At 44.9% G+C, this 72089-nt stretch overlaps 1 protein-coding gene across 1 annotated transcript; it reads left to right on the top strand.

The window, feature by feature from the left end:
- The first annotated feature begins 21961 nt into the window (after positions 1 to 21961).
- Positions 21962 to 65492, top strand: LOC147709866 (uncharacterized). Its single transcript, XM_086928319.1, has 2 exons — positions 21962 to 22076; positions 55828 to 65492. The coding sequence occupies exon 2, from the start codon at positions 56254 to 56256 to the stop codon at positions 57532 to 57534; it is 1281 nt and encodes a 426-aa protein (XP_086784445.1). The 5' UTR covers positions 21962 to 22076; positions 55828 to 56253; the 3' UTR covers positions 57535 to 65492.
- The last annotated feature ends 6597 nt before the right edge of the window (positions 65493 to 72089 follow it).

Here is a 72089-nt window from a genome sequence, read left to right as displayed (position 1 = left end):
GGATAGTGGAGGGGGAGGGGCGAGGGCGGCTCAGCTGGGAGGCGGGGCGGGCTTACTAGGATGACAACAACAAACAAAATGGCAGCGGAGGGGTGAGCACAGCCGAGCGCTTGGGGATAACCCGCAATCACAGTAAAAATAACAGTGGCAATTCAAAAATGCATACAGAGCAAAGCGGCAAGCAAGGCAGATTGCAGGCAGTAATAATGAGGAATTTTAGTTAGAAAGCGCAGCACAACGATACCAGATGTCAGAGACACTGGGGAGCGACCACTCTGCCCAAAAGCGAAGAGGGAGTCACAGCGCATCGAGGTAATGGAGCGCTGTATGTAGTCTGTGGGAGGGCGGCTCAGCTGGAAGGCGGGCGGGCTTACTAGGACGACAACAACAAACAAAATGGCAGCGGAGGGGTGAGCACAGCCGAGCGCTTGGGGATAACGCGCAATCACAGTAAAAATAACAGTGGCAATTCAAAAATGCATACAGAGCAAAGCGGCAAGCAAGGCAGATTGCAGGCAGTAATAATGAGGAATTTTAGTTAGAAAGCGCAGCACAACGATACCAGATGTCAGAGACACTGGGGAGCGACCACTCTGCCCAAAAGCGAAGAGGGAAAGATGAAAGGGCATGCTGACCATGAGGCAGCATGTTCATACAGAATGGAAGCCAGGGAATCTAAAATGGCTCCCGCACGTTTTGGTCAAGTTAACGAGGAAAGTTCGTGTTGCTGAGCTAAATGCTAATTCAGGTGCTGCCAATTTACGACAGACGGCCCTTTTAGCATTTAGCTAAAGCTACCTCATAATGGAAATAATCAGGATATTCGTCATCTATATTTATTAGCATCAGCTTCGCTATTTCTTTGTTGATTATTTTCTCATTTTTCACAATAGCTCGTTTGGATATAATGCAGGCAGTAATACATACAGAACATAAGGTAGGGCCACATTGAATACATAAACAAAAGAAGAAAAGTATTCCAATAATCACACATAGAATTGTTAATAGCTTCCAACCCGAAGTACTAAGCAAAGTCCAAAACCAGCTAGAGAATGTCCAAGTACCATTCTCGGGGTGTATCTCAACAGCAATTTTGTGCAATTTAGAAATAGCGTCATATACAGAAGGCGAATTATCAGGCACGTAAACACAACAACTACTTCCGATGATGCGGCATGCACCCCCACGATCACCTAATATTACATCAAGAACCATTCGGTTCTGGAGCGTAACAATTCTGGTAATTTGGAGTTCTTCAGTCAAATTCCCTAAGGCGGACGCAGTTTCATTTGCAACAGCTTCTACAACACGTGTTAATCGTCTTATTTTTCTACTATTTAAGGCAGCACCAACAAAGGAAAACAGGCCTAAATTAAAATCTATATATTGCTGTAGAGCGGTGTCTGTCTGATCAATGTTGTCAAGTTCTAATGTTCTCTTCACCCTATTTAATATGAAATCATGATATAATACAAAATCATTGTGATACATAGGTGGGGCAATAAATACAGGGGGTAACACAAAAGAAATAAAACAAGTTCCTAACCACCCAATGGGAAGACGGTGGTATCCCTTATTTCCACAGATGAAGTAAGTGTTTTGTGATGCTACAAAAGCAATACCATTTGGTGTATCAAAAGTGAGAGTAGTGTTACACTCACTCCTACCTACTGGAATAGTGACTTTATTACGAATACATAATTCAGCCTTAGTATCAATAACAGTAATTACATGTAAACTAGACATATTTGCAGTTCTTAGATTGGTGAAAATACGAGGTGTAGATACATTGTCCGGTCGATATTCTTCCCACTCAAATTTAGTTCCTTCTGCTTGTGGGTGACCATCTCTGTCATTAAAGCAAATCTTGTTCAATCGGAAAAGTAGTCCACCTTTTGTTGGCCATCTTAGGGTAAAAAGAAGAGTGTACCAAGCGTTACAAGAACCATTGTGGGAAAATGGAAGAGGAATAAGTGGAGTTCCTCCTTTCTTTTGATGTCCAGGCAACATTCCACATACCCAACAGTTCGAAGTGTTCGTCATATTATGGGTGTGGTGTAAAATCTGAATGAAACTATTATTCAAGTAAGTCTGTCTATGTCTCTCTTCATGATAAGGCAGAGTAAAATGAAAATGTTCAGATGGGCTTGGAGTGGTAGGCAGTAAATATTCTCGTGCAGGAAGCAATCGTTCTATGATCCAAGCTATTACTGCCATTACCACTATAGTCGAAACAAAAAGCACAGCACCAAGAATTTTCTTGTTTCTCGTTGTAGCAGATGCCATGATTCACAGAACAAAATTCTTCGAAGCAAAAATAAAAAAGAAAAAATGAGTGCTAAGAACTGAGGCTGCCGCTAGTGTCTTCTCCAAGATTTAAGACGGTTGTCGCTACACTGGACAGAACTGATCCCCCCCTTGATATTCTAGGCTTCCGTTTTCACAAACCTCAGAACGGTCACTCAGCCAGTCTTGGACAAAACAACAGCTTTTCTTGATCGCAAATTATATTTCGCTGCACCAGAAACAGTGTGGTCCGGGAAGGCTCCCTCCGATTTGTTAGGCGTGACAGCTGGGCTCTTCTCTGTATCCAAGATGTCTCGATAATCAGACAGCACCGCAGGATTCACCAGATCCGGAGGAACACGACGGCAGTGAGTTGAGTGCACCCACCGCTTCTTATTCGTGACTCGCACGGCCGTCCGAGTTGCCAGCAACACTTGTTCAGGGCCACGCCATCTCGGCTCCAAACTGCTGGATCTCTCGAACGAGCGGTCCATCACGTGGTCTCCAGGACGAAGACCATGAGCCTCTCCAGTGGAGTTGTCGGGGAGCGCTTCTCGAACCTGTTGATGAATAGAAAGTAAATCATTTGTTAATCGTGCCAAATAATCGTTCATCATTATACAAGGCACATCATGTATCAAACGAGGCTGAGGAACTCCCCAGATGTTCATAGGCCTTCCAAACACCACTTCATAGGGTGTGAGGCCAGATCGGGAATGTGGCACTGATCTAATAGACAGCAATGCCAAAGGCAGGTCGTCCGGCCCTTTTAAAGACGTGGATGCCACGATCTTTGCTAGCTTCAGCTTCAAGGTTGCATTGTACCTTTCTACAAGACCTGCTGACTGTGGATGAAATACAGCATGGAATCTTTGCTTGATTCCCAATCCTTTCAGGACGTACTCCACTATCTTCCCAACGAAATGAGGACCATTATCATTCCACAAACATTTACAAACACCATAGCGCGGGAAGTACTCTTAAAGTAATACCTTAGCTGTTGTCAATGCTGTATTATCCTTCGTGGGGTAGGCCTCAATCCATTTACTGAAGGCACACACCACCACTAGGACATACTTGAGGTTATTGCAACGCTCCAGCTGGATGTAATCCATTTGCAGTACTTCGAACGGTGCAGTAGGTGGAACAAACCCTCCTTTAGGAGTATATGTCCCTTTAGCAGGATTATACTGTAAGCATAAGATTGTCTTTTCCCTATCAGGCAGAGACGAGAACAACATCTCCGCACTCAAGTCAGGCCTAACTCTTGTGGCTGACTGGATGCGGAGAAACTGTCTCAAACTGAACGGGGAGAAGACCGAGGTGGTCATCTTGGGTCGGAATAAACATCTTTGGGGTCCCCACCATTGGCCCATCGAACTGGGTACTGCGCCTACTCCCTCCATCGCAGTTCGTAACCTGGGTGTCATCATTGACGACAGGTTAACTATGAAACAACAGGCCACTAAGGTCGCGGCTATCTGTTTTTCAACACTGCGGTGGCTCCATAAGATCTTGTGGATGCTTCCACTATCCTCCCGCAGAACAGTGGTCCAGGCACTCGTAACATCTCGCCTGGACTATGGCAATATCCTCTACCTAGGCGCAGACAAATCCACCTTACATGTATTGCAGGTAGTGCAAAATGCGGCGGCGCGCCTGCTAAAAAACATCCCCAGACAAACTTCAGCTAGGGCTGCCTTACGTGACCTTCATTGGTTGAGTATCCCTGAACGTATCAAATTCAAGGCATTATGCTATATGTTTAAGGTCAAACAGGGCTGTGCCCCAGCCTACCTTCAAAGGCTGATTACACCTTACAGACCCCTACGTCCACTTAGGTCATCGGACATGGGAAATTTCACCATGCCAAGGTGGAAAGTAACAAAAATGGGAGGTCGCTCCTTTTCTACTCTGGGCCCCAAATATTGGAACTCCCTCCCATTGGATCTAAAATTTGAGACAAACTTGTTCCGCTTCCGCAAGGCATTGAAGACATTGCTTTTTACTCAACGCGCTCAATAGTCTGCTATGGCTCTGCCAGGTGAAGCTGCCTCCTTCTTCTACAGCCTATCCCTAGCGCCGGGAAACCCACTGTGGGTAGCTGCGCGCGGTATAAGCTTAAATAAATAAAAATAAATAAATATTTGACAGGTCTGTACTACTCTTTTGGCCGTGCTGGCAATCTCAGGATGCTCCCAAACTCGTGTAAGCAATTTGGTAATTGCAAGAGCTCCAATATGTGCCAGCCCATGTGTCATTTGGACCATTGCTTGCAAATAAGCAGCAGGCAATTTCCATCTCTCCATATCTTTGCTACGCCAACAACCCTCATAGTCCAACATTCCCTCTGCTGCCCAGGTTGCAAGTTCTGCTTCAGATGCTGATTTTTGTATGTCTAATATTTCTTCTCTTGCATCAGGCCATCGCTCAGCCTGTGATTTCACCACATACATAGGAGAGGCATTTTGTAACATGGCAGTCTCTCTCGCTATGCGATCTGCAAAAGCGTTTCCTTGTCCTATTTTGTCTGTCACTTTCTTATGTGCACTACATTTGATTATCGCTACTTTCTTTGGACATAATAGTGCATTCAGGAGATCACGTACTAATTCTCCATGCATGATGTGTACTTCATGCGATGTCAGGAACCCTTGTTCCTTCCAGAGTAGGCCAAAATCATGCACTACTCCAAAAGCATAACGGCTATCAGTGTAGATATTGACACATAATCCAGCACTTAGCTCACATGCTTTCGTTAAGGCTATCAGTTCAGCTGCTTGGGCCGATTTCTGCGGTATTCGTGCTGTTTCTACCACTGTCTTAAGTGTCGTGATCGCATAAGCTGCGGAAGTCGTGCCATCTGGTAATCTTAAACACGATCCATCAACCCACAGTTCCCCATCTACTTCTGGAAGAGGCGTATCCTGTAAATCGGTCAGACCCTTTGTTTGTTATTCGGTCAGGAAAACACAATCATGGTGTTCTTCCTTCTGGGTCTCGGCAACAGGATATGGCAACAAAGTAGCAGGGTTCAAAGTGGCACACCTCTTCAATGTAATATGTGGCGCCAACAGCGTTAACTCATATCCTGTTAAACGAGCACTAGTCAGATGCTGTGTTTTCGTTTGATTCAATAAAGCATCTACCGCATGGGGAACTAACACCAATAATTTGTGTGACAACACTATTCCCTCACTCTGTCGTATGGCCACTGCTGTTGCTGCAACTGCTCGAAAACATCCAGGCAGTCCTTGAGCCACAGGGTCGACTAGTGCCGAGAAATACGCGCAAGGTCTCTGTTTGTCTCCGTGTGTCTGCAATAAGACTGACAATGCGCACCCATCCTTCTCGTGTACATACAGTGTAAAGATCTTCGTGTAATCAGGTGTACCTAATACTGGTGCAGAACAAAGAGCTTGCCTCAATTGTTCTAAAGCATTCTGACATTCATCTGTCCATTCAATGGGAACCGGTGTAGTTTTAGACAATAATGCTAACAAAGGTTTTATAATGTGTGAGAATCCTAGTATCCATTGCCTACAAAAAGACGTCAAACCTATGAAAGCACGAACATCTTTCTGAGTGCAAGGGACTGGCGTATCTAAAATTGCTTGAATTCGATCTGATGTCAGTGCACGCCCCTCCTTAGACAAAAGATGACCGAGATAGGTCACCTTTGGTCTACAATATTGCAACTTCTTCCTTGAAACCTTGTGATTGTTCTGGGCAAGAAAAGAAAGCAGAGAAAGAGTACTCTCCTCACATTGCTCCTGCGTGTCCGCTGCTAAGAGGATATCATCACATATTGAATAAGAGCCACCCCAGACTGTAAATCAAAGGTATCAAGCTGTCTTTTTAATGCCTGACTATAAATGCTAGGGCTTTATGTGTAGCCTTGAGGTACCCTACAAAATCTATACGATTTGTTATTTAATGTAAAGCCGAACAAATATCGGCTATCAGGGTGAATGGGAATCGAAAAGAAAGCGTTTTTCAAATCGATTACGGTAAAAGTAGTGGCTGTGGGTGGAATCAGAGTGAGTAAAGTGGTAATATTGGACACCACCGGATACTGGGGCACTACTATCTTATTGATTTCCCTCAAATCAATGATAAAACGATAGATTTTAGTGTCCGTGTCTTTCTTGAGAATCAGAAGAATTGGGCTGTTGCATACATTATAAGAGACTTCCTCCACCACCCCTGCCGCAATCAGGTCATTTACAATATGTGTCAAGGCAACTTCTCCTTCTCTGGAGATCTTATACTGTGCTATGCGGGGCAAAGACATTCCCTCCTTTACAGTAATACGTACGGGAGGGATGATCATTTGACCCACATCGGTATCAGAAGTGGCCCATAAAGTGCTTGGAAGAGACGCTAATGCATCAATCTCCTGCATGAGGTACGATCTCTCAACCTCTGGGTAATTTTCATTCAAAATAACCCGCACCCCTTCAGGGGCACAGCGTATAGTTGCTCGAAAATGTTTTAGCATATCAAGTCCCATAATATTATCTGGTGTGTTTGGAGATAACAAAAACGGACATGGAGCAACAAATTTATCAATGTAAAATGTAAGGGGTTGGGACAGTGGGCTAAGGGAAGATGTACCATCGAACCCTATTGATGTAATCGTTTTGCCAGACAGGGGAGCCCTTGGAACCAAGTGTTTGGACAGAGCGCTACGAGTAGCTCCTGTATCGACCAGAAACTGATCAGTAGAACCCAAAACATTCGCTGATATATAGGGACCCCTTTGATCTACTGGTACTTCCACCGATTCCACACCCCATCCTACGCAATCCTATGCATGTGTATTCTCCTGAGACTCAACAAACTCATCCTCAGCTATCTGATACTGATTCCGTCGATCAAAAGTATTATGATTAGTCTGACCACGACCTCTCGCCTCAAACCCTCCACGATCATTCGCTCCACCCCTCGATCCTGTATAACTATTCCGAGACCTTCCACTCCCTCGACCACGCTGATTTCGCTGTTCTCGAAGCACCGAACAATCCGAAGCCCAATGTCCAAACTGTTTACAGTATGCACACTGATCTTCAGAAATATCGGTACGGGGAGAAGACGCCTCATACGATCCTCGTCTACTCCTATTATTCCCTCTCGACTGCGTAGCATAAACCTGAGCCAACATTACCTTCGTTTTCAAATCCTTCGCTTTCTTATCACTACTTTCCTTAGCCTCCAATTCCTGCCGTTCATAATACTGAGCCATAGTCAATAAAGATGCAGGGGTTGCGGTGGTCCATGAGCTTTCACTAGTCTTTAAACATTTTGCAATCTCCGGTAGGAGATTAGCCACGTACTTATCAACGAACAAATGCCTGCCCGTATCCTCTGTTAATAATTGGGCCTCTGTAATCATGAAACGCTTCCTCGAAACGTGAAAAGAAGTCAGAGACAGTTACGTCCGGCTTTTGTTTGCAAGACGCCAACATTGTCCAATCAATTTTCTTAGGGGGAACAAGCGTTTTTAATTTATTCAAAATAGCCTCTGGGAGGTCTAAAATTAATTGGCATGGTTTACACGCGGGTTCCCTGTCTAGATCAGCTCGAGCTATGTCCTTCCAATCTGCACCCAAAATCGTTTGATCATCAAATTTACGAATCGCCCTCCACATATCAGGAGGCAATATCAACCCATAGAACAGATCAATATCAACTAATGTCATAACACACGAAGAGATAGCACCTTCCACCCCTTCATAGAAAGCTGCTGGATTTTTACGGGGGTCAGGCAAAGCATTCTTAAGCGCCATAACATCTGTTCTATTCCAAGGCGTATAAACTCAATTATATATAAAATAACCCTTCGCATCTTTGGACATTTTATCATCATCTGTGCCTAGCCCTTTAGGAGGGACATACAAAGGCGCAGCTTCTCGCATAGGCATAACATTAACCACAGCGCTCTTATCTGTTCCAGAGATAGGGTACTCTTTGGATACTTCCGTAGTTTCAGATGTAGACAAACCCAGTGTCTTTTTCAACGCCCGTAGCCGTGACGCTTCATCCCGTAGCTGAACCAAATGCTGGAAAAACGTATGCGCATCTGCAAGAACAAAAAGACCTTTACGAAAATTATCACGACCAACTGATATATCCTTAGGTTCTAATTCAGAGGAATACCGTCTAAACCGTTCGACATCTTCATCTCCAAAATGATCCAGAAAATACAATCATTCTTTGTCAGACAATTTACCCATATGATCATTAATCTCTGAAACAGTTATAGAATTTGTATTAAGTTTACGAGCAAACCCGCGCAATTCCGCAGCTCGATCAGTAGTTAACCTAGTACGCTGTTTATTCTGATCTTCCTCATCAGAGTCCTCATCCGGGGCCGTAGGTGGAACATACGGAGGCGGGCAACGATCTAATAATGAAAAATTATCTAATTCATTAGTAAGGACAGGATAAGGAGGACGCCGGACAGGAAACTGACCATTAACCTGCAAATTACGTTCTCGAGTCTCCCTCTCTTTCTGTTCCTGCAATTCCTTTTCCTGTAGCTGTAAAGCTTTGTCACGAGCAGCCTTTCGCTGCTCCTTATCCGCCAAGGCTTGTTCACGCTTCATTCGTTCACGCATTGCTTTCTCCCACATACGCACACAATCAAACATATCCTGTCTAGACCTGCGCTGAAACAAACACTGCTCCACATATTGAACCTTTCGTAAATCAAATGACCCATGTAGTGGCCATTGCAATTCACGATCAGTTTTCGTATATTTATTCCATAATGTACTATACATTATAGGGGGAAGGCCAAATTTTATGTACATTTCGCGATTAGGCGTCCCCTCTGGGGGAGCCGGCTGAGATTCATTTAATCGATAACTGGTACAGTTTCCAAAACAGCACATTCCTCGGAGTGTGCTTAAAACAGGCATGTCAAAATATCACGAAAACGCAATATTACAAAAAATGGCACTTAATATGTCTTACACATGGTGCGCCGTTCAAACAAATACAAAGTCAGAGAAATATCCCTACATGCCTGCCTATGTGAGGTGCACTCCACATATAAATCAAATCATAGGTCCAAATGTTAGCTAACTCAAACAAATTCAAGTAGACTACCTTACCAATCAGAAGCTTACCAAAGATTCTCAAACGTCCAGGTTCCAACTGCCAAGGTCTTTTAATCGAATCAGCCAAACGGGCACTGCACGACAACCCAACCGATCAGGATCTAAGTCGAGGACCGGCGCCACCTGGAAGGTCAGACAAGAAGGAAAGGAAAAACACCGTGGGTGCCAAGACTCGGGTCACTCAGTGGCAGCGTACGCGTCCATGGCGAGTTTCCAATCCTTCGTCACAACCACTCCTTCGGGCATCCGAGTCGCCGATGAGTCCCTTCGTGGTCGCCAATTTGTCGTGTTGGGTTCAACAGATCTACATACTCTGCAAAACTCTCGAACACCTTAGAATAGAAGCTGGCACGGAAACTGGAAATGCAAAAGACAAGTTTATTAAGACCCCATGGGGTGGTGGTACAATCCTACAGCACCCTTTGTTAATGCAAGAAGTATCACACCGAACATCGATGTGCGACCTCTTTTATACAGTTTAACAGCAATAAAAAGTGTAGGCGGTATACTTTTGAACAGTTTAGGTACATATAAGGGCATTTTTGGAACACAGCCAACATGTGGGAGGAGTTCAGTACCACTGGTCAGTTTTGGAGAACATTCCTAAGAGATGACCACTCGGTAGTCTAAACGTGTGAGTGTGCATTAACAAGATTGACCAGTGCTAAAAATAGCCTGTTGCTGGGCAGGGTAAATGGTCATTGGTACAGAGAAAGGACGAAAGGGCATGCTGACCACGAGGCAGCATGTTCATACAGAATGGAAGCCAGGGAATCTAAAATGGCTCCCGCATGTTTTGGTCAAGTTAACGAGGAAAGTTTGTGTAGCTGAGCTAAATGCTAATTCAGGTGCTGCCAATTTACGACACCAGAGCGAAAAAGGTTTCAGGCAGGGCCTTGTATATTTGATGCTATCCCCTGTAGGGATAGGGTGGCCGGGTGCTTGGCCTGCCAAGGTATCGGGGCTTCACATTTTCAGTTCTGGGGATTCATGTAATGTAGCGGTGCACTCTGGGAGCTCTATTCTTGTTCCGTTCAGTTGCACCCATCGATCTCATGCATTCTCCGCTACCATGAAAGTATGGGATATTACTTACACCCGTGCGTTTTTATCCATTGTTAAGTATTCGCCGGGAGCCATAAAATAATTCTGTCCCACAGAGCAGGTGTCCCGGCCGTGGAGCAGGTGTGATCAGCAGTGTGGCAAGGCAGCCGAGCCCCATGATTCCGGTGCTGCCCGCTAACCATTGAGCAGCCAGCCTTCACCTCCAATTTCATTACAAAATTTAACTCCTGGCGCGCACCCTGTCAGTAGGACTTGACGTTGGGTCCCCACACAGCGCCACGGCCAAGTTGACACACATAACTTATCTGCGGCAGCACGGCATCGGGTCGCAGGGCAGATCAAATGTAACATTGTGGCACTGAGAGCAGAGCACCTCGGATCTTTAACTGTTACATACTGAGCCTGCTGCCAAGTGAAGTCTGCTGTGGCCCGGGCCGAGCGCACAGCACACAGGTGTCAGAGGCGCCAGCGCGCGCGCTAGCATCTGGTGTAGGCTAATTAGAGCAGAGACCGCCAACCTTGTGAGCTACTAATATTATTTGTGCTGTAATAGTGACCACATCAGGCAAGATCACATTAGTGGCCACCCCATGCTAGATTACTCACAGTGATCACTTCAGTACATTCGGCAGGACTACCAGCAGTAAGGTAAAAAAGCCTTTTCAGATTGGAATGCCTCCATAAGGTTAATATGACATCCATAGCTGCCCCCGCCCCTAGCACCAAGGTAGTAATATCAGTAATACTGTATGATTTATCACTCAGATAGTAGCTTTACATATAATTTGGACATTAAGACATTTTTGTCTCCAAACATTAACTTATGAGTTCTAAAAACACACACTTTTTTGTCTTAAATGCACACATTTGGTCTGTAGATATCAATTCAACAAAGCAAAATGTTCCAATTTGGTAGACTGGGATGCACATAAAAGAGCTACTTCTATCTAGTTGGAGAGCTTCCAGTAACTCACAAGCTACTAGTTGGAGAAGCCTGGTTTACAGACTTTTGCATTAATTATTGTTTGCTTTGTGCACGGACATTGTAGGATAAACATAGTGTATATGAGATTCCCCATGCTGTGGGTCTGCCACAGAACAATACTATGCGCTTGTATTACTTTTGCCCAGGAACACTTCTGACCAAAGGGGGTCAATCACTAGTACAATACATGCCCACTGCAGCGCATGACCAACACCTCACCAAGACCTGCCCTTCTGAAGAAAACAAAGTATGAAACATATCAAAGGTGACCAAGCCCTCGGCTGCAACTTGTCATGCAAGAATGCACTCTACAGTGAGTAAAAGATGTGTTTGCTTACATGTAGCGTCATGCATTGGAAACGGCTAGGACAGTCTTGCCAGAACCAGTGTGCAACTCAATCCCTTGTTAATATTTTGAGCTCATGGTGCTTACGGTTTGTCCTAGGCCAGTCATCGCTGACTGGCACTGGGTTCATCCACAGAGACTTACTTAGTTCTTAGTTTTAAGCCTCAGATTCTACATGAAAGCACATTTATGCTGAAACATAACAAAATAAATACACATATCCCAGAAAAGTAGGCTGCTCTAAAAGTATCTACAATACTGAATTTAGTAAGAAGTCATTTGTGTAGGTCAGTGCAGTAGATCAGTTTGCCACGATCCCTGAAGAATCAGGGTTGTCATGTTCAGTGGTTGCCAGAACCTACCTGCACCACTGTAGAATAGAGGCGGTTGGCAGTGGCACTGTAGAGCTAGCTGGTCTAACGGCTGACATATCCTGTGGGGGTTTCGGAAGCGGTAGGGACACTAAGCCCTCAGTTTAGGTCGTCCAAAAGACGCAGGTCCTGGGGGATTCCTAGGAACTACATGACAAGATGTCTTACGAGGTGATTAGACAAGTGAATACCAAGTCTGTTACAGCACATAAGCATGACACACTTTCAAGTCATACGCAGCACTTTATTAAACAATCTGAAGGAATATCCTGTACTATGAGTAAATATGACAGGATGAAGAATGGTAGATGCGGGGAGACTACACAGAAAGTAAATGGGCACAGGGTTAAGGGAGAAAATATTATGGTCATTTTGGTTATTATGATTTGCACAGTGTGCTGTTGTCTAAGGCAACGATACTTTGACTAACCTTTCAGATATGTAATCAATAATATGAAATGACAGTGCAATTTAGAGAAATAATTAGATTGTGATGCTGAGTGCTAGTGGGTTAAATAACAAATTTAAGGCTAGCGCAATAGATAAATGGCTAAGAGGACCCTCCCCGGATGCAGTATTGATTCAGGAAACACACTAGATTGAGAAAAAGGAACCAGATTTCAAAATGTTCACGCAATGGGCCGGATATCAAGTGTTTATCATGTGCAAATGCAACAGAACAGGGGGTGTCACTGTATGTGAGAAAGCATTTCCCCCTACAAGTTACTTTTCCCAAACAGATACGGAAAGCAGATGGGCTTATATTTTAGTGGATTTCTTAATAACAAAAGGATTATGATGGCTAAAATATACGCCCCAATAACTGGTATTCCAACCCCAATTATAGATTTAGATGAGGTCCTACCTAATATCCCAGGTTTTTTTATTGTAGGGGGGGATTTTCATTTTCTTCGATAGCCGGAGGTGGATTCATTCAAAAGGAAACATAGACAAATTAAGCCCACAATGGCAGTAGCCATTTCAGAAGGTAAGCAAGGGCTAGGTTTATGGAGGGAAAAGTTCCCGTATAAACGGGAATACTCATGTTACTCAGGCAGGCATATGTCAGCGGCCAGACTCTCTACACAAAATCGCAGCTAAAAACATACTCTCATGTGTGAAATGCTTTGTCAGATCATGCCTTAGTAAAAATGGAGGAAGCAGGAATTAAGGTAAAAAGACTGATGATGTAGGTTGGACATTTAACAAAGTGAATCTCGAAGATCAGGAATGGTGCAAAGATATGGAGATATCGACAGTTAATTATTTTAAAATAAATAATAACTCAACTAATATTGAAATTGTATGGGAGGCTTATAAGGCCATGATATGTGGATATATTACATCGAAAGAGATTGTAAAGAAGAGGAAAAAGTCAATATTAAGGGCCGAGCTTGAAACAGAACTAAATCAGGCATGTTTAAAAGTACAATGCTCAGCAACAAAAGCTAACAAATACTTACTTAGGAAAGCCAGAATATGCATGCAAGAGTATTATGATGAACAAGGATACACAGCTAAAAACATATCTTTACAAAAGGTATTTGAAAAGAGCGAGTATGGGGGTAAGCAACTGGCTTGGCAGACAAGAGATCGCCCAGAGAAAAATAAGATAATATCAATAATAGATCCAGAGACAAAGACAAGTATCAAAGACCCTGAAGAAATTCAGAAGTAATCTTTTAAGCATTATAAAGCAATATATGGTACCCAACATCAAAGGGATATAAGAGCACTTACTGAATTTTAAGTTAAGCTAGAAATCTCAAGGCTGAAAGAAAACCAACGTAGGACGTAGGTGTTCAGCAGCGAGTACCCGCGGGGCCCCTGAAGGGAATGATTGAAGCGACGCAATCAGATTTGAAGGAGAAAAACCTCAAACGCATTTCTCAACAAGAAATAATCTCCAAGAATGGGAACTGTACTTAGTAACATGACTGCAAGGAGGAGAGTAAACCTCAGAGCGTGATTGAATTGTACAAAGTGGCGCCCTTCATTTAATTTTATCACGGGGCAGTAAACTTGCGCTTCCCTCAAAAGTGCATTGATTGAAAACAAGCACTGGCCGCACCCGCGCCTTGCATTTAAAGTTTAAACAAGCAACAAGGAGGGGCAGGACAGCAAGCACCCCCCTGAGGACGACTTCTTCCGCCGGCGGTCGGGGGGAAATGGCAGAACAAAAGCGCCACCATTTTCGCAATTCGGGGGGGGGGGTGTTTTTTTGCTGAGTGACGGATGACGTCACTGATTAAAAAAATTTTTTAAACACGCCCCTGAATCTGCTCAAGCCGGAGCTAGAACCGAGTGACGCCCCTCTTCTCCAATGGCTGGCCAGCATTTACGAGGCCAGCCAATGGAGAAGAGGGGCGGGTTCAAGCCCCCATACTAAACAAAATTAAATCTTCGGCTCCGCCCACTGCTTCGCAGTGCGACAGTAGCCTCGACCTAAAAAGTCAGATATAAGACTCTGCAATGGTATATAAAACGAAAGGCACAGATATTACAGCACTGCAAAATCCCAGTGATTAATGGTGTAACTAAATTGACGGCTGTGTATATGGGGGTTCGCCACCTAGTAGAAAAGAAATGCAAATCAGTCTTGACCCAGTGCCTCATGGGAACAGTCCAGACCTAACTGCCAAGCCAGGTCCTCCCTGGTTGGGTCTAAACTGGGGTGGCATGGTGAGCAAAAGAATGATGGATTTAACCCAGATCTCTTGACTGGGGTGAATGTAGGATTTATTCAGCATTCCACCCATCATTTGTTTGCATAGCACTTTTCACCCTAAGTGTGATGGGTATGCCCAGACGTGGGTCCCTTGCTCACTGTGCCACTGGATTCAAGCTAGCCTGGCTGATAAAGGGAAATACCCAGAAACAGGTCCCAGGATGCTTGTTTCCAGTTCAGGGAGGACCTGGCTTGGCAGGTCGGTCTGGACTGTTCCCATGAGGCACAGGGTCAAGACTGATTTGCATATGATTGGGTCTAAACTGGGGTAGCATGGCGAGCAAAAGAACAATGAATTTAACCCAGATCTCTTGACTGGGGGTGAATGTATGATTTTTTCAGCATTCCGTCCATCATTTATTTGCGTAGCACTATGCACAAAACCTAGGCATAATGCTAGACTCATCGCTCACAATCTAAGGCCAGATTAACATTGTATCTTCGGCCTGCTTCAAGACCCTTCGTATACTCTGAAAAGCTTTCAGATAGATCCCATCCGAATCCAGAAAAACGGTCATGCGCGCCCTCATCAGTAGCAGACTGGACTACGGCAATGCTCTCTATGACAGAATCTACAAGAAACGACTCTGTTAAGTCCAGAACGCCACAGTCAGACCTGTCGCAACCACATCACCCAACACCTCTGAGATCGCCACTGGCTCCCCATTCAATGAAAAATAACCTTCAAGCTCCTCCCCCACCCATACAAGACCCTCCAAAACTTCGGACAATCACACTTAAACAACCGCCTCGTTTTCCACGCACCCAAGAGACACTTCCGATCACCTGACCTCTCTCTAGCCACCGTCCCACGCATCTACAAAACCAGGACTGGAGGAAAGGCCTTCTCCTACCTCACAGCCAAGACCTGGAATAGCTTCCCACTCCACCTCCGGCTCATCCCTACACTGCTTCTGTTCAGCAAGGACCTCAAGACCTGGGTCTTTGGATGACCCCAGCACTCAGCGGAGCCATCCCCCCTCCCCCAACACCTTGAGACCCTTGTGGTGGAGTAGCTGCGCTTTGATGGAGCAAGGTTGAGCATGAAAAGCAACTTGCTCTGACTCAGCCCTCTCTAAATAACTTGTAAACCTACTAAACTACATGTTTTGTCTTATTAATATTCCACCACATGACATTTTTAGTATCTAGGGGAAGCTTGCCTATGTGCTTTTACTAACCGTAATCCTTTTGCATTATTTTGGGCGCCACAATGCAGGATCTGTTCTGCGCATGCGTCAGTCATACTCATGTGACATGATATACCTTTCGCTTGAGGGGAAAACTTTGCTTCTGCGCACTAGAACTTAAAATTGGTTCTCTATGTCATAACGTGATAATGCTTGCTTTGCTGCTTTCACTAAATTGTTCATTCTGCTTAACCCCTAACGCTATAGTTAAAATAAAGTAATGGGAATAGAGTAGAGATAAGTGGTCTACAGAACATTCATTTATTCTTTGTTCTAAAACTGTTTGTTTTCTATTTTGCATGTATCACATTTCGGGCCTGATGAAATCCCACTGTACCCATTTTGGACATGCGCAGAAGAAACCAAAAAAGCCCAAGTCATGGCATTGAAGGAGTGCCAGGGACAGTCTTGACTGAGATGCGCCTGGGAAGATAACCTGCTGAACTCTCAAAAGGAAGTTATATTATAACATTGTATTGACTATTAGAACATCCATTGTTGGGTGGAATAAACGTGCATGGGAAAATAAAGTTATGGGAGGGAACGCTAATTTCAATATTCTAAAGAAAAGTTTCATTTTGATATGGTGTGATGACCTCTCCTCGTCTTTTGTCCAATCAAAATCAGGGATCCTTACACTTGCAACATTGGGGGGTGGTACACTGCCTGAAAAATAGTATAACTAGAGTAGGCTTATCTAGTTAGTTTTGTCCGACTTGTCTGAATAGCTGACCTTTCACTGACCCAACGCCAGGCGCGGTGCGTCCATTGGGGCGTGGGGGCATAGCCCCGCCGCCCGCAGCCGCCCGCAGCCGCCCGCAGCTCCGACGTTTCTGAACTTAAGTAAACTGAATAGTTTACAAGTTCAAACACCGACGCCGAGGGAGAACTGACAATGCATGCCAGTCAGCATGACGTCAGACCGCCCACCCTCTTCACAGACTGAAGGGGGTGGGCGGTCTGGCGTCATGTTGACTGACATGCATTGTCAGACATGGGGGCAGCAGGCAGCAGCACAACACAAGTGCGCATGAGTGGGGACGGAGGGCGAATTTTCGTACCGTCCCCACTCATGCGCACTTGTAAATGTAAATGTAAATTGATACTTGTATAGCGCACTACTCACCCGCAAGGGTCTCAAGGCGCTTGTACGAATACCGCTGTGGAACCCATCCTGGCTTTCTCTGTGAGGTGTCCACTCCTGGGCACCCCCAAGGTGGGGGCCAGGCATCCTTAGCGTTGTGGGGGCCGTTGTAATCTTACTTGTTAGCGCATGCCCATTAGGAGCCCCTCGGTGTCCTAATGGGTGTGCTGCGGGCGAGGAGTAACTCTGCCCTGGCGGTGCAGATTGGCTTAGGGGTTGCCACTCAGTGCTGCTGCTCCTATTCTGGTTTCTGTTTGAAGATGAGGCGCCAACGCGGAGCAGAGGCGGTCAGGTAAGTTTTCTCAATGTTATTCTCCCTTGGCGCACCCCACACCGTGACCCCCTCCCCCCGCAATCCCCCCGCCACCCCTCCTCGCGAGTACTGCGAGCCGTGACTGTTTGAATGGTTTTAATTAACTGTGAATAAATTAGCACTGGGCAGTGAGCGAATGCTACACTCACGGAGCACTGCACGCACACTACAATCATTGATAATTCCTCTGTACCCCTTGCACTGGGTCTTGGGGGCACACTCTAGTTACTGGGCAGCGCGTGTACTCTACTCATAAAGCAGTAGGCGTCGACTGCTGTCACCGGACTGCACGTATTCGTTGATTACTGCACTACCGCTGGCAGTGAGTGCACATTCAGATTACTGGCCAGCCCTTTAACCGAGGGACAATGCGCTTCACTCGCTGTGCATTATGTGTGCACTGGTAGCTGCAGCGCGTGGACTCTATAATCGTTCGCTCGTACTGGTGTTCTGGTGCCGGTCCCCTGTGAGGCAGACTGTATTTATGGCAGAATTCAATGCTCAAGCCTTAATGTGGCAGAGATGTCTGGGTTGGGAGCGTGTTCAGGCAGCGCTAGGAAGGATCCTAACAGAAATAGTGACACAAACCCCAAATACCTCCTGGGGGTGAGCTTCTACCTCTGGGCACGAACAGCTCACGTCACTTCTTTGTTCCACTTGGGTACAAACCTGCCAGACAGCAAATCCCTTATTACTAGAAAGCGGATAATAAATCCCTGGGGCGGCGATTTCAGCCAAGACCCATAAAAAGCATCACTGACAATAGAGCATGTGGCGGGTCTGATATGAGAATAAAGCTTGCAAACGAACAAAATTAAATTTGGGCAGAGCGCGAGCAGGTGCATTGACCCATGGTTCTATTCTGGCTGCTGCATCTAAACCCACTTTCCTTTGCAGTGCAGGCTGTTGCAGTGACGAACATCCTACAATAACAACACCAGTGTCTGTAGGGGGGCTGCTTGCATTCTTGGGTTTGTGCTGAGCACCCCCAGCTGCTCAGAGGCCCCAGCTGATGTGGTGTTATGTACAGGAGTCTGCACCAGGCAATGTCGGGCCTACACAGGCTAAAATACATGAAACCTATTGAGTGCAGTGCATTGAAGGGTGAGTGATGTCTGTGTGAGTGCAGGGTGAGCAGTGCGCCTGTGTGAGTCCAGGGTGAGTGATATCTGTGTGAGTATAGGGTGAGCAGTGTGCCTGTGTGAGTCCTGGGTGAGTGATGTCTGTGTGAGCACAGGGTCAGCAGTGTGCCTGTGTGAGTGATGTCTGTGACAGTGCAGGGTCGGTGATGTCTGTGTGAGCGCAGGGTGAGCAGTGTGCCTGTGTGAGTCCAGGGTGAGTGATGTCTGTGACAGTGCAGGGTTGGTGATGTCTGTGCAAGCGCAGGGTGAGCAGTGTGCCTGTGTGAGTCCAGGGTGAGTGATGTCTGTGCGAGCGCAGGGTCAGCAGTGTGCCTGTGTGAGTGATGTCTGTGACAGTGCAGGCTCGGTGATGTCTGTGTGAGCGCAGGGTGAGCAGTGTGCCTGTGTGAGTCCAGGGTGAGTGATGTCTGTGTGAGTGCAGGTTGAGCAGTGTGCCTGTGTGAGTCCAGAGTGAGTGATGTGGATGGGTGAATGCTGGCTTAGTGATGTGTCAGGGAAGGGTGAGTAATGGGTCTATGAGTGTAGGGTGACTGTGCCTATGCGAATGCAGGGAGAGAGATGTATCTGTGCAAGTGCAAAGAGACTTCTCTGGCTACTCCCAGAGATGTATTGGCCAAGATATCTCTTTCTCAAATGTGCTTGAGAATGCACCATTTGCCCACTCTTTTTTCAAAATGTTCTCGTGGGAGAACCCCTGAATCCCCATAGGTGTTTGGGCCTTGCTCGCTGCGCGCGCTCGCCACAGTGCAGTATTTACGCCCACCACTTTCAAATGTCACCAGCGGCCCCTGGCCAACGCACTCAATAGGCGATCGAGAGCAGAGGTGCTGGCCGAGCACTCTGTCAGAAAAATGGATAGCAATTTCGGTGTTTCTAAGGGAGAAGATTTGATGACCCAATTGGGGTTCGACTGTTAGCTGTAGAGAGGGTTGTAACGCTGGCGGAGCAACTTTAGCTGTGGGTGTCGGTCTTAACCTATGGTGGTCTTGTCCTGATCCAATTTGGCTTTACCTGACCTGATTCTGGTCTGCACCTGTTTTATCCTGGTGGCACCTGTATAATCGGGGTTCTGTCCTTTATTCCAGCCCGTTGCCAGGGTTGGTCTTCACACTATTTTAGGTAAATATAAATAAATGTGGGTATGTTATCGTCTGTCATCCCTTTTCTCTTCCCTACCTTTGTTTAAATAGCAAAATTAAGTTTCACAACTTCTTTGCATATTGTTGCTTTCATCATTATCTTCCTAATAGAAAGAGCTTTGATCTTACATATTTGGATTGTGACATTTAATAATTTTCATAGATAAAGAGTTGAAATCTTCCCTGAGTTTGTGGTTATTTAAGGTAAATTAAGTATTATTGTTCTACCTATTTTCTTGCTAACTCCCTTGATCCCTTAGGACTTTAGGTACCGATGATAAGGATTGGTAAGACAATGGTAGAGGTCCTAAAACGAAATTCATAAATCACTGATTAGAGTTGGCGCCAAGGTCACCCGGTGGTTATTAGGCTTAGTCATGCGTATGGGCCCAGGTGAGGATGGTAAGACTAGTCGGGTGACCTGCGCGCTCTATCAGCTTCACCAACCTCTGATTGATTGATTGCCTGCTCCCTCATCACCTCCTGCCCCTCTCCCCCCAGGGGGCCCCATAGAATCCTTTACACCTGCCCCCACCCCAGGGGGGCCCATAGAATCCTTTACCTCTGCCCCTCCCCCCAAAGGGGGCCCAATAGAACTTTTCACCTCTGCCCCCCCAGGGGGCCCAATAGAATCCTTCACCTCTGCCCCTCCCACCCAGGGGGCCCATAGAATCCTTCACCTCTGCCCCCCTGCCCCTCCCCAACCCAGGGGGCCCCATAGAATCCTTCACCTCTGCCCCCCCAGGGGGGGCCATAGAATCCTTTACCTCTGCCCCCCCCAGGGGGGCCCAGAGAGTCCTTCACCTCTGCCCCCCCAGGGGGCCCCATAGAATCCTTCATCACTGCCCCCACCCCAGGGGGCCCCATAGAATCCTTTACCTCTGCCCCCCCAGGGGCCCCATAGAATCCTTCACCCCTGCCCCCACCCCAGGGGGCCCAATAGAATCCTTCACCTCTGCCCCCCCAGGGAGCCCAGAGAGTCCTTCACCTCTGCCCCCCCAGGGAGCCCAGAGAGTCCTTCACCTCTGCCCCCCCCCCCCAGGGGGCCCCATAGAATCCTTCATCACTGCCCCCACCCCAGGGGGCCCCATAGAACCCTTTACCTCTGCCCCTTCCCCCCCCCCCCAGGGGGCCCCATAGAATTTTTCACCCCTGCCCCCACCCCAGGGGGCCCCAATAGAATCCTTCACCTCTGCCCCCCCAGGGGGCCCAATAGAATCCTTCACCTCTGCCCCCCCAGGGGGCCCAATAGAATCCTTCACCTCTGCCTCTCCCACCCAGGGGGGCCATAGAATCCTTCACCTCTGCCCCCTGCCCCTCCCCACCCCAGGGGGGGGCCATAGAATCCTTCACCTCTCCCCCCCCCCCCCCAGGGGGCGCCATAGAATCCTTTACCTCTGCCCCTCCCCCCCCCCCCCCCCAGGGGGCCCCATAGAATCCTTCACCCCTGCCCCCACCCCAGGGGGCCCCATAGAATCCTTCACCCCTGCCCCCACCCCAGGGGGCCCAATAGAATCCTTCACCCCTGCCCCCACCCCAGGGGGGCCAATAGAATCCTTCACCTCTGCCCCCCAGGGGGCCCATAGAGTTCTTCACCTCTGCACCCACCTGCCCCCCTCCCCCCAGGTGTCCAGTGACTCCCCTCAGCCTGGCTCTAGTTCAGCCCTCACTGGTGCTCGTCAAATCCCATAAACACAAACAGTGATGACGCTGCACTCACCCCTGCACCGGGGGTCCTGCTCTGACTGCGCCAAACATGGGGTCAGGGGTCAGCTGTCAGGACAACACACTGGTCTCTCTGCGCATGCGCAGACCCCTACAGGAAGCAGTCACGGTATTATACTGGTCGCACTGCGCATGCGGAGACCCCGGCGGACCTCTTTCAAGGTATCATACAGGCCGTGCTGCGCATGCGCAGGCCCTTAATAAACAGCGGATTCCCTCTCAACTTGTAACTGAAGGTGCGCGCATGCGCAGTTATTAACAGTCGATCTTTTCACAAACGCGTAGCCCGCGTTGCGCATGCGCAGATCTACACTCACTACCCGACCTGAGCTCACTTCCCCATATATACGTAGCCAGTGGGTGGCGCATGTGTAGATCCACATTCACGACCTCCGGAAGTGACGTCCTCCGTAGCTGCAGCCAAGAAGTGCTCCCCGCAGACAGCAGAGCTGCAGCCCCGGGGGCGCCTCGAAGCGGAGGCTTCATCTGCAGGCGCTGTGAGGCCTGGTGTGTCAGAGGTGAGGCTGAGGAGGGGGAGGCTGAGGAGGGGGAGGCTGAGGAGGGGGCTGGGGGGGCGGGGTCTCGTCCATGTCCCCCCCTCTCTGTCATCGACCCTCATCCCTCAGCATTGACCCCACAGACCCTGTGTTGACTCCTCCTGGAGGCTCCTCGAGGCCCTGAGCTTTTGCACATTCGTGAATTCTGTATCTATGTCCTCAGAGCACAGGCCCTGAACAATCATTGACAAAACCAATAGCTGTCACCCATGCACAATCTCCTGGCTTTGCCAATGTTTGTTTGTTTGTTTAATGCTTGTAAAAGAGAGGAGATCTGCTGAATTTCTCAAATGGAACGGCAGATCATTCCAGACCTTAGATGCGCAGGCGATGAAACTCCTAGCTCCCCAACTGGCTTTTTTAAATATAAGAACTAGGACTTGTCTTGCTCCTGTGGACCGAAGAGTCCTTCCAGGAACATACCATTTGAATCTTTGCCTCAGATGGTCAGGCCGATTCCATTGAGGGCTTTAGATGCCGTACAGAGGGCCTTAAATCTTACCCTTTGTTCCACAGGGAGCCAGTGTAGTTACATTAGTTCTTTTTTGACAATATTTAGCTGTCCATGTCAACAACTTAGCCGCCGTGTTTTGCACGATCTGAAGCCTGTTAATGTGCTGTTTTTGGGCGTTCAGACAGACGCTGTTGCAATAAACCATACGTGCCATAACAAGTGCCGTGGCCACCGTCCTGAGACTTTCTTCTGTAAGACAAAGCTTTATTTTTCTTATGATTCTGAGTATCAGAAAACAAGCGGACACCACCGTGCTTATTTGGTCACTAAACGTAAGTTTGTTATGCACTAACACCCACAGATTTGTTGCTTGCTGGAATCAGGGCAAATACCAAAATCTTCTGGTCACCAGTCTGGTGTCCATAGGTGTGGATTATTCCTGAATATGATGACCTCTCTTTTGCTTGAATTTAGTTTCAAGCAGTTGGTCGACATCCAATCCTGAGATGGCTTTCATACAATCATGAAAACATGCCCCAGTTTCCTTTTCCTCCACATTAACACAATTTGAGTGTCGTCTGCATAGGAGGTGAGTTGGAAGCCAAAGGATCTTATCAAACATGCCAGAGTTATCATGTACATATTAAAAAGTGTTGGGCTTAACGGTGAGCCGTGAGGCACCCCACAAGAATCAGGAAACGGCTTTGACTTGTTGTCTAGATCGACTGTTTGTGTTCTTTCAGCTAGAAAGGACTACAGGAGGTTCCAAGCATCAACCTGTACCCCTGCTCAGACAGCCGGTCCATCGGAACTTCATGATGGACCGTGTCAAAGGCCGCTGACAAATCTAGCATAATCAGTATTGCCTTGCCTCCACAGTCCAAGGCCTCCCTCACTTCCTCTGTAGATTTAATTAAAGCCAGCTCCGTGCTGTGTTCACCTCTAAACCTGTATTGAGACTGGTCGAGTAGATTATTGATTCTGATAAATACACTGAGCTGGGAATTCATAGCTTTTTCAGCATTTTTTGCAAGAAGCGGAAGCCATGAAATTGGCCTATAACTACTTGGGTCCTTAGGAACCAGAGTTGTTTTTTTTAATGGGGGGAGTATAGAGGCCTTCTTTCAGTCCCTGGGAAATATGCCGGTGGTGAATATGGTGTTGAGCAAAGGGGTAAGAGCTTACCCTTTGACTTCCGGAATTCATTTCAATTCAAACGCTGGACATGGGTCCATGGAAGACCCTGATCGAATAGAGTTCAAAAGTTTGATTGACTCTTATATTTCCAGCAATAAGAATTTATCTAAAACTGGTGTAGGGTTGGGTCTATTAGGTTCTATTTTAGGTGGCTGCACTTTTTCACCTTTTTGGGCTAAAGTGAATGTAGAAAAAATACATTCCACCTTTTGTTGGAAAAAAGGAGCACATTTTTCGCACAATTCAGGACTACTAAAGCTCTTAGGGGCTGGTGCGGCAAGTTTAGTAATCGTTTTAAAGAGTTCTTTGAAATTGGAATTAGCTTGAGAAATTTGTTCTGTAAAAACTTCTTTTTTGTTTCCAGCAATAGTTCCTTATAGATTCTGAGACTTTGCTTATAAATTTCTATATCCTTACTTTTATACCTTTTCCTCCATGCCCATTCTAATATTTTACAGGCTGTTTCAGGTTTTTAAAAATCATCTGAGTACCAGGAATCTGAGGGTTGGGCCCGTTTAAGGGTTCAATGTTTAACCGGAACTAATTTATTGCATGCTGTGTCTATCCAATCTGTATAGGCCGACGTAGCCTCGTCCACCCGAGAGGGGAGAGGGCACATGGTTCTCTTTAGTGCTCCTTCTAATGCTAAACAATCTGCATTTTTCCAGGCTCTTTTTGCAATCTTCCTTATGGGTTCAGGTCTGGGTTGAAGGCCTTTTGAATCCTTCAGGTCAAATAAAATGGCACTGCGATCGGACCACGACAATGGAAGTACCACAGTGTCAGCATATTACAGGACTGTATTGTGTATGGATAGCTCAGTAGGTTAATGCGCCTCCGGCAAAGAGTCTGCCATCATATTACAGGACTGTATTTTATATGGAGAGCTCAGTGGGTTAATGTACCTCCCGCAGAGAGTCTGGCAGCATATTACACAACTGTATTTTATATGGTTAGCTCAGTCAGTGGGTTAATGTACCTCCTGCAGAGAGTCTGCCAGCATATTACAGGACTGTATTTTATATGGGTAGCTCAGTTGGTTTATGTGTCTCCTGCTGAGAGTCTGCCAGCATATTACAAGACTGTATTTTTTTATGGATAGTTCAGTGGGTTAATGTGCCTCCTGCAAAGAGTCTGTCAGTATATTACAGGACTGTATTTTATATGGATAGTTCAGTGGGTTAACGCACCTCCTGCCTAGAGTCTGCCAGCATATTACAGGACTGTATTTTATACGGATATCTCAGTGGGTTAATGTGCCTGCTGCAGAGAGTCTGTCAGCATATTACAGGACTGTATTTTATATGGATAGCTCAGTAGGTTATTGCACCTCCTGTAAGGAGTCTGTCAGCATATTACAGGACTGTATTTTATATGGATAGTTCAGTGTGTTAATGCGCCTCCTGACTAGGATCTGCCAGCATATTACAGGACTGTATTTTATATGGAGAGCTCAGTGGGTTAATGCGCCTCCTGCAGAGAGTCTGCCAGCATATTAAAAGACTGTATTTTACATGGATAGTTCAGTGGGTTAACGCGCCTCCTGCCTAGAGTCTGCCAGCATATTACAGGACTGTATTTTATAAGGATAGCTCAGTGGGTTAATGCGCCTCCTGCAGAGAGTGTGCTACATATTATAGGACTGTATTTTATACGGATGTCTCAGTGGGTTAATGTGCCTGCTGCAGAGTCCGCCAGCATATTACAAGACTGTATTTTATATGGATAGTTCAGTGGGTTAACGCGCCTCCTGCCTAGAGTCTGCCAGAATATTACAGGACTGTATTTTATATGGATGGCTCAGTGGGTTAATGTGCCTCCTGCAGAGAGTCTGTCAGCATACTACAGGACTGTATTTTATATAAATAGCGCAGTGGGTTAATGCGCCTCCTGCAGAGAGTCTATCAGCATACTACAGGACTGTATTTTATATGGATAGCTCAGTGGGTTAATGCGCCTCCTGCTGAGAGTCTGCCAGCATACTACCAGACTGTATTTTATATGGGTAGCTCAGTAGGTTAATGCACCTCCTGCACAGAGTCGGCTGCATATTACAGGACTGTATTTTATATGGATAGTTCAGTGGGTTAACGCGCCTCCTGCCTAGAGCCTGCCAGCATATTACAGGACTGTATTTTATACGGATATCTCAGTAGGTTATTGCACCTCCTGTAAGGAGTCTGTCAGCATATTCCAGGACTGTATTTTATATAGATAGTTCAGTGTGTTAATGCGCCTCCTGACTAGGATCTGCCAGCATATTACAGGACTGTATTTTATATGGAGAGCTCAGTGGGTTAATGCGCCTCCTGCAGAGAGTCTGCCAGCATATTACAGGACTGTACTTTATATGGATAGCTCAGTGGGTTAATGCGCCTCCTGCAGAGAGTCTGCTGCATATTACAGGACTGTATTTTATACGGAAAGCTCAGTGGGTTAATGAGCCTCCTGCAGAGAGTCTGTCAGCATCTTACAGGACTGTATTTTATATGGATAGTTCAGTGGGTTAATGTGCCTCTTGCACAGAGTGTCTGTCAGCACATTACAGAACTATATTTTATTTGGATAGTTCAGTGGGTTAAAGCGCCTCCAGCAGAGAGTCTGCTAGCATATTACAGGACTGTATTTTATATGGATAGCTCAGTGGGTTAATGCGCCTCCTGCACAGAGTCGGCTGCATATTACAGGACTGTATTTTATAGGGATATCTCAGTAGGTTAATGTGCCTGCTGTAAGGAGTCTGTCAGCATATTACAGGACTGTATTTTATATGGATAGTTCAGTGGGTTAATGCGCCTCCTGCACAGAGAGTGTCCGCATATTACAGGACTGTTTTTTATATGGATTGTTCAGTGGGTTAATACCCCTCCTGCAGAGAGTCTGTCAGCATATTACAGGACTGTATTTTATATGGATAGCTCAGTTGGTTAATGTGCCTCCTGCTGAGAGTCTGCCAGCATATTACAAGACTGTATTTTATATGGGCAGGACTCTACAAATCTAAAAAATCTCACTTGACCTGCAAGTCGAGTGAGTAGACTTTTCTACTCGACCTAACAGCAATGCACTCGACCCACAATTGATCGTATAATGGACTTTTTTCAAAACATTTGCAGCGCCAACAACCTAGGAACTAATTAACTAACTAATTAAAAAATGTAACTTGAAGTTTGTACAAACTACAATACTGGGTTAATATACATTTGCTTTCAATAAAACAATGATGGTTCCAATATACATTTTTAACTGCATCAGATCTGTAACTCTCACTGTGTGGCAGATTCGCACAAAAGCACTCAATTTGAAATGCGCTCAGCCTCTAATCAATGGAACTGAACGATGTGCAACACCAGTGCAGCTTATGAAATAACTGACTCACTATTGAGACTCACTAGTCTGCTCTTGAGTATTGCGGGTTCTAATGGGGGACGGAGGGTTATAATACCTGTTCAGTAAAACTAAACTTTAGGTCTGCCTGACGCTTCCCCCTCCCAAAGCCTAACTCTGGGCCTAAACTTACTTTTTGGGGGGAAACTGGGTGGTAATTAGTGGTCACACAATCTGCACAATCCGCACCTTAGCCTAGGTGATGGTGACACTGTCTTGTGTGCAAAATCAAGCAATGAAGGTGAGGAAACATAAACTATACCAGCATAGTAAACCTGTTCTAGGAATGCAACTTGCATAGCAGTATGAAACTCGGGGAAGAGACATTTAATTTCCACCTTCAGACGTTTATAAAAGAGTGCAAGTAACCCTACGGTGCAACGCAGCCAAATCAAACTCTCCACGTCATTGCGCTTCATCCGGCCAAGGCAAGCAAACCTTTTTTTAAACAGTGAGAGCGGGCACAGCACAGACAGTCCGACCTGTAAACAAATATTTGCACAATGGTCTCTCAGGCTTGACAACGTAGGGCGGTCACCAGGCAATTAGAGTGAGCATTAGAGTTTGTCTCTGCATGTTGGGAGCCAATAATTACATGATGTTTTCAGACAATGTGCCTGCACCAAAAAGTGTTTTTTTTGCTCTACACAGAGTGTCAGTGCAACTACTGTTCTACTACAGCATTGTCATTCTATATATGCAGCATAATCTGCCAATTTGCACATAACTTTACAGATTCATTAAAACATTCATTTTCAACTCACAGTTGCACAAATAATATATTGAATCTTATTTAAGACCAAAGGAAAAAATTCAATCAGTGCAGCGTACCTAGGCAGCTAATTACCAAATCAAGCAATGAAGATGAGGGAAACATATCGTAAATTTACCCCAATATGACCTAAGATCATGAAACTGCACAGCACTAGAAATGGAAGGGCACAGTGCCATCAAGCATCCAGTAACTCAGTGTTCCCCACGAAGATGATGATAAGTCTCCGGTGTCTTGGCTCATCTTACTTTCTGGAGGAGGGGGGGGAGAGAGATGACACCCTTTAAACTGCCCCCCAAGAGCATGAGAGACGCGGGAGTGATGCCTTGATGTCCGACAAGCATACTTGGGACTGCTAGCTAGGGACATGATCGCGCACACACTTGGGGACGGTAAATTATCACGCATTGTACCTTTGAGGGTGCATTACTGTTTCTCTCACACGGGGGTCAAAGCCAATAATTCCCTCCACTCCACCTTTATTTAAACGCACTGTCTTGTGTTTGGCAGGCCTCTAGGAAAATAGCAGCTGTGCGCTAGTGCCTCAAATCTGAAAATAATTACCCCCCGGAACATGAGAAGAGTGAAAGCCTCTGAGCCCTGCCCTGTGGTAAATGCGGCTCCTGCACTGGCAGTCACGGACATCAGCTGAGCTCGGCTGAGGTGAGGACCACTCCCATTAATCAGGACGGTACTCCAGGGAGAGCAGATAAACCTTCGGGAGACAGAACCTTGGCTCAGGAGGGGCCCTCGCTGCCTTGTCAACACAGGCCGCCTAACTGTAGCAGCGAAGAACCGCTTCTCACTTCTCTCAGTGTTTCGTACACCCCTACCCTCAGCAGTCCTTCCTCATGGTGCTGCATTTGCCCAGATTTTGCAAAAGAAACGCGCCATGTGTTTTGGCCATTTCACCTTCGATTGTGTTGTGGTGTCTCCTGGGCCTAGGGCATTTTTGTTAACTTTCTAGAAAAGATTTTTGGACTGCAGTTTGAGGGTGTAACAACGTACATATAATTTGCTGCATCGTAATTTTGCTCCCTGCTGGCTTACGCAACATTGCATGCCCAGCCAGTGGTTAGTAGAGTTCGCAATCATACTCCCTGTTTTCAAGCCTACTAGCGACTGGTTAAATCATAGTTCTAATAACTTTGATGCTTCCTGTTTTCAAGGCTGTCATTAGTCCCCCCTTGTAAAATGAGGCAACTCCGTCGGGCAAGTGCAAAAGTACTTTATTTCCAGGCCGTCAGTCCCCAGGTCTACTCAGCAACTGCCGTCCTAGGATTCGTTTCCCACTCAACAGCCCCCCACATTCCTGGACTCCACCAGAGCCAACACCTTGTGACTTGAAAGTTGTAGAATAAAGATCACATGCACACACAGACGGAAAGATGCCCCCACCAGCAGTGTTATGACTTACTCCAGCATGTGACTCGCACACAACACAGGCAGCGGCGCGCAAAGAGCAATAACTGGCACAAGCTCAGCGAAATCAGAAATACAATACTCACAATTAAGTTTTGCGGTCGGCCTAAATCGTCCCGACTCCACCGAGGAGAGCGCGTGGTGGCGTGCTACGTCACTGCTGCACTTTTAAGCAGCACAGCGCGGGGGCAGGCCAGGGCCGTCATTGGTAGCGCTTTTGCGCGCTACAAGATTGACGGCCCTGGCACCCAATCAAACAATAGGCAGTGCGTGCATGATACATGCGCTATGCTGCCCCCTAAGCCTTTCATCGCGCACCGCACCCCGCCACCTAGAGCTTCCACAAGCTACTGCACCTACCAGAGAGGCACTCGCCAGGCCGGTCAAGTAGGCCTTGAAACTGACTTGACCTGCACAAAATTCACTCCCATTTGCGAGCGGGCGAGTACATTTCTAGAGCCCTGATGATAGTTCAGTGGGTTAACGCGCCTCCTGCCTAGAGTCTGCCAGCATATTACAGGACTGTATTTTATATTGATAGCTCAGTAGGTTATTGCACCTCCTGCAGACAGTCGGCTACATATTACAGGACTGTATTTTATACGGATATCTCAGTGGGTTAATGTGCCTGCTGCAGAGAGTCTGTCAGCATATTACAGGGCTGTATTTTATATAGATAGTTCAGTGGGTTAATGTGCCTCCTGCAGAGAGTTTGTCAGCATATTACAGAATCAAACTGTATTTTATACGGATAGCTCAGTGGGTTAATGCGCCTCCTGCAGAGAGTCTGTCAGCATATTACAGGACTGTATTTTATATGGATAGCTCAGTTGGTTAATGTGCCTCCTGCTGAGAGTCTGCCAGCATATTACAAGACTGTATTTTATATGGATAGTTCAGTGGGTTAATGTGCCTCCTGCAAAGAGCCTGTCAGCATTTTACAGGACTGTATTTTATATGGATAGTTCAGTGTATTAATGCGTCTCCTGACTAGGATCTGCCAGCATATTACAAGACTGTATTTTATATGGAGAGCTCAGTGGGTTAATGCGCCTCCTGCAGAGAGTCTGCCAGCATATTACAGAACTGTATTTTATATGGGGAGCTCAGTGGGTTAATGCACCTCCTGCACAGAGAGTCTGTCAGCATATTACAGGACTGTATTTTATATAGATAGTTCAGTAGGTTAATGTGCCTCCTGCAGAGAGTTTGTCAGCATATTACATGACTGTATTTTTATAGATAGTTCAGTAGGTTATTGTGCCTCCTGCAGAGAGTTTGTCAGCATATTACAGGACTGTATTTTATATGGAGAGCTCAGTGGGTTAATGCGCCTCCTGCAGAGAGTCTGTCAGCATATTACAGAACTGTATTTTATATGGGGAGCTCAGTGGGTTAATGCGCCTCCTGCACAGAGAGTCTGTCCGCATATTACAGGACTGTAATTTATATAGATAGTTCAGTGGGTTAATGTGCCTCCTGCAGAGAGTTTGTCAGCATATTACAGGACTGTATTTTATATGGAGAGCTCAGTGGGTTAATGTGCCTCCTGCAGAGAGTCTGTCAGCATATTACAGGACTGTATTTTATATGGAGAGCTCAGTGGGTTAATGCGCCTCCTGCAGAGAGTCTGTCAACATATTACAGAACTGTATTTTTTATGGAGAGCTCAGTGGGTGAATGCACCTCCTGCACAGAGAGTCTGTCAGCATATTACAGGACTGTATTTTATATAGATAGTTCAGTGGGTTAATGTGCCTCCTGCAGAGAGTTTGTCAGCATATTACAGAATCAAACTGTATTTTATACGGATACCTCAGTGGGTTAATGCACCTCCTGCAGAGAGTCTGTCAGCATATTACAGGACTGTATTTTATATGGCTAGCTCAGTGGGTTAATGCGCCTCCTGCAGAGAGTCTGTCAGCATATTACAGGACTGTATTATATATAGATAGTTCAGTAGGTTAATGTGCCTCCTGCAGAGAGTTTGTCAGTATATTACATGACTGTATTTTTATAGATAGTTCAGTAGGTTATTGTGCCTCCTGCAGAGAATTTGTCGGCATATTACATGACTGTATTTTATATGGAGAGCTCAGTGGGTTAATGCGCCTCCTGCAGAGAGTCTGTCAGCATATTACAGGACTGTATTTTATATGGCTAGCTCAGTGGGTTAATGCGCCTCCTGCAGAGAGTCTGTCAGCATATTACAGAACTGTATTTTATATGGCTAGCTCAGTGGGTTAATGCGCCTCCTGCAGAGAGTCTGTCAGCATATTACAGAACTGTATTTTAAACGGATAGCTCAGAGGGTTAATGCTTCCTGCTGAGAGTCTATCAGCATAGTACAGGACTGTATTTTATATTGATAGCTCAGTAGGTTATTGCACCTCCTGCAGACAGTCGGCTACATATTACAGGACTGTATTTTATACGGATATCTCAGTGGGTTAATGTGCCTGCTGCAGAGAGTCTGTCAGCATATTACAGGACTGTATTTTATATGGATAGCTCAGTGGGTTAATGTGCCTCCTGCAGAGAGTTTGTCAGCATATTACAGAATCAAACTGTATTTTATACGGATAGCTCAGTGGGTTAATGCGCCTTCTGCAGAGAGTCTGTCAGCATATTACAGGACTGTATTTTATATGGCTAGCTCAGTGGGTTAATGCGCCTCCTGCAGAGAGTCTGTCAGCATATTACAGGACTGTATTTTATATGGATAGCTCAGTTGGTTAATGTGCCTCCTTCTGAGAGTCTGCCAGCATATTACAAGACTGTATTTTATATGGAGAGTTCAGTGGGTTAATGTGCCTCCTGCAAAGAGCCTGTCAGCATATTACAGCTCAGTGGGTTAATGCTTCCTGTAAAGAGTCTATCAGCATAGTACAGGACTGTATTTTATATTGATAGCTCAGTAGGTTATTGCACCTCCTGCAGACAGTCGGCTACATATTACAGGACTGTATTTTATACGGATATCTCAGTGGGTTAATGTGCCTGCTGCAGAGAGTCTGTCAGCATATTACAGGACTGTATTTTATATAGATAGTTCAGTGGGTTAATGTGCCTCCTGCAGAGAGTTTGTCAGCATATTACAGAATCAAACTGTATTTTATACGGATAGCTCAGTGGGTTAATGCGCCTCCTGCAGAGAGTCTGTCAGCATATTACAGGACTGTATTTTATATGGATAGCTCAGTGGGTTAATGTGCCTCCTGCTGAGAGTCTGCCAGTATATTACAAGACTGTATTTTATATGGATAGTTCAGTGGGTTAATGTGCCTCCTGCAAAGAGCCTGTCAGCATATTACAGGACTATATTTTATATGGATAGTTCAGTGTATTAATGCGTCTCCTGACTAGGATCTGCCAGCATATTACAGGACTGTATTTTATATGGAGAGCTCAGTGGGTTAATGCGCCTCCTTCAGAGAGTCTGCCAGCATATTACAAGACTGTATTTTACATGGATAGTTCAGTGGGTTAACGCGCCTCCTGCCTAGAGTCTGCCAGCATATTACAGGACTGTATTTTATATGGATAGCTCAGTGGGTTAATGCACCCCCTGCAGAGAATCTCCAGCATACTATAAGACTGTATTATATATGGATAGCTCAGTGGGTTAATGCGCCTCCTGCAGAGAGTGTGCTACATATTACAGGACTGTATTTTATACAGATGTCTCAGTGGGTTAATGTGCCTGCTGCAGAGAGTCTCTCAGCATATTACAGGGCTGTTTTTCATATGGATAGCTCAGTGGGTTAATGTGCCTACTGCAGAGAGTTGTCAGCATATTACAGGACTGTATTTTATATGGAGAGCTCAGTGGGTTAATGCGCCTCCTGCAGAGAGTCTGTCAGCATATTACAGGACTGTATTTTATATAGATAGTTCAGTAGGTTAATGTGCCTCCTGCAGAGAGTTTGTCAGCATATTACAGGACTGTATTTTTATAGATAGTTCAGTGGGTTAATGTGCCTCCTGCAGAGAGTTTGTCAGCATATTACAGAATCAAACTGTATTTTATACGGATTGCTCAGTGGGTTAATGCGCCTCCTGCAGAGAGTCCGTCAGCATATTACAGGACTGTATTTTATATGGCTAGCTCAGTGGGTTAATGCGCCTCCTGCAGAGAGTCTGTCAGCATATTACAGAAATGTATTTTAAACGGATAGCTCAGTGGGTTAATGCTTCCTGTAAAGAGTCTATCAGCATAGTACAGGACTGTATTTTATATTGATAGCTCAGTAGGTTATTGCACCTCCTGCAGACAGTCGGCTATTCCTTCGACCCGACTCTTTGGTCCTCGCAGCCATATGATTCCCATTTCCATCAAGTTGGTTCCTTCTGATTGCTCAGCGCCAAGATGCTCCTTCCGGAGCGATAGTCGCGCTATAGAAAAATTAATAAATATCAAATATCAAATATATATTACAGGACTGTATTTTATATAGATAGTTCAGTGGGTTAATGTGCCTCCTGCAGAGAGTTTGTCAGCATATTACAGAATCAAACTGTATTTTATACGGATAGCTCAGTGGGTTAATGCGCCTCCTACAGAGAGTCTGTCAGCATATTACAGGACTGTATTTTATATGGATAGCTCAGTTGGTTAATGTGCCTCCTGCTGAGAGTCTGCCAGCATATTACAAGACTGTATTTTATATTGATAGTTCAGTGGGTTAATGTGCCTCCTGCAAAGAGCCTGTCAGCATATTACAGCTCAGTGGGTTAATGCTTCCTGTAAAGAGTCTATCAGCATAGTACAGGACTGTATTTTATATTGATAGCTCAGTAGGTTATTGCACCTCCTGCAGACAGTCGGCTACATATTACAGGACTGTATTTTATACGGATATCTCAGTGGGTTAATGTGCCTGCTGCAGAGAGTCTGTCAGCATATTACAGGACTGTATTTCATATAGATAGTTCAGTGGGTTAATGTGCCTCCTGCAGAGAGTTTGTCAGCATATTACAGGACTGTATTTTATATGGATAGCTCAGTTGGTTAATGTGCCTCCTGCTGAGAGTCTGTCAGCATATTAGAGGACTGTATTTTATATGGATAGCTCAGTTGGTTAATGTGCCTCCTGCTGAGAGTCTGCCAGCATATTACAAGACTGTATTTTATATGGATAGTTCAGTGGGTTAATGTGCCTCCTGCAAAGAGCCTGTCAGCATATTAGAGGACTGTATTTTATATGGAAAGCTCAGTTGGTTAATGTGCCTCCTGCTGAGAGTCTGCCAGCATATTACAAGACTGTATTTTATATGGATAGTTCAGTGGGTTAATGTGCCTCCTGCAAAGAGCCTGTCAGCATATTACAGGACTGTATTTTATATGGATAGTTCAGTGTATTAATGCGTCTCCTGACTAGGATCTGCCAGCATATTACAAGACTGTATTTTATATGGAGAGCTCAGTGGGTTAATGCGCCTCCTGCAGAGAGTCTGCCAGCATATTACAAGACTGTGTTTTACATGGATAGTTCAGTGGGTTAACGCGCCTCCTGCCTAGAGTCTGCCAGCATATTACAGGACTGTATTTTATATGGATAGCTCAGTGGGTTAATGCACCCCCTGCAGAGAATCTCCAGCATACTATAAGACTGTATTATATATGGATAGCTCAGTGGGTTAATGCGCCTCCTGCAGAGAGTGTGCTACATATTACAGGACTGTATTTTATACGGATGTCTCAGTGGTTTAATGTGCCTGCTGCAGAGAGTGTGCTACATATTACAGGACTGTATTTTATACAGATGTCTTAGTGGGTTAATGTGCCTGCTGCAGAGAGTCTCTCAGCATATTACAGGACTGTTTTTCATATGGATAGCTCAGTGGGTTTATGTGCCTCCTGCAGAGAGTTTGTCAGCATATTACAGAATCAAACTGTATTTTATACGGATAGCTCAGTGGGTTAATGCGCCTCCCGCAGAGAGTCTGTCAGCATATTACAGGACTGTATTTTATATGGCTAGCTCAGTGGTTTAATGCGCCTCCTGCAGAGTCTGTCAGCATATTACAGAACTGTATTTTATATGGGGAGCTCAGTGGGTTAATGCGCCTCCTGGACAGAGAGTCTGTCAGCATATTACAGGACTGTAATTTATATAGATAGTTCAGTGGGTTAATGTGCCTCCTGCAGAGAGTTTGTCAGCATATTACAGGACTGTATTTTATATGGAGAGCTCAGTGGGTTAATGCGCCTCCTGCAGAGAGTCTGTCAGCATATTACAGGACTGTATTTTATATAGATAGTTCAGTAGATTAATGTGCCTCCTGCAGAGAGTTTGTCAGCATATTACAGGACTGTATTTTATATGGAGAGCTCAGTGGGTTAACGCGCCTCCTGCAGAGAGTCTGTCAACATATTACAGAACTGTATTTTATACGGATATCTCAGTTTGTTAATGTGCCTGCTGCAGAGAGTTTGTCAGCATATTACAGGACTGTATTTTATATGGAGAGCTCAGTGGGTTAATGCACCTCCTGCACAGAGAGTCTGTCAACATATTACAGAACTGTATTTTTTATGGAGAGCTCAGTGGGTAATGCACCTCATGCACAGAGTCTGTCAGCATATTACAGGACTGTATTTTATACGGATATCTCAGTTTGTTAATGTGCCTGCTGCAGAGAGTCTGTCAGCATATTACAGGACTGTATTTTATATGGATAGCTCAGTTGGTTAATATGCCTCCTGCTGACAGTCTGCCAGCATATTACAAGACTGTATTTTATATGGATAGTTCAGTGGGTTAATGTGCCTCCTGCAAAGAGCCTGTCGGCATATTACAGGACTGTATTTTATATGGATAGTTCAGTGTATTAATGCGTCTCCTGACTAGGATCTGCCAGCATATTACAGGACTGTATTTTATATGGAGAGCTCAGTGGATTAATGCGCCTCCTGCAGAGAGTCTGCCAGTATATTACAAGACTGTGTTTTACATGGATAGTTCAGTGGGATAACGCGCCTCCTGCCTAGAGTCTGCCAGCATATTACAGGACTGTATTTTATATGGATAGCTCAGTGGGTTAATGCACCCCCTGCAGAGAATCTCCAGCATACTATAAGACTGTATTTTATACGGATGTCTCGGTGGGTTAATGTGCCTGCTGCAGAGAGTGTGCTACATATTACAGGACTGTATTTTATACAGATGTCCTAGTGGGTTAATGTGCCTGCTGCAGAGAGTCTCTCAGCATATTACAGGACTGTTTTTCATATGGATAGCTCAGTGGGTTAATGTGCCTCCTGCAGAGAGTTTGTCAGCATATTACAGGACTGTATTTTATATGGAGAGCTCAGTGGGTTAATGCGCCTCCTGCAGAGAGTCTGTCGGCATATTACAGGACTGTAGTTTATATGGCTAGCTCAGTGGGTTAATGCGCCTCCTGCAGAGAGTCTGTCAGCATATTACAGGACTGTATTTTATATGGCTAGCTCAGTGGGTTAATGCGCCTCCTGCATAGAGTCTGTCAGCATATTACAGAACTGTATTTTATATGGGTAGCTCAGTGGGTTAATGCGCCTCCTGCACAGAGAGTCTGTCAGCATATTACAGGACTGTAATTTATTTAGATAGTTCAGTGGGTTAATGTGCCTCCTGCAGAGAGTTTGTCAGCATATTACAGGACTGTATTTTATATGGAGAGCTCAGTGGGTTAATGCGCCTCCTGCACAGAGAGTCTGTCAGCATATTACAGGACTGTAATTTATTTAGATAGTTCAGTGGGTTAATGTGCCTCCTGCAGAGAGTTTGTCAGCATATTACAAGACTGTATTTTATATGGAGAGTTCAGTGGGTTAATGTGCCTCCTGCAAAGAGCCTGTCAGCATATTACAGCTCAGTGGGTTAATGCTTCCTGTAAAGAGTCTATCAGCATAGTACAGGACTGTATTTTATATTGATAGCTCAGTAGGTTATTGCACCTCCTGCAGACAGTCGGCTACATATTACAGGACTGTATTTTATACGGATATCTCAGTGGGTTAATGTGCCTGCTGCAGAGAGTCTGTCAGCATATTACAGGACTGTATTTTATATAGATAGTTCAGTGGGTTAATGTGCCTCCTGCAGAGAGTTTGTCAGCATATTACAGAATCAAACTGTATTTTATACGGATAGCTCAGTGGGTTAATGTGCCTCCTGCAGAGAGTTTGTCAGCATATTACAGGACTGTATTTTATATGGATAGCTCAGTGGGTTAATGTGCCTCCTGCTGAGAGTCTGCCAGTATATTACAAGACTGTATTTTATATGGATAGTTCAGTGGGTTAATGTGCCTCCTGCAAAGAGCCTGTCAGCATATTACAGGACTATATTTTATATGGATAGTTCAGTGTATTAATGCGTCTCCTGACTAGGATCTGCCAGCATATTACAGGACTGTATTTTATATGGAGAGCTCAGTGGGTTAATGCGCCTCCTTCAGAGAGTCTGCCAGCATATTACAAGACTGTATTTTACATGGATAGTTCAGTGGGTTAACGCGCCTCCTGCCTAGAGTCTGCCAGCATATTACAGGACTGTATTTTATATGGATAGCTCAGTGGGTTAATGCACCCCCTGCAGAGAATCTCCAGCATACTATAAGACTGTATTATATATGGATAGCTCAGTGGGTTAATGCGCCTCCTGCAGAGAGTGTGCTACATATTACAGGACTGTATTTTATACAGATGTCTCAGTGGGTTAATGTGCCTGCTGCAGAGAGTCTCTCAGCATATTACAGGGCTGTTTTTCATATGGATAGCTCAGTGGGTTAATGTGCCTACTGCAGAGAGTTTGTCAGCATATTACAGGACTGTATTTTATATGGAGAGCTCAGTGGGTTAATGCGCCTCCTGCAGAGAGTCTGTCAGCATATTACAGGACTGTATTTTATATAGATAGTTCAGTAGGTTAATGTGCCTCCTGCAGAGAGTTTGTCAGCATATTACAGGACTGTATTTTTATAGATAGTTCAGTAGGTTATTGTGCCTCTTGCAGAGAGTTTGTCAGCATATTACATGACTGTATTTTATATGGAGAGCTCAGTGGGTTAATGCGCCTCCTGCAGAGAGTCTGTCAGCATATTAAAGAACTGTATTTTATATGGGGAGCTCAGTGGGTTAATGCGCCTCCTGCAGAGAGTCCGTCAGCATATTACAGGACTGTATTTTATATGGCTAGCTCAGTGGGTTAATGCGCCTCCTGCAGAGAGTCTGTCAGCATATTACAGAACTGTATTTTAAACGGATAGCTCAGTGGGTTAATGCTTCCTGTAAAGAGTCTATCAGCATAGTACAGGACTGTATTTTATATTGATAGCTCAGTAGGTTATTGCACCTCCTGCAGACAGTCGGCTATATATTACAGGACTGTATTTTATATAGATAGTTCAGTGGGTTAATGTGCCTCCTGCAGAGAGTTTGTCAGCATATTACAGAATCAAACTGTATTTTATACGGATTGCTCAGTGGGTTAATGCGCCTCCTGCAGAGAGTCCGTCAGCATATTACAGGACTGTATTTTATATGGCTAGCTCAGTGGGTTAATGCGCCTCCTGCAGAGAGTCTGTCAGCATATTACAGAACTGTATTTTAAACGGATAGCTCAGTGGGTTAATGCTTCCTGTAAAGAGTCTATCAGCATAGTACAGGACTGTATTTTATATTGATAGCTCAGTAGGTTATTGCACCTCCTGCAGACAGTCGGCTATATATTACAGGACTGTATTTTATATAGATAGTTCAGTGGGTTAATGTGCCTCCTGCAGAGAGTTTGTCAGCATATTACAGAATCAAACTGTATTTTATACGGATAGCTCAGTGGGTTAATGCGCCTCCTGCAGAGAGTCTGTCAGCATATTACAGGACTGTATTTTATATGGCTAGCTCAGTGGGTTAATGCGCCTCCTACAGAGAGTCTGTCAGCATATTACAGAACTGTATTTTATATGGATAGCTCAGTGGGTTATTGTGCCTCCTGCTGAGAGTCTGTCAGCATATTACAGGACTGTATTTTATATGGATAGCTCAGTTGGTTAATGTGCCTCCTGCTGAGAGTCTGCCAGCATATTACAAGACTGTATTTTATATGGATAGTTCAGTGGGTTAATGTGCCTCCTGCAGAGAGTTTGTCAGCATATTACAGGACTGTATTTTATATTGATAGCTCAGTGGGTTAATGCTTCCTGTAAAGAGTCTGTCAGCATATTACAGGACTGTATTTTATATAGATAGTTCAGTAGGTTAATGTGCCTCCTGCAGAGAGTCTGTCAGCATATTACAGGACTGTAGTTTATATGGATAGCTCAGTGGGTTAATGCGCCTCCTGCACAGAGTCGGCTGCATATTACAGGACTGTATTTTATATGGATAGTTCAGTGGGTTAACGCGCCTCCTGCCTAGAGTCTGCCAGCATATTACAGGACTGTATTTTATATTGATAGCTCAGTAGGTTATTGCACCTCCTGCAGACAGTCGGCTATATATTACAGGACTGTATTTTATATAGATAGTTCAGTGGGTTAATGTGCCTCCTGCAGAGAGTTTGCCAGCATATTACAGAATCAAACTGTATTTTATACGGATAGCTCAGTGGGTTAATGCGCCTCCTGCAGAGAGTCTGTCAGCATATTACAGGACTGTATTTTATATGGATAGCTCAGTGGGTTATTGTGCCTCCTGCTGAGAGTCTGTCAGCATATTACAGGACTGTATTTTATATGGATAGCTCAGTTGGTTAATGTGCCTCCTGCTGAGAGTCTGCCAGCATATTACAAGACTGTATTTTATATTGATAGTTCAGTGGGTTAATGTGCCTCCTGCAAAGAGCCTGTCAGCATATTACAGCTCAGTGGGTTAATGCTTCCTGTAAAGAGTCTATCAGCATAGTACAGGACTGTATTTTATATTGATAGATCAGTAGGTTATTGCACCTCCTGCAGACAGTCGGCTACATATTACAGGACTGTATTTTATACGGATATCTCAGTGGGTTAATGTGCCTGCTGCAGAGAGTCTGTCAGCATATTACAGGACTGTATTTCATATAGATAGTTCAGTGGGTTAATGTGCCTCCTGCAGAGAGTTTGTCAGCATATTACAGGACTGTATTTTATATGGATAGCTCAGTTGGTTAATGTGCCTCCTGCTGAGAGTCTGTCAGCATATTAGAGGACTGTATTTTATATGGATAGCTCAGTTGGTTAATGTGCCTCCTGCTGAGAGTCTGCCAGCATATTAAAAGACTGTATTTTATATGGATAGTTCAGTGGGTTAATGTGCCTCCTGCAAAGAGCCTGTCAGCATATTACAGGACTGTATTTTATATGGATAGCTCAGTTGGTTAATGTGCCTCCTGCTGAGAGTCTGTCAGCATATTAGAGGACTGTATTTTATATGGATAGCTCAGTTGGTTAATGTGCCTCCTGCTGAGAGTCTGCCAGCATATTAAAAGACTGTATTTTATATGGATAGTTCAGTGGGTTAATGTGCCTCCTGCAAAGAGCCTGTCAGCATATTACAGGACTGTATTTTATATGGATAGTTTAGTGTATTAATGCGTCTCCTGACTAGGATCTGCCAGTATATTACAAGACTGTATTTTATATGGAGAGCTCAGTGGTTTAATGCGCCTCCTGCAGAGAGTCTGCCAGCATATTACAAGACTGTGTTTTACATGGATAGTTCAGTGGGTTAACGCGCCTCCTGCCTAGAGTCTGCCAGCATATTACAGGACTGTATTTTATATGGATAGCTCAGTGGGTTAATGCACCCCCTGCAGAGAATCTCCAGCATACTATAAGACTGTATTATATATGGATAGCTCAGTGGGTTAATGCGCCTCCTGCAGAGAGTGTGCTACATATTACAGGACTGTATTTTATACGGATGTCTCAGTGGTTTAATGTGCCTGCTGCAGAGAGTGTGCTACATATTACAGGACTGTATTTTATACAGATGTCTTAGTGGGTTAATGTGCCTGCTGCAGAGAGTCTCTCAGCATATTACAGGACTGTTTTTCATATGGATAGCTCAGTGGGTTAATGTGCCTCCTGCAGAGAGTTTGTCAGCATATTACAGAATCAAACTGTATTTTATACGGATAGCTCAGTGGGTTAATGCGCCTCCTGCAGAGAGTCTGTCAGCATATTACAGGACTGTATTTTATATGGCTAGCTCAGTGGTTTAATGCGCCTCCTGCAGAGAGTCTGTCAGCATATTACAGAACTGTATTTTATATGGGGAGCTCAGTGGGTTAATGCGCCTCCTGGACAGAGAGTCTGTCAGCATATTACAGGACTGTAATTTATATAGATAGTTCAGTGGGTTAATGTGCCTCCTGCAGAGAGTTTGTCAGCATATTACAGGACTGTATTTTATATGGAGAGCTCAGTGGGTTAATGCGCTTCCTGCAGAGAGTCTGTCAGCATATTACAGGACTGTATTTTATATAGATAGTTCAGTAGATTAATGTGCCTCCTGCAGAGAGTTTGTCAGCATATTACAGGACTGTATTTTATATGGAGAGCTCAGTGGGTTAAAGCGCCTCCTGCAGAGAGTCTGTCAACATATTACAGAACTGTATTTTTTATGGAGAGCTCAGTGGGTTAATGCACCTCCTGCACAGAGAGTCTGTCAACATATTACAGAACTGTATTTTTTATGGAGAGCTCAGTGGGTTAATGCACCTCCTGCACAGAGTCTGTCAGCATATTACAGGACTGTATTTTATACGGATATCTCAGTTTGTTAATGTGCCTGCTGCAGAGAGTCTGTCAGCATATTACAGGACTGTATTTTATATGGATAGTTCAGTGGGTTAATGTGCCTCCTGCAAAGAGCCTGTCGGCATATTACAGGACTGTATTTTATATGGATAGTTCAGTGTATTAATGCGTCTCCTGACTAGGATCTGCCAGCATATTACAGGACTGTATTTTATATGGAGAGCTCAGTGGGTTAATGCGCCTCCTGCAGAGAGTCTGCCAGTATATTACAAGACTGTGTTTTACATGGATAGTTCAGTGGGATAACGCGCCTCCTGCCTAGAGTCTGCCAGCATATTACAGGACTGTATTTTATATGGATAGCTCAGTGGGTTAATGCACCCCCTGCAGAGAATCTCCAGCATACTATAAGACTGTATTTTATACGGATGTCTCGGTGGGTTAATGTGCCTGCTGCAGAGAGTGTGCTACATATTACAGGACTGTATTTTATACAGATGTCCTAGTGGGTTAATGTGCCTGCTGCAGAGAGTCTCTCAGCATATTACAGGACTGTTTTTCATATGGATAGCTCAGTGGGTTAATGTGCCTCCTGCAGAGAGTTTGTCAGCATATTACAGGACTGTATTTTATATGGAGAGCTCAGTGGGTTAATGCGCCTCCTGCAGAGAGTCTGTCGGCATATTACAGGACTGTATTTTTATAGATAGTTCAGTAGGTTATTGTGCCTCCTGCAGAGAGTTTGTCAGCATATTACATGACTGTATTTTATATGGAGAGCTCAGTGGGTTAATGCGCCTCCTGCAGAGAGTCTGTCAGCATAGTACAGGACTGTATTTTATATTGATAGCTCAGTAGGTTATTGCACCTCCTGCAGACAGTCGGCTACATATTACAGGACTGTGTTTTATACGGATATCTCAGTTTGTTAATGTGCCTGCTGCAGAGAGTCTGTCAGCATATTACAGGACTGTATTTTATATAGATAGTTCAGTGGGTTAATGTGCCTCCTGCAGAGAGTTTGTCAGCATATTACAGGACTGTAGTTTATATGGCTAGCTCAGTGGGTTAATGCGCCTCCTGCAGAGAGTCTGTCAGCATATTACAGGACTGTATTTTATATGGCTAGCTCAGTGGGTTAATGCGCCTCCTGCAGAGAGTCTGTCAGCATATTACAGGACTGTATTTTATATGGAGAGCTCAGTGGGTTAATGCGCCTCCTGCAGAGAGTCTGTCAGCATATTACAGGATTGTATTTTATATAGATAGTTCAGTAGGTTAATGTGCCTCCTGCAGAGAGTTTGTCAGCATATTACAGGACTGTATTTTATATGGAGAGCTCAGTGGGTTAATGCGCCTCCTGCAGAGAGTCTGTCAACATATTACAGAACTGTATTTTTTATGGAGAGCTCAGTGGGTTAATGCACCTCCTGCACAGAGAGTCTGTCAACATATTACAGAACTGTATTTTGTATGGAGAGCTCAGTGGGTTAATGCACCTCCTGCACAGAGTCTGTCAGCATATTACAGGACTGTATTTTATACGGATAGCTCAGTGGGTTAATGTGCCTGCTGCAGAGAGTCTGTCAGCATATTACAGGACTGTATTTCATATAGATAGTTCAGTGGGTTAATGTGCCTCCTGCAGAGAGTTTGTCAGCATATTACAGAATCAAACTGTATTTGATACGGATAGCTCAGTGAGTTAATGCGCCTCCTGCAGAGAGTCTGTCAGCATATTACAGGACTGTATTTTATATGGATAGCTCAGTTGGTTAATATGCCTCCTGCTGAGAGTCTGCCAGCATATTACAAGACTGTATTTTATATGGATAGTTCAGTGGGTTAATGTGCCTCCTGCAAAGAGCCTGTCGGCATATTACAGGACTGTATTTTATATGGATAGTTCAGTGTATTAATGCGTCTCCTGACTAGGATCTGCCAGCATATTACAGGACTGTATTTTATATGGAGAGCTCAGTGGGTTAATGCGCCTCCTGCAGAGAGTCTGCCAGCATATTACAAGACTGTGTTTTAAATGGATAGTTCAGTGGGTTAACGCGCCTCCTGCCTAGAGTCTGCCAGCATATTACAGGACTGTATTTTATGTGGATAGCTCAGTGGGTTAATGCACCCCCTGCAGAGAATCTCCAGCATACTATAAGACTGTATTATATATGGATAGCTCAGTGGGTTAATGCGCCTCCTGCAGAGAGTGTGCTACATATTACAGGACTGTATTTTATACGGATGTCTCAGTGGGTTAATGTGCCTGCTGCAGAGAGTGTGCTACATATTACAGGACTGTATTTTATACAGATGTCTTAGTGGGTTAATGTGCCTGCTGCAGAGAGTCTCTCAGCATATTACAGGACTGTATTTTATATGGAGAGCTCAGTGGGTTAATGCGCCTCCTGCAGAGAGTCTGTCAGCATATTACAGGACTGTTTTTCATATGGATAGCTCAGTGGGTTAATGTGCCTCCTGCAGAGAGTTTGTCAGCATATTACATGACTATTTTGTATGGAGAGCTCAGTGGGTTAATGCGCCTCCTGCAGAGAGTCTGTCAACATATTACAGAACTGTATTTTTTATGGAGAGCTCAGTGGGTTAATGCACCTCCTGCACAGAGAGTCTGTCAACATATTACAGAACTGTATTTTTTATGGAGAGCTCAGTGGGTTAATGCACCTCCTGCACAGAGAGTCTGTCAGCATATTACAGGACTGTATTTTATATAGATAGTTCAGTGGGTTAATGTGCCTCCTGCAGAGAGTTTGTCAGCATATTACAGAATCAAACTGTATTTTATACGGATAGCTCAGTGGGTTAATGCGCCTCCTGCAGAGAGTCAGTCAGCATATCACAGGACTGTATTTTATATGGCTAGCTCAGTGGGTTAATGCGCCTCCTGCAGAGAGTCTGTCAGCATATTACAGAACTGTATTTTAAACGGATAGCTCAGTGGGTTAATGCTTCCTGTAAAGAGTCTATCAGCATAGTACAGGACTGTATTTTATATTGATAGCTCAGTAGGTTATTGCACCTCCTGCAGACAGTCGGCTACATATTACAGGACTGTATTTTATACGGATATCTCAGTGGGTTAATGTGCCTGCTGCAGAGAGTCTGTCAGCATATTACAGGACTGTATTTTATATAGATACTTCAGTGGGTTAATGTGCCTCCTGCAGAGAGTTTGTCAGCATATTACAGAATCAAACTGTATTTTATACGGATAGCTCAGTGGGTTAATGCGCCTCCTGCAGAGAGTCTGTCAGCATATTACAGGACTGTATTTTATATGGCTAGCTCAGTGGGTTAATGCGCCTCCTGCAGAGAGTCTGTCAGCATATTACAGAACTGTATTTTATATGGATAGCTCAGTGGGTTATTGTGCCTCCTGCTGAGAGTCTGTCAGCATATTACAGGACTGTATTTTATATGGATAGCTCAGTTGGTTAATGTGCCTCCTGCTGAGAGTCTGCCAGCATATTACAAGACTGTATTTTATATGGATAGTTCAGTGGGTTAATGTGCCTCCTGCAAAGAGCCTGTCAGCGTATTACAGGACTGTATTTTATATGGATAGTTCAGTGTGTTAATGCGTCTCCTGACTAGGATCTGCCAGCATATTACAGGACTGTATTTTATATGGAGAGCTCAGTGGGTTAATGCGCCTCCTGCAGAGAGTCTGCCAGCATATTACAAGACTGTATTTTACATGGATAGTTCAGTGGGTTAACGCGCCTCCTGCCTAGAGTCTGCCAGCATATTACAGGACTGTATTTTATATGGATAGCTCAGTGGGTTAATGCACCCCCTGCAGAGAATCTCCAGCATATTATAAGACTGTATTATATATGGATAGCTCAGTGGGTTAATGCGCCTCCTGCAGAGAGTCTCTCAGCATATTACAGGACTGTATTTTATATGGATAGCTCAGTTGGTTAATGTGCCTCCTGCTGAGAGTCTGCCAGCATATTACAAGACTGTATTTTATATTGATAGTTCAGTGGGTTAATGTGCCTCCTGCAAAGAGCCTGTCAGCATATTACAGGACTGTATTTTATATGGATAGCTCAGTTGGTTAATGTGCCTCCTGCTGAGAGTCTGTCAGCATATTAGAGGACTGTATTTTATATGGATAGCTCAGTTGGTTAATGTGCCTCCTGCTGAGAGTCTGCCAGCATATTAAAAGACTGTATTTTATATGGATAGTTCAGTGGGTTAATGTGCCTCCTGCAGAGAGTTTGTCAGCATATTACAGAATCAAACTGTATTTTATACGGATAGCTCAGTGGGTTAATGCACCTCCTGCACAGAGAGTCTGTCAACATATTACAGAACTGTATTTTTTATGGAGAGCTCAGTGGGTTAATCCACCTCCTGCACAGAGTCTGTCAGCATATTACAGGACTGTATTTTATATAGATAGTTCAGTGGGTTAATGTGCCTCCTGCAGAGAGTTTGTCAGCATATTACAGGACTGTATTTTATATAGATAGTTCAGTGGGTTAATGTGCCTCCTGCAGAGAGTTTGTCAGCATATTACAGAATCAAACTGTATTTTATATGGAGAGCTCAGTGGGTTAATGCGCCTCCTGCAGAGAGTCTGTCAGCATATTACAGAATCAAACTGTATTTTATACGGATAGCTCAGTGGGTTAATGTGCCTGCTGCAGAGAGTCTGTCAGCATATTACAGGACTGTATTTCATATAGATAGTTCAGTGGGTTAATGTGCCTCCTGCAGAGAGTTTGTCAGCATATTACAGAATCAAACTGTATTTGATACGGATAGCTCAGTGAGTTAATGCGCCTCCTGCAGAGAGTCTGTCAGCATATTACAGGACTGTATTTTATATGGATAGCTCAGTTGGTTAATATGCCTCCTGCTGAGAGTCTGCCAGCATATTACAAGACTGTATTTTATATGGATAGTTCAGTGTATTAATGCGTCTCCTGACTAGGATCTGCCAGCATATTACAGGACTGTATTTTATATGGAGAGCTCAGTGGGTTAATGCGCCTCCTGCAGAGAGTCTGTCAGCATATTACAGGACTGTATTTTATATAGATAGTTCAGTAGGTTAATGTGCCTCCTGCAGAGAGTTTGTCAGCATATTACAGAATCAAACTGTATTTTATACGGATAGCTCAGTGGGTTAATGTGCCTGCTGCAGAGAGTCTGTCAGCATATTACAGGACTGTATTTTATATGGATAGCTCAGTGGGTTAATGCACCCCCTGCAGAGAATCTCCAGCATACTGTAAGACTGTATTATATATGGATAGCTCAGTGGGTTAATGCGCCTCCTGCAGAGAGTGTGCTACATATTACAGGACTGTATTTTATACGGATGTCTCAGTGGGTTAATGTGCCTGCTGCAGAGAGTGTGCTACATATTACAGGACTGTATTTTATACAGATGTCTTAGTGGGTTAATGTGCCTGCTGCAGAGAGTCTCTCAGCATATTACAGGACTGTTTTTCATATGGATAGCTCAGTGGGTTAATGTGCCTCCTGCAGAGAGTTTGTCAGCATATTACATGACTGTATTTTATATGGAGAGCTCAGTGGGTTAATGCGCCTCCTGCAGAGAGTCTGTCAGCATAGTACAGGACTGTATTTTATATGGGGAGCTCAGTGGGTTAATGCGCCTCCTGCACAGAGAGTCTGCCAGCATATTACAGGACTGTAATTTATATAGATAGTTTAGTGGGTTAATGTTAAACGGATAGCTCAGTGGGTTAATGCTTCCTGTAAAGAGTCTATCAGCATAGTACAGGACTGTATTTTATATTGATAGCTCAGTAGGTTATTGCACCTCCTGCAGACAGTCGGCTACATATTACAGGACTGTATTTTATACGGATATCTCAGTGGGTTAATGTGCCTGCTGCAGAGAGTCTGTCAGCATATTACAGGACTGTATTTTATATAGATAGTTCAGTGGGTTAATGTGCCTCCTGCAGAGAGTTTGTCAGCATATTACAGAATCAAACTGTATTTTATATGGATAGCTCAGTGGGTTAATGCGCCGCCTGCAGAGAGTCTGTCAGCATATTACAGGACTGTATTTTATATGGCTAGCTCAGTGGGTTAATGCGCCTCCTGCAGAGAGTCTGTCAGCATATTACAGAACTGTATTTTATATGGATAGCTCAGTGGGTTATTGTGCCTCCTGCTGAGAGTCTGCCAGCATATTACAGGACTGTAATTTATATAGATAGTTTAGTGGGTTAATGTGCCTCCTGCAGAGAGTTTGTCAGCATATTACAGGACTGTATTTTATATGGATAGCTCAGTTGGTTAATGTGCCTCCTGCTGAGAGTCTGCCAGCATATTACAAGACTGTATTTTATATGGATAGTTCAGTGGGTTAATGTGCCTCCTGCAAAGAGCCTGTCAGCATATTACAGGACTGTATTTTATATGGATAGTTCAGTGTGTTAATGCGTCTCCTGACTAGGATCTGCCAGCATATTACAGGACTGTATTTTATATGGAGAGCTCAGTGGGTTAATGCGCCTCCTGCAGGGAGTCTGCCAGTATATTACAAGACTGTATTTTACATGGATAGTTCAGTGGGTTAATGCACCCCCTGCAGAGAATCTCCAGCATATTATAAGACTGTATTATATATGGATAGCTCAGTGGGTTAATGCGCCTCCTGCAGAGAGTGTGCTACATATTACAGGACTGTATTTTATACGGATGTCTCAGTGGGTTAATGTGCCTGCTACAGAGAGTGTGCTACATATTACAGGACTGTATTTTATACAGATGTCTCAGTGGGTTAATGTGCCTGCTGCAGAGAGTCTCTCAGCATATTACAGGACTGTTTTTCATATGGATAGCTCAGTGGGTTAATGTGCCTCCTGCAGAGAGTCTGTCAGCATATTACAGGACTGTATTTTATATAGATAGTTCAGTAGGTTAATGTGCCTCCTGCAGAGAGTTTGTCAGCATATTACAGGACTGTATTTTTATAGATAGTTCAGTAGGTTAATGTGCCTCCTGCAGAGAGTCTGTCAGCATATTACAGGACTGTATTTTATATGGAGAGCTCAGTGGGTTAATGCGCCTCCTGCAGAGAGTCTGTCAGCATATTACAGGACTGTATTTTATATAGATAGTTCAGTAGGTTAATGTGCCTCCTGCAGAGAGTTTGTCAGCATATTACAGGACTGTATTTTTATAGATAGTTCAGTAGGTTATTGTGCCTCCTGCAGAGAGTTTGTCAGCATATTACATGACTGTATTTTATATGGAGAGCTCAGTGGGTTAATGCGCCTCCTGCAGAGAGCCTGTCAGCATATTACAGAACTGTATTTTATATGGGGAGCTCAGTGGGTTAATGCGCCTCCTGCACAGAGAGTCTGCCAGCATATTACAGGACTGTAATTTATATAGATAGTTTAGTGGGTTAATGTGCCTCCTGCAGAGAGTTTGTCAGCATATTACAGGACTGTATTTTATATGGAGAGCTCAGTGGGTTAATGCGCCTCCTGCAGAGAGTCTGTCAGCATATTACAGGACTGTATTTTATATAGATAGTTCAGTAGGTTAATGTGCCTCCTGCAGAGAGTTTGTCAGCATATTACGGGACTGTATTTTATATAGATAGTTCAGTGGGTTAATGTGCCTCCTGCAGAGAGTTTGTCAGCATATTACAGAATCAAACTGTATTTTATATGGATAGCTCAGTGGGTTAATGCGCCTCCTGCAGAGAGTCTGTCAGCATATTACAGAACTGTATTTTAAACGGATAGCTCAGTGGGTTAATGCTTCCTGTAAAGAGTCTATCAGTATAGTACAGGACTGTATTCTATAGGGATAGTTCAGTGGGTTGATGCTTCTACTGCAGAGAGTCTGCCGGCATATTAGAGGACTGTATTTTATATGGATAGCTCAGTGGGTTTACACGCCTCCTGCAGAGAGTCTGCCAGCATATTACAAGACTGTATTTTACAGGGATAGCTCAGTGGGTTACTTGGGTGTATAGACCACCAGGCACATCTGCAATTGCCCCTGCTTACGTTAATAACCCCGCCCCCTTTGTATTCTGTGACCCCATTGGCCACCCGCTCCCGCCTCCCAGCTGCTCCTCCCTCCCCCTTAGCCTCAAATGGAGCCGGCGCGGCGTAGGCGAGTTTGACCTGACCCTAGGACACCCCCACGCCGCACGGGCCACCAGCTGTAGGCGCGTCTCGGCCCCAGCGCCACAGGTTCGTCCCTGACCTCGGTGCCCCCTTACTGCTGCTCATTTTTTCCTCCCGCTGTTGCCCTCCTCTTTGCCATTTCATAATTGTATTGTATTTTAGTGTTTTCTGCTGTCAATAGTTTTTGCGTTTTTTTGTCAATATTGTACCGCCGGTGTGACCGCTCCCCGCCGCTGCTCCCTCGCGGCCCCGCCCCCTTTGTATTCTGTGACCCCATTGGCTGCCCGCTCCCATCTCCCAGCTGCTCCTCCCTCCCACTTCGCCTCAAATGGAGCCCGCGCGAGTACGTGCTGCGGTCACACGCAGCGGGCATGCTGATTGTGCGCAGAGACCACGCCCAGCGCCAGGACCCCTGGTCCTCGACGATGCCAACGCACCCGACAAACTTATGACACCGCCACCCTCCACGCACTCAACGCCGGCCAAAACACCGCCTGCTACCAAGCCACCTCGAGGCACACACACGGACCCTTCACCTGCCAAGCCTGCCAATTCTAAATTAAGGCCTAACCCCACGTGGGCTACTAGGACTATAGTGCGCACTACTAAAATAACGTATAAACATTCAAAGAACTTTTCAAATTAATCCACAGTGTATTCGATACGTTTCATTTATTTAAATCATCAGTAGAATCCAAAAGACTGTTCATAGGATCAAATCATATAACATTTACAATATGCATTGTTTTTAGAATGTTTCATGAACCACCACCCAATGCATTTCGGGACGTTCTTGTCCCTTCGTCAGGGGTTCCAATTGTCAACTTAATAGAAAAGACGAACGTTGTGGCTAAATGATCCGTGCAAAATCAAGAACAATGACAACTCTCTCTATAAGCGAACCTATGTAGTCTGTCTATTACGAAGAATCCTCTGTACCTAAATGAAACGTATCGAATACACTGTGGATTAATTTGAAAAGTTCTTTGAATGTTTATACGTTATTTTAGTAGTGCGCACTGTAGTCCTAGCAGCCCACGTGGGGTTAGGCCTTAATTTAGAGTTCATTCACCAATGCTTGGCAGGCATTAATACAGAGCAGCATACATATCGGTAAAACTTGAGCAATTAGTTGAAAGTGTGCGACACCCAACCACATTCATTCATATAAGCCTGCCAATTCACCTGCCTCCGGACCTGCACCGCACCCGCCAAGCCGAGCACCAGCAACAACCACCTCAAGTGCATCCTCCTCAACACCCGCTCCGTCCACAGGCACGCCGTGAAACTCTGGAACCTCCTCGACACAACATCAGACGTCGCCTTCCTCACGGAAACATGGATGAACGCCTCCTCAGCCCCCGACATCGCCATAGCCATCCCGGATGGCTACAAGATCACCCTGAGGGACTGCGTCAACCAAACCGGAGGAGGCATCGCCATCGTCCACAGAAACACCAAACCGCATCACGACCAACTCCGACAACACCCTCACAAGAGGGTATACTCGGCCCGATTATTATAGTGGGCCCTGAGTTTCCCCTGCACCGCAGCAAGAGGGCGAAGGGTCTTTCAAGAAGAATTCTGCTTATGCGCAGTTTCCAGTGTCGCCAGTTCCGCCTCCAGCGCCTCCCTCTCCTCGCGCCGAAGCCTGTTCAGGGCGGAGTTCAGCGCAATGCACGTGCCCCGTGTCGTCGCTTTAAAGGCGTCCCATTGGGTGAAGACCGAGGTGTCTCCATCTTTGTTAAGCTCAAAAAACTCACCAATGGCCGCCCTAAGTTTTTTGCAGGATTCCTCATCCCGCGTAAGAGAGATAGGGAAGTACCATTTGCGGTGAGGGGATGACTCCGGGGCCCAGACCAAGCACGTCGCCAAAAGGCTATGATCCGACACCGAAAGCGGAAATATCTTGCTGTCCCGCAAGTCGCCCTGCAAAGACTGATGTAGAAAAATGTGGTCGAGACGTGAATATGTGTGGTGGACATGGGAATAGAACGTGTAATCCCTAGTGCGGGGGTGTAGGGAGCGCCAGCTATCAACAAGGCCCAGACTGATCAAAGTGTCGCGCAGTTCAGGGGAGAAGAGACCCGCGTCCGTCCTCTGCTGATGTGAGCAATCAAGACTTTTTCCCCAAACCAAATTAAAATCCCCCATCACTATCAACGCTCCCTCCCCAAAGTCCCCCACCACCCTCAGAAAGGCCTCAAGGAACCCATTCTGGCCCGCATTCGGTGCATAGACCACCACCCACGTGCAAAGCTTACCCAGGAGCATCCCCTTCACCATCAGCCACCGCCCCTCCTTGTCACCCCGCACACCCATGGGTTGAAATTGAAGTTTAGAGCGGAACAAAAGCGCCACCCCCCGGTGCTTAGTAGTGGCAGAGGATTTGTAGATCAGGGGGTATTGCCTGTGCTTAAGTCTAGATTCATCTTTATGGGCCAAATGAGTCTCCTGCAGGCCCACCACATCTAAATGATGATCAATAATATACTTCCATACTTTCTGACGCTTTTGAGGAGAATTAAGGCCTTTAACATTCCAGGAGCCTATTGTAACAGGCAACATTTAGTCAACGCCCCCCACCCCCACCGCTCCAAACAGTGCCCCCCATAACGCCAGAATCAAACCAAACACGCTGCAATCACACCAAATCCCTAGCCGCCACCACTGAGTCACCACCACGTCTTAATCCGTCGCCATCTTGGCCACGCCCCCTCGACATTGTTTTTAAGGTCGAAACGTCGTCGACAAACAGAAGCGAACCATTTTCCCAGCACATATCATTGTATATAGCTGCTGTTCACATGCTACAACTGTCCCAGCTCGCACAGAACATTTGGAGATGGGCCATTCCACAGAACATATATCTGTTGGCAGAGCACCTTCCAGGAGTTCACAATCAGAAAGCAGATCTGTTGAGTCGGCAGACACAACAAATTCATAATTGGGAACTACATCCGCAGGTTCTTCAACCATTCTTTCACAAGCAGGGTCATCCAGACATAGATCTGTTTGCCACACATGAAAACGCAAAATGCCTAACCTTCGCCGCCAGGTTTCTACACCCGCTGTCCAAGGGCAATGAATATGGATGAACTGGTCAGGAAGATTTGCATACGCTTTTCTGCCAATACCACTAATACCATTAGTAGTACGCAACCTCAGACAACAGTCTCTCAAACTAATCCTAGTAGCTCCCACATGGGCACCCAACCATGGTTTACCACACTGCTAGAACTATCTGTAGTTCCACACCAAAAGCTACGACTAACTCCATCCCTGCTAACACAGAACCATGGAGACATCAGACATCCAGACCCAAATCAACTGAATATGGCAATCTGGCTCCTGAAGTCTTAGAGTTTGGTTATCTTAACCTACCACCAGACTGTATGAACATTATTAAAGAGGCCAGGAAACCTACTACCAGAGCTTGTTATGCTGCTAAATGGAAGAGATTCACCATTTATTCAACAATAGCCACATTGATCCCCTGAATGTCTCCATCCAGAATATTATGTGTTACCTTTTACATTTACAAAGGTGTAACTTAGTATATTCATCCATACGCCTGCACCTTGCAGCAATTGCAGCATATTTACAAAACAGACATCTGTCTCTTTTCAGAGTGCCTGCAATTAAAGCATTATGGAAGGATTAAAAAGAATCATCCCTTCCAGGTTGCCACCTTCTCCAGTATGGAACCTAAACGTTGTTCTTACAAGACTCATGGGACCCCCTTTCGAGCCTTTACATAAATGTGAACTGCAATTCCTCACGTGGAAAACAGCTTTTCTTATTGCTATCACCTCTCTTAGAAGAGTAAGTGAAATACAAGCATTTACAATACAAGAACCATTTTTACAACTACATCGTAACAAAGTGGTTTTAAGAACTAATCCAAAATTCCTTCCAAAAGTCGGAACTCCTTTTCATTTAAACCAATCTGTAGATTACCTGTGTTTTTCCAAAACCCAAACTCTGTAGCAGAAAGGGCTCTACACACATTAGATGTTAAAAGAGCTCTTCTCTACTATATAGATAGGACTAAGTCTTTTCGAAAAACAAAACAACTGTGTTTGTCTTTCTCTCCACCTCATAAAGGCAACCCCATCTCTAAAGGTGGGATTGCCAGGTGGATTGTAAAATGTATAAAAATATGCTATCAAAACACAAAACGTACATTAACAGTTCCTCCTAGAGCGCACTCAACAAGCAAACTAGGAACCTCTATGGCTTTCTTAGGAAACATCCCCCTAGAGGACATATGCAAGGCTGCAACATGGTCTACAACACACACCTTCACTAAACACTACTGTGTTGATGTGCAAGCCAACCAGCAAGCTGCAGTAGGCCAAGCTGTCCTTAAAACTCTCTTTCAAACTACTGCAACAGATACAGGTGACCGCCGCTAGGGGAGACACTGCTGCACAATCGATGCTAAGTGTACAATCTGCAGCTCATATGCCTCGAACAGAAAATGCTACTTACCAGTATGCATCTGTTCTTGGCATGTAGAGCTGCAGAGTTGTACACGCCCTCCCGCCTCCCCGGGACCTGTATCTGTTCCAGTTTTATCTTACCTAGATGCACACGCATGGACATCTTTTTTCTTTACTTCTACTAACTCCGTCATTTCCCATCATGGTGAAAAACAATCTAAGGATGTAGCCGATGCCCACAGTCCCTATCGTCCAAGGGAGGAGTCACCTATGTCGTGACTACAAAGACTTCTTCCAAGATGACTACAACATGCGATCATCCGAGCCCACCACCAGGTGACGATCTAATGCTAAGTATACATCTCTGCAGCTCTACATGCCAAGAACAGATGCATACTGGTAAGTAGCATTTTCCTTACTGGTAAAGTCAGATTTAACATTACTATTTTAGAAAAGCTACTTTTAGAAAGTGGACTTTTCTCTGCTTGTACTGCTCTTTGTGCCTTATACCCTGTCTCTAGTACACGTCTGGGCTAGGTGACCGACCCCTTTGTGTATTCCTTCTAGAGAGCCACAGACACTGCAAGGGTTGGGTGTGATTTAGCACTTATCTGCATCCATCTGCATCCCAATGGGTCTTTCTGGGCAGATGGGAGGAAGGGGCCCACTCTTACCCTTCACAGGGTAGTAGACTGTCCCCATATAAAGGAATGATTACTCCCTTTGGTAGTCTGGAGTGAGTGCCAGGATTGAAAGCGATACTGGTGTACTTCAAAACTACTCTTTGAAGTTTCCCTCACAAATAAGGCCCATTTGGACGTAAGTGCTGAGTCTCTGGCCCCATCACATCCGACTCTTTTTGGATGTACATAGAACCGCTGTCAGAAGAACTGTGGTGCTACACAAAAGACTCAACTGGAGTCTTGGTTACTCCTTGAGTCCACAATCCACGATAGGAGGGCGTCAAGAAAGGATCATATGCCCTTGCTCTGCCTATGGCATCTTTACATTGAAAGTGTAATCTAGAATTTCTTCAGCACACTTTTCTATGTGGTGAATTAAATGTCTCATTAAATGCCAATAGAATTTCGTGATGGACCCACCATTTAAGCTTATCCAGTGTTTTTTTTTCCAACAGGTGAAATAAATGCAGTAATGAACAAAAAAAGTGAAGGAATTAATCATCAGTTGTGTAGGAAGTGATGTAAAAACAGTGCACCTTAAAATTTCTTCCATTGAAGGCTAATGCCTCGCCAAAGTCTTTCTACAGCAGAAAATCCAAACTGCCCAATGTGGTCTGTACTTGGCTCTTAGGGATCACCTGATAAACATTGACAAACTAACACACTGACATACTGAAGCAAGTGTGATAAGGTTCTCACTACGAAGGAAGAGCTAACCTGGATCAGAAAGAACACACAGAAGAGAAACCGTTTGAATATCTAGAAAGTGGCAACGCATTTATTAGGGAGACAAAGCAAGTGCAACATCAGAAAGTTATACTGGAGAAGAACCGTATTGATCGACTGACTGTGGAAAAGTTTTCTCTGCCGTGAAAGCCATAATGCAGCATCAGAATATCCACGTAGAGGAGAAATCATATAAATATAGAGAATGTGACAAAGCATTTATAACAATTGGACAGCTAAAGCGACATCAGAAAATCCACTCTGGGGAGAAACCATATAAATGTACAGAATGTGACAAAGCATTTATAAGAAATGGAGATCTAAAGCAACATCAGAAAATCCACACTGGGGAGAGACCATATAAATGTACTGAATGTGACAAAGCATTTATAACAAATGGAAACCTACAACAACATCAGAAAATCCACACCGGGGAGAAACCATATAAATGTACAGAATGTGACAAATCATTTATAACAAATAAAGATCTAAAACTACATCACATGATCCACACTGGGGAGAAACCATATAAATGTACAGAATGTGATAAGGCGTTTAAAACAAATGGATTGCTAAAGCAACATCTGAAATTCCACACTGGGGAGAAACCATATAAATGTACAGAATGTGACAAAGCATTTGTAATAAATGGAGAGCTAAAGCGACATCAGAAAATCCACACTGGGAAGAAACCACATCAATGTACAGAGTGTGACAAAGCATTCATTAGAAAGTCATATCTAAAGGAACATCAGAAAGGCCACACTGGGGAGAAACCATATCAATGTACAGAGTGTGACAAAGCATTCATTAGAAAGTCACGTCTAATGTTACATCAGAAACTCCACACTGGGGAGAAACCATATCAATGTACAGAGTGTGACAAAGCATTCATTAGAAAGTCACGTCTAATGGAACATCAGAAAATCCACACTGGGGAGATGCCATTTCAATGTACAGAGTGTGACAAAGCATTTCCTAGTAAGTCATATCTACTGGACCATCAGAAATTCCACACTGGGTGGAAACCATATCAATGTACAGAGTGTGACAAAGCATTCATTAAAAAGGCATGTCTAATGTTACATCAGAAAATCCACACTGGGGAGAAACCATATACATGTGCAGAATGTGAGAAGGCATTCATTACAAAGGCATATCTAATGTTACATCAGAAATTCCACACTGGGGAGAGACCATATAAATGTACAGAATGTGACAAAGCATTTATAACAAATGGAAACCTACAACAACATCAGAAAATCCACACTGGGGAGAGACCATATAAATGTACAGAATGTGATAAAGCATTTATAACAAATAAAGATCTAAAACGACATCACATAGTCCACACTGGGGAGAAACCATATAAATGTGAGAAGGCATTCACTAGAAAGGCACATCTAATGTTACATCAGAAATTCCACACTAGGTAGATACCATATCAATGCACAGAATGTGGCAAAGCATGCATAACAAATCGACAGCTAAAGCAAAATCAAAAGGTCCAAACTGGGGAGAAACCATACCAATGTACAGAATGTGAAAAATCATTTTTAATCAATTGAGAGCTGAAGCAACATTAGAAAATCTCCACCGGAGAGAGAACATTCAACTGCACTGAATGTGAGAAGACATTTATTAGAAAGTAGCATCTTATGCAACATCAGATAGTCCACGTAGGAGAGAAACCCATGAATGTGCATAATGCAACAAGATATTTATTACTAGGCAAAGATAAATACTACATCAGAAATTGCACACAATATCAACTCAGGTGCTGCTCTTATACAAAATTCAAGTGATATGTCTAATATTGCACCCATACCTCCTTCTCAATGTATGCTGGGAACTGTAGTTTAGCCATGTATTCAATCTGATGCCCATTCGGTCTCTCTCCTGGAGCAAGGCTCTAATCTGTTGTTTACGAATGGTACAGTCATTACTCCAGAGTCTGGTCTCGATTCAAGGGGGCCAGAGAGCACTGAGGCCACAGATACATTTTATTCAGTTTCGGATCATTCATCAGCGGAGGAGGATCTGGAGTTTGATGCTGAACTTGAATGGTCTGACTACGACAGTGAATCAGGGGATTAGCGCCTTAGTGAGGCTTCTAAGGATGTGAATGCTGCGAGCGCTGTTAATACAGTTTGTAAAGCCCCCTGCCCCAAGGGATTGATAAATACCGCCTGCCTACAGAATATAGTATTAGACCAAGCTGTAACGAACAGTGGAGCTACACCTGACAATCCCTATGGCTCGTCAACAGAAACCTCTGAGGAAGTTACCCTCTCAACAATTTACCAAACTATCATCACCCACAGCGAGGCTAACAGACAGGAGAACATTCGTACACAGGGGGCGTGCCGTAGAATGCAGAACTCCTTGCGCCGAGTGGTGAAAACATGTACTGACATTGCCTCCAGGGTTGGGGAAGCTGAGGAACGGATTTTGGCGTTAGAGGATGCAGTGGTGGGCCAGAAAGAATTCACAACAGAGATTAAGGAACAACGTACGCGTATCCTATGGAAGCTCACGGACTTAGAAAATCAAGCAAGAAGAAACAACTTAAGAGTCTTAGGAATCGAAGAAAATATAGAAGGCGAAGATGCTAGGCAGTTCATAGTCGAGCTCTTTTCGGAGGCGTTCCCAGAAGTTACACAATGGGGCTGGAATTTAGAAATATAGCGGGCACACCGGTTTCCATTTCAGCAGCGGCAAACCTCAGCTTCTGGTACCAATAAAACCTTCCCACGTGCCATCCTGATATGCTTCAACAATTTTCTCGCAAGTGAGAAAATATTTGATCTCACCAGACCTGATAAAAAGCGGACTGCGAAGGGATTTCAATTTTTTGTGCAACCTGATTTCTGTCCAGCTACAGTTGAGAGGTGATGGCACCTTCGTCAGCTGATGCCCTTGTTCCAGGCTAAGGGTGCTCAAGCCTTTCTACTCTTTCCTTCTATGTTGAAAGTGATCTGTAAAGGTCAGACTAAATACTTTACATCAGAGATATTGGCCAAGGAGTTTCTTGGGACTATCTAGGTTGAACTGCCTTATTTAATTTAACTTGTTGCACTAAATTCGGATTGACTCGGGATGGGATGTTTGCTCACTTTGAAGATTAGTGACTTTAGATGACCTGACAGATAGTTTGCTAGATTTTCTCTCTTTGGCTTTTTAGTTTATCTGGCGGTCAGGTCTTCCGTAGTGCTTTAATGGAGGGGGGGGGTCTCCGGTTCCGGGAGAAAGTGGGTCTCACCAACCTGACCATCAAAAGGACCATGGTCCTGTTGCTCTACATGGGGGGTGGGGGCGAGGGGTGTTGGGAAGGTGGGGGGTGGTTTAGGGGAGTTCGGGGGTGGTGTTTTGGTGGCGGGGGCTCAGGAGGCTGTTTCTGTTTCTAGTATCTTTTTTGTGTTTAGGAAACATGATTGACGCGCTAATGACTCAAATATTGTCGACACTATGTATATTCTTGTTCAGAGGTCCAGTAATTTTTCTGTACAGTACTATTAGTAAATCGAGTCTTGTTGGTTGTTGGTTTTTTTACTGTTTGAATGGGGTGGGGTAGGCTACGCTGTGTCACATGGAATATCTGTGGTTTGACTGATCCCAAGAAGTGTAGGATGGTTTACAAGATTCTCCAAATTCTACTGGTCTGATCTAAATTGCTTACAGGAGACTCATATCCCGTGGACTAAACGTAGCTGGTTAAGATTTCCTGGATATGAGTTGGTTGCCTGTTCTAGACAAACATCTACAATCAGGGGTGTAGCTATTCTCCTGAAGAATGGGGTTGGATCTATTAAAAGGGTGAAGGTGGATAATTTTGGAATATGGGCAATTATTGAACTCTTGCTTAACAGATCTCCATTATCAGTCTGCTCAATATACGCTTCCAATTTAGATGATCCGCAAGTTCTCAGGAGCCTACATTTGGAATTAGTGGGATGGCCCCATCCAATATTATTTACTGGCAACTTTAATATTAATCTTTCTAATCAATCTCCTAACTTGTCGTAACTATGTGGGCAGAAAGCCTCAGGTATTCAAGGCTCTCCAAATTCTTTTGTTGGACCATGGTCTTATAGATCTATGGCACTATCACCATCAGGATATGGGTGGATATACATTCTATTCTGCCCCACGTAATAAAATGGTACGCCTTGACTATGCTTTTCTTTTGGATCAAAATGCCTCTTCGGCACACATTGAAGTTGCCCCCAGGACCATATCCGCTCATAATCCCATAATTATTGATCTCTCATTGGACTGTCCTACTAACCAAATTAGGCCATGGACTTTCGAGAGCAAGCTCCTTATAGATCAGCAATATCAGGACCGTATGGCTATTTGGATTCCAGAATTCTTTAATATTAATAGGGGTGCCTCTTCTGATTCTATCTCCTGGGATACATTTAAAGTGGCTTTACGTGGGTAAACTAAAAACTTTGCCTCCCACCGTTGGAAACCAGCACAGCAACACACTAAAGATAGACTCGAAGATTTGCTACAAGCTGAACTTGAATTGTGTAATAACATCCGCCTGGGCCACGATGTATCCAATAGTCAGAAAGCGGTCACTATAGCTAAGTCTAATCTGTTAGAACCTTTGTATTAAAATTTAGCAGCCAAATATTTTCAATTTCGTACGCTAATGTATGAGTTTGGGGAGAACTCAGGCAAGGTTCTTGCAAAGAGACTGCAGCAGAGGGCTATGGCGAACCGAATTGTCCAAATTACAGACCAACAGGGCCGTCTGCAAGAGACCCCGGCGGGGGTCCTTGATGTTTTTGTGAGCTTCTATACTAAATTATATACAGAAGATCCTAGCATGGCTCAAAACCAAGTTGGTCTGGATGACTTCTTTCACCCCTTCAACACCTTGCGGGTAACAATGGAACAGAATGAAGTCCTTTCAGCACCCATTAGCTGGGATGAGGTAGAAACCGCTATTAAATCTCTTTCTAACGGTAAGGCTTCTGGCCCGACCTTATCCATCTCGAGTTTTATAAGACCTTCTCACCACTGTTCAGACAAGAAATGTTAGCGGTTTTTAGGGCTGCCCAACTTGGGTTTGTTCCTGATTCTTGGCGCCGGGCCACCATTGTGCTGTTTAAAAAGAAGGGCAAAGATGAGCTAAACCCTGCCTCATATCGGCCGATTGCACTCCTTAACACAGACAGTGAGATAAATTCTAGAATTCTAGCTTTTAGACTAGCTCAAGTTATAGTCCCCTTGGTCTCAATCCGGCAGCATGGTTTTATTCCCAGAAGGGACACAACAGATCACATTTGCCGCGTCATTGCCCTTCTTGATTGGGCTCAGGCTACGAGCTCTCCCCTCAGGGTAATCCTGTTGGACGCCGAGAAGGTGTTCGACAGGGTCTCCTGGGGGTATCTTTGGGCGGTAATGCGTTGGAAGGGATTCCTCCCGAGTTCATCCAGGCCCTCCAGGTGCTTTATCAGGCTCCAACCGCCGCAATTCGTATCTCAGGGAAAGAATCTGCCTATTTGTCTATCAGTAGGGGAACTAGACAGGGCTGTCCCTGTTCCCCCCTACTATTTGCCCTGTTCATCGATCCCTTCCTGAGTATGATCGAAAATTGCCATGGGATTGCTCCAGTCGGGGTTCGCGGGGTGGACTACAAGGCATTGGCGTTTGCCGATGATATTGTTGTACTAACTGACAGTGTTGGCTCTTCTTTTTCAGCGTTAGACAGTCTCGCGGCTCAATTTGGTGCTATGTCTGGGTATAAGCTCAACATCTCAAAGACCCAAATAATTCAATCCTCAGCTATGCCCCTCTCGCATGTTTCTATAATCAAAGAGGCCACATACCATGGGGTTCAAATTTCCGCCGATGTTTATCAGATTCCAGACCTAAATTACCTCCCTGTAATTGATTCGCTTCATAGGAAACTTGAGAGAATGGACCATCTGCATCTTTATTTATATGGACGTTGCAATATCCTGAAAATGCTTGCTCTCCCACAGTTCTTTTTAGGTCCACCCCACTCTTAATCCCTAATTCAACATTAGTGAGAGCTGATAGAATATGTCAACGGTGTCTGTGGGGGTATCGCAGGCCGAGAAGGCCCGCTAAATGGACATGTCTCCCCCGGGAGCCAGGTGGTTGGGCCGGTTATATTATTATCTGTTATATTATTATTGGGCCGCCTTGATTCAGCACTTTGGCCTCCCCCTTCTTGGGGATAATGTTGAGATTTCAATCTGTATGTCCCCATCCATTTATGAAATAGCACTTGGGGATGCTGCCAAGGGGGTTATAACACGTGTACTGGAAATCAGTTATTTAAAAAAAAACTAATTTAAGATCTGCTGGGCGTTATTCTCTGTATGGCAGAAAATTCGCTCTCGTCTGGCTATTCCAAAACTTAATTATTATACCCCATTAGACGCCTCTGCCTTGCTTCCTCCAATATTTTATGATGGTTTGATGATGAAAGGGAGGTCTTTAGGGTTGAAGGGAATTGGTGATTTAGTCCAGTCCGATCAATTGGCCCCTTTTTCTTTTTTGAAGGGGAAATTTCACTTACAATCTAGCTATTTTTTTTTATATTTACAGATTAGAAACTTTTTCGACACGAACCTCTCCAGAAACCCCTATCTGTATGTTAAGATCAATTTCATTGAACTAATTCGGAAGGAGTCTAGAATTAGCTCTCTGTACCAAAGTCTTTTGTCTGAACTTCCGGATGACCTATCTGCTCAGAATGCAAAGTGGGCTGCTAAATTTGGTGTTCCAATATTAGACCTGGAATTTCCGCTTGAACTAGCTAGATCTGTTCTTGTCTCTGGCTCACTGCGCATTCAAAGTCATATGGCCATGTTTAACTTGTATCATACCCATGCAAAGATAGCTAGTTGGGGGACTCCTAGATATTAGCGGGGGCCCTTGTCCTAGATGTAAAATGGGCTCTGCTGATGCCATACATATGTTCTACTCATGTCCCAATTTAAATTCCTTTTTAAATGAAGAGGAAGTTTTTCTCAATCACTTCTAACTCCGGTTAAGATCTCAGCGGAACTAATAATAATTGGATATGAATATTCAACTGGTTCTCAAAGAACACATCATTCATCAGCGTTTTTGTTCATTGCAATGGCTATGATTAGACTGTGTATAACATCGCAATGGTTAAATCCTGAAACTCCTACCTTTATCCATTGGAAAGCTAGGATGCTTGCATGGTACAAATTAGAGTCATCAGTGCTGTTGTTGGGGGGAGGAGAAGGCGTTTATTGGCATTTAAGAACTGGGCTCCTCTTGCAGATTGGCTCTCTTAGTAACGGCTTAATTCTATACTTAACTGCTTTGTGTACTCATTTGTTTATGTGTACATATATATATATATATATATATATATATATATATATATATGTTTGTATCAACATGTACTTCTAAACTATGTACTTTGTTCTATTGTCTCCTGATGTCCACACTGGTTAGAAACGATATGGCTGTACTGAATGGGACTTAGCAGTTATTACAACGCAATGTTTAAAAATACATCAGAATGTTCACACATGAAAGAAACCATATCATTGTACAAAATGTGACATAGCATTTATTCCAAATGGAGGGTGACCATTCAACTGCACCGCACGTGACAAGTTTTTTATTATAAAGAGAGAGTTAAAGGAATATCAGCGTCCACACTGGAGAGAAGCCACATGAATTTATAGAATGTAACAAGGGATTTATTACAAATCAAAATGTAATACAAGATGAGAAAGTTCACACAGAGGTGAAAACATATGTATGTTCTGAATACCACAAAACATTCATAATAAAGGGAAAACTGAAGCAACATCTGAAAATCTACATGGCAGGAAATCCAATGTATGTACAAAGTTTAATCAAATCTTCCACAGGAAGAATACGCTAATGCAGCATAAACAAATCCACACTAGGGAGAAACACTATTAATGAATAGAATGTGACAAGGGATCGATTACAAAACAAAATGTAATATATCATAAAGTTCACAGAGGAGAGAAACTCAATAAATGTGACCATGCATTCATCAATGGAGAGCTGACTCGGCATTAAAAGTCAACCCTGAAGACCTCAATGGATTTAGCAAGGCAATTATTGGCAAGGGAGAGTTAAAACCGCATCAGCAAGTCCCCACTGAGAAAAATCTATGAATCTACAGACTCAATCAATCAATGGGTATTAAGCGCTGTAAATCATCAGTGAGGTTCTCAAGGCGCTGGGTGAGGAGTTGTTGTCCGGAGGGACCGATCAGTTGAACAGCCAGGTCTTGAGTCCTTTTCAGAGTCAGTGATGAGGCAGATCTCAGGTGCAGGGAGAGTTCATTCCAGGTCTTTGCAGCCAGGCGGGAGTAAGAGCGAACTCCGTTCCTTGTGCCTTAGACTCTAGGAGTTTAGGCTAGGAAGAGGGAGGCTGAATGCAGGTATCTGGCAGGGAGCCATTCAAAGATCTTGCGGTGCATGCGCATTGTGAGGAAACAGATGGCGCAGATCATAAAGCCGTCTTTGACCTGCCACGGTCTGCCTCACCTTCCCAGGTCAGATTGGAATTCGGCCTTCACCACCAGAAATTCCGGCGAATGAGCGGTTTCATTAAACTCTCAAAGGACCTGTATCCATCTTGGAAAAAGACCTTTCAATCAGAGACGTGTCGATTATGCGGCTTCAAACAAGAATCTCTAACTCACATATTATGTGCCTGTCCAGCAGTTCTCGTCTAGAGGAGACAGTACCTAAAACACATCTTCAAGGATCTGATTATCCGTTCAAGCAGGCAAGCGGTGATATGATGGCTGGAGGGCACATCCATTATTCTCGCTTGCCGGGGGGCTAAATTCATGGCAGAGGTTAGAAGACTTTTACAGCAAGCTGATGGAGAACATGTACAACAAGTGGACCCATGCAACTTTGTAAAAGCAGAACTCCCATTGGCCAAAATAAAAGGACAGGTCGGGAAATCACCATTGAACAATCGGTTCTTACTAATATCATTGTTCTCCCTAAGGGGTTCGTACAATGTGAATCCTGACGTTCTGAGGTTAAATCGTAGCCCTTTTGGTGCTGTCTTATGCCGCCTATTTTACTGCCTGTTTTTCTATGCTCTAGCCAGGAGCCGAGGAAGGACTACATTGGAATATAGTCCTAGAGCTATACTGGTTTTATGTCAGGAGAACGCCGTTAAAGTAGGAATTCTCAATAATGAATTTTGTTGTTAATCATTTTGTATGGAAGTACATGAACCATGGTATTGCGTTAAACCATGTGAATTTTAAAATGGGATTGTAATGATTTTTGTTAAGTAACTTTTAATTACTCCAGGGGGGTATTGTAATGATTTTAATTAATCAAACAATAAAAAAAAGAATTTGAGGTGGCGGAGATCATGTTGATTTGCTTCTTCATAGAGAGCTTGTTGTCCAGGACAATGCTGGACTCACAGGGATGGTCAGTAGGGGAGGGGAAGAAGCCAGGTTCTGCTGACCACCATGCGTTGCTTCAAGGAGATGCGTGGTTACTGAAGATGAGGACTTCTGTCTTGTCCATGTTCAGTTTTAGGCAGTTGTGCTTCATCCAGTTAGTGATGTTGGCCGTGCACCTATGAAAGTTGTCTCTGGAGGTAGTGAGGTGGGTCTAGTATGTGTAGATGACCTTCAGCCCATGCGACCTGACAATGTTGGCTAGGGGTGTCATGTAAGTGTAGAAGAAGGGGGCTTTACAGAGGATCCTTGTGAGGAGCTGCTGATGATGTCCTTGGGTTCAGGAGTTGGGCGGGAGTCTGAGTTCTTCTAGTGAGGTAGGTGGTGATCCATTTGAGGGCATTTTCTTGGATTCCGATGTGGTAGAGCTTGTCGATCAGGATTTGGTGGGAGACCATGTTGAAAGCAGCTGAGAGGTCAAGGAAGATGAGGGCTGCAGTCTCACTGAGGTCCAGGAGGGCTCTGATGTCATCTATGGCTGCTATCAGGGCAGTCTCTGTGCTTTGATTGGCTCGGAAGGCGAACTGGGAGGAGTTTAGTAGGTTGTTGTGCTCCAGGTGTCTGTTCAGCTGCCTCTTGATCGACCTCTCGAAGACTTTGGCTGGGAACGAGAGCAGGGGCATCAGTCAGGAAATCTTCAGCTGCTCTAGGTCTGCTGAAGGTTTTTTTCAGGAGGGGTTTCACTTCTGTGTGTTACCACTCTTCTGGCAAGGAGGCCATGGCGATGGATCTGTTCAGTGGTTTTATGAGCTCTAAGCTGATCGCCTTACTCCTGAGGTTAAAGATAAGATGGGGGCATGGATCAGTAGATACCCCAGAGTGCATCAACTTCATTATAGAGGTGGTGTCTTGTGCGATGAGGAGGTCCCAGGAAGCGGCCGGAGTTTGGAGTTGGTGTCAGTGGGTGTGTGGAGGTCGAGGCTGTCACTTGAGGAGAGCTGAGATTCAAAGTCCCTGTAGATGATGGCGATCTTCTAATGGAAGTAGTCAGCAAGCATGTCGCACAGATCCCAGAAGGGAGTTATGATATTCTCAGTGGACGCAGGTTTGCTGAATTCACTAACGATGGCGAAGAGCTCATGGCTGTGGTTTGAGCTGAGCTCTATGCAGCATGTGACGGCACTCTTCTTCGCTTCTTTAAGGAGGAGGTGGTAGTGGTTTATCGATGTCCTGAAGGTGGTGGAGCGCACTGGATCCTTGCTGTTACTCCATCTTCTGTCTAGCCAACAACATCTCATTGAGGGGTCTAATGTTTTGGGGTAAAGAAGTTGACACACTTTGTGGATTCTCTGATCTTGTTCGGTGGGGTGGGGGTGACCTAGTCAGTGATCCAGTCTGTGAAGTTCTTGATGGCCTGTTTAAGGTCTGGAGCTGTGTCCGGTCAGTTGGCATGGAGAGTACTGTTCCAGTTCTCGTCTGAGATGGTTTTCAAGTTGCTCTGAGGTGTGTTGGGTGGTTTGGCTTTGGTTTCTGTAGCGTTGTGCCCTGTGATGGTGAAGTGGACAATGGAGTGGTCTGTCCAGGTGAGTTCTGTGTCATAGTGGTACTTGATTGATTCACTGGAAATGAAGATGGAGTCAAGCATGTGTCCCACGATGTGCTTTGAGTCGATGATGAGGTGGATGAGGCCGATGCTCATGCTTTCTATTAGGTACTCAGTGCTGGCATCGCTATGGTCTTCCATGTGGAAGTTAAGATCTGCTAAGAATATATAGTGTTCGGAGGCAAGGGCAAGTTGGGTGATGAAGCAAGGAATGACTTTGCAAAACTCTGGGCAAGTTCCTGGAAAATGTGACAAAGTGTTCTTAATGAAGTATCCGTATGAATGTACAGAAAGTGACAAGGCATTTATTAGAAGGGACCCGCACAGCCAATGTACCATAGGAAAGCCCACCCTGGGGAGGAACCATGTAAAGGGCCAAGGGTATGCCCAGACGTGGGTCCTAGGCTCCCTCTGCTCTGGATTCAAGCTGACTGCTGAGGGGTGATACCCCTAAACCGGTCCCAAGATGCTTGTTTCTGGGCCAGGGGGAACCTGGCTCTGCAGTTCGAGCTGGACTGTTCCCATGAGGAGCAGGGCCATTGGTTTGCATATGGCAGGGTCTAAACTGGCGTGACATGGTGAGCAAAAGAACAATGGTTGTAAACAAGATCTCTTGACTGGGGGTGAATGTTTGATTTATTCTGAATCCCGTCTATCATTTGTGCTTCTTTTGGTTACATATATAAGCACCATACAAATTTTGAACCAGCAACAAAATGCAAGAGACGTATCAATTTTATCAACTCTATGCCCGCATACTTAGATTGAGGTGGTCTGCGATATCACTGCTGGTTGTGGTGATGGGATAACACATCCAGTGATCTGTCTTGTTTACAAAGCCGACTCATGGTCAATAAGCAGCTTGATAAAGCCCTTTTCCTGTCCCAGAGTCTGCTATGATAAATTGTTATGATAAAGGCAATAGCGCTATACCACACTCCTCTCCGACTGGGCTACCACCAAGTAACCAGGATAACAAACATAATACTACTGAACTGCATGGGCCCATTTGGTGACTGAAGAGCCACAGTGGGAAGAATACAAAAATAAATCCTCAGTCCTTGAATGGACATAAGGGGCAATTGATAGGTCAGTGTTTCACCATCCTGAAGACAACAATACTTGGATAGAGACTATAAAAAAACTGTTTGCTTCGCTTTACTTGTTTATGAAAGGCTAACTGTTAATTCCACTGCGATCAAGGCTTCAATCGAGCAGGATTTATAAAGCGCGGCTAATCCCCGCAGTGTCTCCCTCCACAAACACGCGGGGCAGACCCGCCTCGTTGCCAATGTGGTGTGGGGCCTCAGGCCCACATTGTGCAAATGATGGACACAGACACCTGGTGACTATAGTGTAGTAACCGGCCACATGCACATGCACTTCGGCCCTTTTATTGGCGGCCCACGTCACTCGTGACACCCGCGATGGATGGGTGTGGGAGTGCATATGTGTACAGCCTTCAAGGGAGTGGCTGGGAGTAGAGCTTCCTGCTGAACACTCGAACGTGTCTAGCAGGACACTACGCCAAGTATGCCAGCCCTCAGTGCAGCCTCTCTACCTCATTCAACACCAGGAGGTCAGAGTCCCAAAGGGGTAAAATAGGAGGGAGGCTGTTTAAATCAGACAATGGCCCCCCAGCCCTGAGATAGCAAAGCAAGATCTGGAGCACTAGGTAGAGCACGTTATTGTTGTAATTGTCCATTTCAATCTTTTTTTAACTAAAACATATCTCCTCCAACTTCTCCGTGAATCACTGGGACAGCATTGTCAGGAAGGTTTTTGTATTTGTATTTATAAGCGCAACCTTCCTCAGGGAGTATATAACGGTGCTAGAAAGCCTAAGACCTGAATGAGGGTGCATATTAGAGGCTCCTGTGTCAGCAGTTACAGCCTGGGGAACAGATATGTTTTCAGCTTCCTTCTAAATGACATATAGTCATCGGTAAGACAAAGTTCTAGAGGTAGTTCATTCCAGTGGGTTGCCGACAAATGAAAGAGTGGCCTCCTGCCCTAGCTTTCTTAATGCATCTTGTTATTGCCCATGCCTGGTAGCATGAACCTCAAATTCTGTGTAGGGGCATAGAATTTGATGTTATCTTGTAGGATTCTGGGGCCGTGTTGGTGTAGGGCTTTGTCTGCATGGCCTAGGAGCTTGAATTTGGCTCTTTGGCGCACAGGCAGCCAATGAAGCTCCCTCAGGCATTCCGATGATGGGCTGTATTTGCTTTAGTTACACACCAGCTGGGCAGCTGCGTTCTGGACTCCCTGCAGATGGGAGAACAGGTAGTCTGCTATGCCCTCATAGAGCGCATTCCCGTAATCCAATTTGCTTGTGAGTAAAGCCTGAGTGATGGTTTTCCTGCAATCCAGCGGGATCCATACAAAGAGTCTTTTTAATAGTTTTAGTGTAGTGAAGCGTTTCCTACACAGTGATCAGACTTGGTCCTGTATGGTTAGTGCATTATCGATGAATATGCCCAGGTTTTTTATGACCTGTTTGGACTCCGGGGCAGATCCTAATGATAGGGGCGACCAGGTTGCATCCCAGATTAGGTGGGCTCCTCCATAGTGTAAGATCTCTGAGTTCTCTGCGTTCAGTTCCAGACAATGGTCTGACGTCCAAGTCGCCATTTCTGAAAGGCAGTTATTCCGTTTATTCCTAGTTCCTCATGCCTTTCTTCAAGGCCTATCAGCAATTACGTGTCGTCTGCACAGGAGCAGATTTTAAAGCCCCATTTCTTTCTGATTTTGGCCAAAGAAGATACATAGGCATTGAAGAGGGTGGGACTCAATGAAGCTCCCTGCGGGACACCATAATTGATCGTTTTTAAGTTGAGGGCGAAAGGGCCCATTTGCACTTTTTGTGTTTGGTTGCTTAAAAAGGAGCTGAACCTTAGAAGGGCTTTGGAATGTATACCCTTTTCATGTAAAGCACTCAGCAGGAGGCTGTGAGAGACAGTATCGAAGGCTGAGGACAAGTCCAGAAGGATCAGGGCGGCAGCTTTGCCCTAGGCAATTAGGGATCTGATATTATCTAAGACCACCAATAAGGTGGCTTCTTTGATGTTAGTGGCTCTAAGCCAGTCTGAGATGGGTCCAGGAGCTCATTGGTTTCTAGGTAGTCGGACAGTTGTTTGTTGACCAGCTTCTCCTGTACTTTATGCAAACACAACAGGTGATGGACCGAATGTGGATCAATGTCACACACTCACCCCAGTCCAAAGATCTGGGCCCAAATCCATTGTTTTTTTGCACTCCACACCACCCTGGGTTAGACAATGGCAATATGCAAATCAGCTCTGACCCTGTGCCCAATGGGAACAGTCCAGTCCGAACTGCAAAAGCCATGTCCTTCCCAGAACGGAATCAAGCATCCGAGGACCGGACCGGTTTCGAGGTAACACCTCATCAGCCCGGCTAGCTTGACTCCAGTGGTGTGGAGTGCCTGGGACCCACGTCTGGGCATCCCCAGCGCACTTAAAAGGCCCAGATCTCTCTACTGGGGTGAATGTATGACATTGTTCTGCATTCTGTCCATCAACTGTTGTTTTTGCATTTGTCACCCGAGTGGGACGGGTATGCTTAGACGTGAGTCCCGTGCTCTCCACACCACTGGAGTCAAGCTATCCTGGCTGAAAACGGCTGATAGCCAGAAACCGGTCCTAGGATGCTTGATTCCGGTCCAAGGAAGACATAGATTGGCAGTATGGGCTGGACTGTTCCCATGAGGCACAGGGTCAAGCCCGATTTGCATATGGCCATGTCTGAATTGGGGTGGTGTGGTGAGCAAAAAAACTATGGATTTAGGCCCAGATCTCTGTACTGGGGTAAATGTATGACATTGTTCTGCATTCTGTCCATCAACTGTTGTTTTTGCATTTGTCACCCCGAGTGGGATGGGTATGCTCAGACGTGAGTTCCGTGCTTTCCACACCACTGGAGTCAAGCTATCCTGGCTGAAGACGGCTGAAAGCCAGAAACCGGTCCTAGGATGCTTGATTCCAGTCCAAGGAAGACATGGCTTGGCAGTTTGGGCTGGACTGTTCCCATGAGGCACAGGGTCAAGCCTGATTAGCATATGGCCATGTCTGAATTGGGGTGGTGTGGTGAGCAAAAAAACAATGGATTCAGGCCCAGATCTCTGTACTGGGGTGAATGTATGACATTGTTCTGCATTCTGTCCATCAACTGTTGTTTTTGCATTTGCCACTCCCTATGCAGCATCACGTTCAGTTGGAGCTTGACTGTCTTGAGTCACACGCAAGTGCGTCAAGTGAGCTGGACTATGTACCTAAGGCACACACATTAGGCGGAGGGGTTCTGGTAGGACCCACAATATTGGGGACTGAATCAGAACATGAAACTGCAACTTTAGAGTCGACAAAAGGTCCCCACAGCACTCATACTGTTACCAGTTAATCGGGCCTTGGAAGAGGATCAGCTGAACAGCAGGGGTTCAACTGCACTCTGGAATTCCTTTAGGGAATCAATGGACAGATTGGAATTATACAGACATACATTCCTCAAGGCTACACGTTTAGAAGCGCCAGAAGCTGGGCAGGCACGTAGCTTGGTGAGGACGGTCGCAAACATATAATAGTGTGTTGTGTCCATTCTAGCAAGACATTTTCACACCCTTGCTACTAACGGGAGCTTCTATGTGGTATACAGTAAGTGGTGTTTGCATGAGTGCAGAGGATATGAGGGCTAAAGAGCATTTCAGGGTCCCCATGGCTTTTAGCCAAAAGACCACTGCATAGGAGGATGGCGGGTGATTACGAAGGGCAGAGGATGGGTGATGGCAATGGCAACGCTAGACTGCCAGCTTGCTGAGTAAAATGTATCGTATCACCAAGTAGAAGGGTATTAGGAGGCAAACCAGTGAACAGGTAGGCCTTTCATTCTGGTGGAGGGCAATCAATTCCGTGGATAAACCTATTGTACTA

This window comes from Lissotriton vulgaris, chromosome 6 (genome assembly GCF_964263255.1).
Source record: "Lissotriton vulgaris chromosome 6, aLisVul1.2, whole genome shotgun sequence".
Lineage (NCBI taxonomy): Eukaryota > Metazoa > Chordata > Amphibia > Caudata > Salamandridae > Lissotriton > Lissotriton vulgaris.
Note: the sequence above shows the minus strand (reverse complement) of the source record. Positions and strands in the feature narration are given on the sequence as shown.

What these genes read in the sequence shown, in the direction of transcription:
- LOC147709866 (XM_086928319.1), top strand. Translation starts at nt 56,254, where the DNA reads ATGCAGCATCAGAATATCCACGTAGAGGAGAAATCATATAAATATAGA.